Source organism: Passer domesticus, chromosome 3, assembly GCF_036417665.1.
Source record: "Passer domesticus isolate bPasDom1 chromosome 3, bPasDom1.hap1, whole genome shotgun sequence".
Taxonomy (NCBI): domain Eukaryota; kingdom Metazoa; phylum Chordata; class Aves; order Passeriformes; family Passeridae; genus Passer; species Passer domesticus.
Window position 1 is genome coordinate 47,830,353 of NC_087476.1, and position 71,724 is coordinate 47,902,076.

Here is a 71,724-nt window from a genome sequence, read left to right on the forward strand (position 1 = left end):
GATGAAGAGGTAACAAACACTTGAAGCAGAAAATTAAATACTAATTTTTATAGAACTGAATTGTAAGTATTCTCTGTAGTTATATATAGGAACGAGTTAGCATAATACTTAAATCACTGGGAAAATGTAGTTTAAAAGATCATGCAAATAGCAGGGAATCACCTGTCAGCTACACCGAACTGCAGTAAAATTTTAAACGTGATTTTCCAATAGAGTAAGACAAAGTCTAATGAGAATCTTATGGATACTTTCCTGGAAGAAAGAACATAGCATGTGAGTGTTGAAAAAACTTTTTTTATCTCTCCCTACATGTTTAAGGATCTAACCCTTAGTAAGTTTACCTAAGCATCCAAATTAAATGTTCAGAAAGATCAAAGACTAAAAAAAAAACCAGAAACCAAAGCATATCATTAAGAAAATAAAACTTTTCTCCTCACACAATATTGAAAAACATCTGAAAGACAACTCAGTCATTGGTCACAGTCAGCATGGCTTCATGGCAGGAAAGTGCTACTTATGATTCCTTTTCATAACAAGGTAACCCATCTGGCTGATCAAGGGAATGCAGTTGATGTAATATTTTGTAACTTCACTAAAGCTTTCAATACTTTCTTTCACAGCATCCTTCTGGACAAAATGTCAGGCATGCAGCTGGATAAACACATCATGCCACGGGTTGAGCAACTGGCTCACCAGTCAGGGATGAAGGGTTATAGGGAATGGGGTGACATCGGACTGGTGACCTGTCACTGATGGGTTTCCCACAGGGCTGCATCCTCAGCCCCGTGCTCTTCAACATCTTCATAAATTACTTGGATGCAGGACTGGAAGGGATTATGGGAGGAGCTGTTGATTCCCCTGAGGGCAGGAAGGCCTAGCAGAGACTGGGACAAAACGAGGGAAAGTGCTGGATTCTGCCCCTGGCATGGATACAGGGACAGACTGGGCAATGAGATGCTGGAAAGCAGTGCTGTGGAAAGGGACCTGGGGGTCCTGGTCAATGGCAAGTGGAACATGAGTCAGCAGTGCCCTGGCAGCCAGAAAGGCAAGCTTTGTCCTGGGGTGCATCAGGCACCATATCCACATATACCACAAACACAGAGAGAAAATAAGTTTAAAAAGTAGTAAGAAAAATTTATATTTGAAAAAAAGAGAAAATATTGAGTAGCAGTGCAGTTCTGCTAACTTCTGTGTTCACTGCTCTGAAATATTGATTTCAAAACTTATATATTTCATTAAATATCAGCCTGTAAGACCATTAAACCATTCCCATTAAAATGTGAGTTCATACAATGACATTATTCCAGCATCCCTTCACCCATTTATTCAGCCTGTTCAAATCTAACTTGTATACCGATACATGTGTTTGCACCTCATGTAGGAACCACTGGAATGTGTGGAGCCAATGAAAGCAGCACAGTTCAACTTGCCTGTTTGCCAGCTGTCCATTTACACTCACTAGGTACTCACAGATAAGTCTGCCTAATTTATACAGTTTTTCCTCTTTGTAGGTCAATGATGGACAAAAGACAACCACGTGCAATTTTTTTTTTTTTAATAAAGATAAAATTACAAAAAAGGTAAAATCAGCTCAGGAAAGGCAAATTACTTTAATAGATCAGTTTAGACATTTAACATAATAACTCACATCCATTTTTAAATACTATTACATAAAGCATGGTGAAGAAAGGAATTTCTGCCTCATAATTAGAAAACTCACAATACAACTTGCCAAAAAACAGAACAAAGCCTTTGAAAATAAATACAGTCCATGCCAAATAGTACAAAATGAAATCAGCAGTCTCTCTCCATACGAAAACTTTTCTCCTTTTAGGTATTCTCAGACTCTAGTATTATGTTCTGCAACTGATGAGAGGCTATCTTTTGTTCAAGGGTTGCTGAGCTGTTCTGATTTTGCTCTGTACAAAGGCAAAAAAAAAGTATAGTTGTATTTTCTAATTAACTGATTTAGAAATGCAATTTTGAATTACTAGTCCTGATTCTAAAATATTTAGTATTATGAGGAACTGAAAGTGATCTCCACAGAACTGAAAAACATTATACAGTACTGACTTAACAAACACTCTGCAAAAAATGTCATTAATTAATTAGTACTTACCCTTTGGCATCTGTCTTTTCACCACTGCTGTCCTTGGCTTTATCCTCCTCCTTAACATCTGAAAAATCACAAGATTTTAAATATACCAAAAGATGCAAGAAAGCCTTAAAATACTTAAGAAGTAAAGAGCATGTCCAAGTTTATTATTTTGTATTATTTCTAGCCAGAAGAAACTGGCTTTTATAAGAAGTCACTAGTTACATATTAAAGTAAGTGTTAAATCCAAAGGAGATGTCTGGGCACAATGCCAAGTGATTCAGAATGCCTCAAGACAAGGTCTCTCTTGACTGGCCATAATGATGGCATGCAGTAATGAGACCTGGAGTTCCCCTGAGCTCAAGATGTATCCAGTTCTTAGAAAAATCAAGAGTCCCTGGAATTACACTGTCCCCAGAAGCCTATCTGGTTTCTGTTTCAGAGAAAACTAGCTGGCTCACCCCACAAAAGCAAACAGGAACAAATGCTTTGCCCAACACATATTTTTTCATCTCTATTTTCATTAAGTCATACAAATCCCTGGCTCTAAAACTTCAACTTGTGGGGAAGAAACAATAACCCTTACCTGCAAATATTGTACTAGTCTGAACAGCTGTATCTTGAAACTGATTAATTTAAAATAGATGATTTTAAAATGATGGAAAAGAATGTATCATCTTAACAGCAAATTAGCTGTTACCAGATAAAACATCTCTCTTCTGGCAGGATTGACATTTGCAGTTCTAAAATATAGGATGAAAACACACTGCAGTCCTACCTGCTTTTTTGTCCTCAGTCTCTTTTTTGTCTTCTTCTATTCTGGCTTTCTTCGCTCCTTTCTTATGATCTGCAACATTTCGTCGTCCACCTTCCCCTTCATCTTCAGAATCTGAAAATTCTTCATCACAGGCTATGCGCTTATCAGATGCTCGAACTAGGATTCAGATTTATGACATTAATTAATCAAAAAGTCCAACTACAACAGGCCTAATAAAAAAGAATTATCAAATTAAGAATGAGTAGTAATATAGTGTAATAATTTAATGCTGATTAACTAAATTACAGTCAAAAGCACGTATTTTTCAAGATACCCTGGAACTCACACAATAACTTCCAAAAAATAGCTTTGCAGAAACACAGGGGGATAGTGGGAATATTTTAACCATGTATCAAATAAAATTTCAAACACTGAAAACTAAATCACAGGAGAAAAAAAAGAATTATTTCAACAGTTAGCAAATGGATGGTGCACTAATAAGAGGTTATAGAATTATTCTAATCTCCATCAAAAAAGACTAAAGGTAGCAGGAAACTCTTGATTATAGTTCAAGAACAACTCACAGTTAATGGAAGGGTTATGGTAATAAAGTCAAGGGTAGTGTCACAAACATGGAAAATCTCCGTTTCACAGCAAAGAAAATAAAAGGTTTTTTTTCCCCCCCCTTAAACACTGTATCTCATGTTACCACAAAGGAAACATAGTTTCTGTCTTTTGTTAGTCACAAAAAAAGTAAATTACTGTTTCTTTAGTTAAAATTAAGTCTTCTGAAGTATCTATTATAGATTTGAAATAGCCATGCTGTTCCATAAGATGCAAAAACACAGGGCTCTTCCAGCACTTCATTAGACCCTTTAAGAGGTTCAAATGTGCACATGGATGCCACTTTAAAAACATCAAAAGTGACAGACCAGAGGCAAAATTTTTTATTCAGGAAACAAAAGTGTCAGTGTTGCAATACTGTACACTACTACAGCTTAGGTTCTGAGCAATTAAATCCAAAGCAACTATGGACATGTTCTATCATGAAAACATATTTCTTACTAGAAATGCGTTTGTCTGGATCTTCTCCATCCTCATCTCCACTGTCTTCATGAACAGCATCCTCAGGAATGGCCTGCATCTGTACGCCAGGTGCGTGAGGTAACATGCGCAAGTTCTCAAATAAGCGTTGCCTGCGAGTGACAGACAAGGAAAGTTATTACCACACAGAAGCACCATTTCCTTGGATTTCTATGAAGTTCTGAACTCTGCATTCAAAGTTAACCTGGCTTTGCTTTAGAGTCAGTTTAATTTTTCAATTAAAAAAATTAGCATGCCAAGTTCAGGAAGTTTTCCATCCCTATGAGATCATTAGTATCCACAGTGTACTTGAACATAATTTTCTTTGTACTTTACATATACTTATTTCAATCAACTTCAATTGTTAATTCCCCACAGGGTCAGCACAAGTACTGCCCATGTGGGCTAAACTGGTGTCAGTACTACTCTGTTTGTAATAAGCTAGAGTGTTAAGTTAGATAAATACACTAGTTAGATAAATACACTATTCTCTAGTTTCTTAGAAAGACAGTCAGACACTTAAAAGCATGAAGACTTCCCAACTTTGAGCAGCAATGACAAAATTAATTCATCTGGATATGTTTCCTTATTGGCTTTTTCAAGAAGAAGAGAGACAAGTTCTGTCCTGTCTAATCAGCCTGATGTGATAGATTATACTCCAAAGCACCATGTGCCAGAAAAGAGGATACTGGGCTTCTTTTGGGACTCAAAACTATCATTCCAAAGTGCAAGTAGAAAGACAGGCTTGGGAAGCATCAAATATCAGCATTTGCAACTATTATCTTAGCATCCTTCTGCACAATTTGAAGGGCTAAAGGGTAACTGGTGCTTTTTCGGAATCTTTAGAGTCTCTGCCTCTGTTTAAATCACATGACCTGCCAAAGGAGTTTTGCCATGCATGAGAGCTCCCTAAAGCCAGATGTCTGTGAAAGCACACAATGAACTGAAGGAGGATTCTCCAAAATGAGTCACTGATCTTGTGGGTGCTATTACAAGAATGTGAGAGTGTGTTTTTTCTATTGACAGAGAGCAATCTCTGCCTGGGATTGTAGTAGCAAGTTTTGCAGCCTACTTGTACCACAAAAGATCAACAATACTGTAATGCAAGCAGCCTGGCAGATCACCAGCTGGAGAACTACATTACTGCTGAGAAATTTTGTACAATTATATTAACAAATAATAAGTGGGCTTTTTCTCCCATCACACATTATAAACTCCTTTAATTTGATTGTGATTGATATAGTTGTGCTATGAACACCCATCACACTCTATATACCAATCACTTAAAAATTAGTATTTTAACAGCTTTGGCGAAATTTGCAATTTGGAAGTTTTAAAGGTTATAGCAGGTATTGGCAAACTAATACATGCAATTTCACATCTTTATTCAGCTATTTTTAGTAACCAAAATAATTTGTACCATTAACAGCCTGTTAGAACTCAGGTCAGGGGTGGCAGTTCATTCTTTTAAACCCAGAGCAAGAACAAGCCATAGTAAACCAAGAGTACTTCAGGCTAACCAACTGCATCCTACCAGTTCAGCACAAAGTTGATTTTATATATGCATTACTTCATCCCTGAAGTAAACTATTTGTTTCCAATGAAAATGTCAAGATGAGAGGAAGAATAAACTAAATATCAAAAGTGGCACAGCCTAAAAACACACAACCACCATAGCTCATCAATGAGCACTAATCAAACCTTGTGGATTTGTCAGATCACAGCCATTCAATTGCCTGCACACATATCACTGTCTTTCCAGAGTTTTGTATTTTCTAGCTCACATATGACTTTTTATTTTTGCAACTGACAGCTACAAAGAATAACATTCTCAGTCCATGTTTAGACATGGAGCTGAGAATTAGAAATCCTAGTCATCATGGCACACCAGCTTCTTTCCTGGCAGGATAAAGTTTCTACAAAATTAGAATGGGAATCTAAATAAAACAGTCATCTTTTCAGATGCTGGAAAAAGGAAAAATCCAAGCTGGGTCATAAATTTTCATATTTATAGTCATAAGACTTCATAAGTATGCATTCTGTTGGAGGAAGAGGCTTCCACAAAAACCCTGACAGAAATAAAAAACATGTCAAATCTATTCTAGTACTTATTTTTAGTGAACAGTGAAAGGTATACAGTTTTCAAAACTGCCTAACAATTAAACCCGTGGAGAAACATGATCCACATGACCTACCTGATAGATAAGAAAATCATTACTTACTTGATCTTCTCCATATATTCTGGTGTATTCTGATTAGTCATATTTGAAGGACTAATATGAAGCTTGAAGTCTGGTCCAAAATACTCGAAGTAGTCATTGTATGGCAACTCTATAAAGCCAAACACCAAGACAACTTTGTTACCCAAAAAAGATTTTAAACATTTTAAATACAACAGTAGATTTGATAGAATTTTACTTAGATAATAATCAAACCCTAAGCATTCAAAAAACAATACTTATCATCTGGACTCCTCAGTGTTTTTCCTCTAAATTATTCAGAAAAAGAACTTAAATTTGCTGGCAAAATACAAAGAGAAAGATATAACTGCAATTATACACTGAAGAATTCAATAACAAATTTGAAAAAATTATTGAAAATTATACTTCTGCAGGAAAAAAAAAGATTAATTGATGATTTCTTGTAGGTGTTTTCAAAGTTAGTCCAGTTTGAAAGGTTTAAGTGAGCCACTCAAAATATTCCTTCAGGACAAGCTTTAATACTTTTTATTAGGCTGAAGATCACAGCTAGTTCAGTATCCTTGCTAAGTGCTGGATATTGGTTCAGTGGTGCTCACTGGTTCAACCTGTCTGTTTCCCTCTTTACCCCACTTTTTGCACTTTCACAGAAAAAGGTCCCCTGACTAGAATACTGAACCACCAAAATGAAGTTGATGAAGACTACATAGCCAGGACAACAGCCATTTTACATCTATGTATTTTGCAGTATTTTATATTGAATATGACTGTATCTTTCCAGATAAAGTAAGAGAAATAAAAAAAATCCATAGAACCTTTAAGAAATAAGATACTGAAATCCATCTTTAAGCGTCCCTTTTGTCTTTCTTCCTTTATGATTATTACAGGATAAGTGGTCTTGGTTAGGTGTATAGAAAGCAGACAGGAAGTTGCTATTCCAACATTTAGAAATGCATGGTTATTTCTCAGAACAGATTAAAGATAACAGGGACCCAAAAAGTAGAGAGGAATGTTAAAAAAATCCAAAATCATATATATATATGTATATGTAATCCACTGAAAGGGGGATGCTGATGAAAAAAAAGAAGTCCCAAGATAAGGATCTGCTACTGCGTTTTCAAAAGCTTTGGCTGACAAAGAATATATTTTGACATGAAAAATATGTATCTTGAAAGGCACATTCCAAATAGTCTTTTCACACTGACAGCAGCATTCTGCTGAAGTCAGGTAGAAACACTGAATCCACCAAGAGACACGTGAATAGCAAAATGTTATCAGCAAAAGTTGCGGTTCAACATTGCAAAATTGCCAGTGACTCATTTGCAACTAATCAGTCCAAACTGCAATTTTATATAAATGGCATTCCAAAAGCATATCCAGGAGCATATTGAGCCAGAAGTAAAAGAAGTCCAGGATCTTTAGGGATCTTTCTCAGAGAAATTACATCAGTATTCAACTATTCTAAAGTATTTGTTTTATGTGGTTTTAAATTTTAAGATAGCTTGTATAACGAAAATCGAATGAAATGGAAGAGTGGAAGTCAATACACTTTCACAGCTACTTTTGTCAGATAAAATGAAGAAACAGTACTTTTGCTATGTAAAATGGACACTTGCACAGTCAATAACTTCTTACATACACCATATCTGTGTTGTACAACTTACAGGTTGACACCAGTACAATCAAAATGCAGTATATATTCTTTCATAATGATGATATTCATATTAGAAATACTTACCAGTAAGGTTCCATAAGTTTTACATTTTGAATTTTTGAAAAGTGATTCAGTCATTTAAAGCTTTTGCTAAGGCATAAAAAAAGCCCTAAATACTTACGTTTATTTAGTGCATAGGATACTGAAAATTTATTGGCCAAATCCCAGCAATAATTTTCTACCTAGTTTATTCTAAACTGATGCATTATAGCTAGATATACTAATATCTGATGTTTACTTAAAATCTCCCATGATTATTTCTTAATAAAATATTAATATTTACCATTAGGAATTTCGCAATCTAAGGCAACAGCAGTTTCATATGTCCAGCATCGAGCAACATTACGAATTGTGTAGCCTCCTCCTCCTAACATCAGCAGCGGCAAGTTAAAAGTCTTTACAACTTCCACACATTTAGCATGACCTGTAAAACAAAAAGAGTTGACAGCATATGCAAAATATCTATTAAACAGAAAAATATATAACAAACTATTTAATCAGACATATGCAGTCACACTTAACAAGTAAGAACTGAATTGATTCAAACAGAGTTGTCTCCCCCTAGAGCTAAGCACAACCTCACAAGAAGTCAAGACCTACAGATTAGAAATGCACAAAACATAATGAACATCATCCACCCCAGTCTTCAGAGATTTTGCATGATGGTTTATTGCTGTTGTTCTGACATGATCCTAGAATAAGTGTTTCATCTTTTCATAACTGATGTCATACAACATGATGACAAATTTAGGGATAACTTCTCAGTCAAATGAAATGGGGGAAGAAGGGAAAACAAAATCAGTACTTGGTCCTTTCTACTTCTAAATTTGAACCTGTATTAGAGGTTGCTAAGTCTTGCTTACAGAGTGAACTGGTGCCAAGACAGTACACACTCCAGGGAGATACAGCATACTGAAAGGCATCTGTAGGAGGCAGCAGCTCTCTTGGTTTCCAAGATATGTAAGATGGAAAAAAATCTGAGCTGTATGGGCAACTGAAGTAGCTTTGCCACCTGGTGCAAATCAAGAAAAGAACCCTGAAACACTGCAGACCCAACAGATACTATACTTCATTTTGTTGCCTACAAAACTCTAATTGTTGCATTTAAAAAAACCCACAAAACCAAGAAAACCCATGATTTAAACAGGCTGGATTGAAGGCTTACCAAAAGTTTGCTATACATTTAATATTTTGTCACTAAAAAAAATTATAATAACAACAGTAACAATAACAACAACAACAACAGTAACAGTTATGCTACTTGCTAAATAACATCCCAATTTAGAGAATTAAAATTGCAGATAGCAACTTAGGTAACACTAAAATAAATTAATTCTATGAGAATTAATTAAAATGATGGTTAACATATGGCTCAGTATAACAAACACTAGTACAAATTTAACAATGCAGTGAAGTATTGGCACTTCAGCAATACCTATTTTACAACTAACAAGGTGTTTGATGTTTAGCATTTGTAGTCCTACCAAGCTGACTACTAACTAGTTTTATTTGCCCATCATTTTAAGAGTTGCAGATGCCTGTTGTCCTGTCCTTCCAGGACACTGTTTTAAAGCTACAGAAAGCCTGCACATAGAAGAAAGGGAATCACTTGAGTGGCTAGGAAGCACATGGAAAACCAAGCTTCTTAACCTTTTTAGATGGACAGAGAGAAAGAGGCAACTTCTGGGTTTCTTTTGGCCATCCCTGTATAGCAAAGAAAGAAGTGATTAATCATAGTAATGAACAAAATCTTTGTGACTCCAGTCCTCATCATACAAGTGTCTTGAAAAACAGTATGAAGGGTAGAGATTTCTAATAAGTAAGAAGTTACAGACAACAAACAGACACTTCTCTGCTTACCTTTAACAGTAAGATTAAAGCATCCCAGTCTGTCCCCAGACAGTGAATCTGCTCCACACTGCAATACCACAGCACTGGGCTGGTACATCTCCATTACTTTAGATATAATCTATAATCAATATAAAACAGTGAGTCAATAATTAGCATAATTAAAATACAAAGCTAGTAGTCTTCAGAGAGCTTAAAAACAAAAAACAAAGCACTCACTGGTTTGAATATCTGTCCATACGATTCATCATCTATACCATCCCTCATTGGAAAATTGACAGCATAGTATTTGCCTTTTCCAGCACCAATGTCCTACAAGCAAAGATGACAAATTATTTAATACAAACACAGAAGCTCATAGAATGGTAAAATGAAAAAGGCTAAACAAGTCTGCTGAGCTATTCTGTATCACTATACATATCTGTGAGGGATAAGATGCAGAGTTTACTTGATTCCTGTTTTCCTATAAAATCACTTTACAGTGTAGGAGTTGGACACCAAGATTAAAATAGAAATAAGTACACTCAATTTTTTAGTTCAAAGACTTAAGACAAAAAGACAAATCATAACAAATCAGTTTAATCTGGTAATAATAGCTAAGCAAAAAGAATTATGAAAATCAAGAAAAGAAAGTTGGTATGCATGTTTTCAATGTTGCACAGAAGAGTTGGACTTGAATAAGTTTTTAAAAATACATTATTGCCCTAAACATAGGATGAGTAAGTAGCTGCAGCAAAAGGGAAAGAAGAAAAATCCAACAGAGGCCACTTATAGATGCTCTTAAAGAAACTGAGACTTCTTAAACAAACAAACAAAGAACAAACTTGCAAAGTATTTTCAGTTCCATCAGGTGTCAAAACAGGAACTGTAGTAGTCTATCTTACCAGCTTTCCTAGACAACATATGTATTAAGAGAAAAGGCTTGTTTATAAAAAAAAAAACAAGTGAATAAGTGAATACACCCTGAATCCAACCACTCCTACTTTGATGATCGCCTTAAAAGCTAAAGATCTCTGCTTCACACACATTCCCATTCCTTCCTTATATTTCATCACCATCACAGACAGAAAGCAATGCAGAGCTAAGTGGAGCAGTGAGAATTCACCCATTCAGACTGGTTGTAAACTATTATCAAGCAGCTATTATCTACAGAAATATCCAGAAAAACTACAAGTCACGTGTAGCATAACCCAGCAATACAAATACTAAACTTCTCAACACTATCTATTGAAAGTCATTGACTTTTCCCTATTCCGGAACAAAGTCTCCTTAGCAGGGAATGTATCAGCAATGTGCCACTTCCAATAACCAATCTTTACTGGGGGTGTGAGAGGGAATGGACAGAGATGAGAAGGGGGACAAGTGGCCCAGTGAAGCACAGATACAATGTTAACAGTTGACTTTTTTTGCCCACAACACATTATTAACATTTCATAGTATTGCAAGATGAGTGACACTAAAGATCCCTGCTGAACTCAGCTCTGGCTGATCTCAAGTACAAGTTATCCAGAATTTCCCAGACTGAATCATCTAGACTTTCACATGCTGAATTTTCTGAGGTGATCACAGATGTCCAGTATTGGAAGAAGGGACCTCTGAAGATCATCTAATCCAACATCCTGATAAGCAGATTGCACAGAATCACATTCAGGTGGGTATTCAGTATACGCAGAGGAGACGGGACAACCTCACTGGACTGTTAAGAGTGCTCTTGTCACCCTCAAAGTAGTTTTTCCTAATTTTCAGATAGAACTTCTTGTGTTTCAGTTTGTATTCATTGCCCCTTATTCACCAGATCCCATTCTTTTGACACCCACTCTTGAGATATTTGTAAGTATTGATGAGATCCACTCTCAGTGTTTTTTCTTCAGGATAAACAGAGCCAACTTCTTTAACCTTTCCTCCTAAGAGAGATGTTCCAGTTGCTTCCTCATATTTGCTGTCCTTCACTGGACTCACTCCAGGAGCCCCATGACCCTCTTATGCTGGGGACCCAGAACTGGACACAGCACTCCAGATATGGATTTACCAGGGCTGAGCAGAGGAGCAGGATCACTTCCCTAAACCTGATGGCTATGCATTTCCTAATGCACCCCAGGATACCACTGGCCTTCTTGGCCACAAGGACACAGCTGGCTCATGGTTAACTTGTCCATCAGAAGCCCTAGGTCTTTCTCACAGAGCTGCTTTCCAGCAAGTCAACAACTAACCTATAATGATTGATGAGGTCATTCCTCTCCTTGTTCCTCTCCTTGTCTTGCTTTATGGATTAAAAAACCAAAAATCATTAAATTGATCTTATCCTAAAACACAGCAAAGTCAAATGTTCACACAAGCTCCATCTAAACAGAGTAACTGCTTGAGCTACTCAGTGGACCTTTGCTGTAACTGACGCTTGCATTAGTTTTAAAACCTAAAGAAACAATATAGCATTCTGGTAGCCTCCCATTCACCAACGGATCAAACTGCTTCACAGAACCTGGGCCACTATGGAGAATTATGGTCTCAACTGATCTATCTGTGTGTATAAATGGCAAAATTTGTGCTATCATCCAAGATCTACAGAAGGTCAAATAACTTAATGAGGACACTGGAAGTTTAGACTGAACAATACATTCAGTAGAAAATGGATAAAAGCCGCTGAACTAGAAAACCTCAGATTCATCTACACTGACAGAGTGGCAATCACAGTATCATCATTCTACACATGATTTGTTCATGCATCAAATAAATGTAACCTGATCAGCAAATTAGATCAACTGACTAAAGAATTACAGAAACAAGCTGTAAAACAGCCCATTGAAAAAAAACCAAACCGATTTGGCTGGAAAAGTTGATAAAAATAACCATCAATGGCAGATCAAGTTAGGCCAAAGAATGCAACACAATACTGGCCTCCAGAAGAAACACTGACTTTTCAGAGAATGAGCTCTCCCTTCAGTTCAATTAACTTTGCAATATCTGGAGATAGGAAAAATCCCTATGGCGATGCAATAATTGCAATAGAGCCTGCTAAAGCCTGCATGCAGACAATGCTGATTTCAAAATACTAACCAGCAGCTCAGGAAAAAAGCTGCCATGCCTGAGATATGGTTTTTCACTGACGTTGCTGAAAAAATAAATCCCAAAACCCATAAAATATTCTTCCATTTATTTCAACTATGCTATCTTTTAATTCTTTGTTCTGGGTGTGGTGAGGTGAAGAGTCCACAAACTTCCCTGTCAACGGGAAGTGCTGCTTCCAAAAAGCCAAGATATCTAACCCTTCCAAAAAAAAAAAATCTAGCCAAATTCAGCAACAACAGCTTGACATGATAAACATCCTGGTCTGAGCTGCTTTTAGTTTGAAGCACGACTACCACCTTGTGGCCAGTTGAGTTAAACCACACAGATAAAAATAATCTGATTTCTTCCTAAATCAATTTAGAACACAGTTTAACAGAATCTAACAATCATAATAACATTCAGCAACAACAACCACACTAAACTGAATGCTTTGCACCCCACTGCTCAACTTTCACTCACTCCTGTGCCTTCTGGGTAACATCAACAGGCTGGGAAAGACACTTTTCAGGAGTATTAGCTGGAACACGTATATTTGTTACCTTATGGATCAGTTTAAATATATTAGGAAAACAATAAATTTTTCCCAAAAACAGCATTTTCGCAGGCCAACTTGTTAGAAGTGTTTACAATTTTTAAAAAAGGTTTCTAACTGTATGCACAAACTAATATGCAAAGTTGCTAACACCAGAGGAACATCATATCTCGGGAGTGTCTCTGATAAAAGAGATTTAATTTATGAGTTTGAAGCTAGGAATATATTAATCCTAATACTTATAATACTCTTTCAAGCTGTGAAGTGGAACAAGTTCCTGTTCTAACAGACAAGTGTCTAACATGAGCAATGACTAACTTAAAATTAACATGAAGGGTCAGGAAAATTGGTTTCCTGTCTCAGCTTTGCCAGAGGTTCTACAACAGCTTTAATGATAATTCTTCATGGGCAAACGCTCCTTCTCTCAGGCTAGCTATAATGCTCAGTGCATAATTCCCTATGGGGCATCCTAAAGTTCTCAGGTAGTGAGCATCATGAGAACTCAAAACACACTTCATAACATAAGAAATATTCCCAAAATGAGTCAACTCTATTACTAGGCAAATAGAACATACTAAATTCAAACTTTAACTTAAGGTTTGTGACTGTTAAAGGGTGATTAAACAGCTACTTTTTACTGTAACTGCAGAATTTAAATGTACAGATAATCATAAATACACCACACTGTCTTCTCAGAGACATCTCCAAAATCTGTGTGAATTGAACTGATATTTGAAAAAAGATTTCAGCCTATTTATCTGCAAGTGAAGATGTTAATTTCATGCAGAAGTGAATATTTTAATTCCCTACTAAACTGTATTATTTTTCCTAAGATTTCTCAACTAATACATCACTCTAGGCTAACATTTTTTCTGAAAACTTACTGTTGCATACCATTATTGGCCATAGTTATTTTAGTCAAGTGGAAAAAAAACGTATCTACAAGGGAGGCAATAAGAGGGAATTTATCACCTAATGAAATTTTATGTTCAACCTTACCCTAAGGTCCCCTGTGCCTGGAAAATATTCACCATACTTATGGAATGATACTGTCATGACACGATCTGTGGTATAAAATGCTTCTTCAACACCATCACCATGATGGATATCAATATCAATATACAGCACTCTTTGGTGATACCTAGAAAGAACATACAGAACATATAAGAAATTATCATTCAAAATATACTGAGAGCAAACAAGAAAGACACTAACAAAAAAACCCCAACCAGACACAAAAATCCAAGATTATGACACTGTGAAGATTTAGGTTAATTTGAACATACGCTCTTAGAATTCTCAACAGAGTTTGAATAACATTAGAAGGTTTATCTTCATCAAAATAAGGAATTTATTTAGTATTTACCATGAACTGTCTCATTCCATAGAAGCTATGCCTCATGCTTCTGCTGACATTGCTTTATTGTCCACATCTGCTGAATTCACCCCCTTCATTAACCCCAAGGCCTTTCTTTCTGCCTTCTCAGTAATTACCAAAACAGTCTGTGTTCCATGAGCTCGCAAAAAATAAATACTTATTTTTCATTGACTTTTCTTTTTCACCTCTCCAGCTTGTAAAGAAAGGCACATTCTTCTTTTCAAATGTATTGCACTTGAATTTGCATAAAGGTATTACACTACTGTTTATTATTTTCTTAAATACTGAAAATTTCAGGACAGTTTGAGATTGATAAAGAAATAAGAGATTTATTTTAAGCCTTTGAACACTAGAAACAATAAGCATCCCTCAAATTTTGTGTTTTCCAGTAAAGAATAAAGTCTGTCATCAGAAGATGCATTTTCATCATGCTTTGCACAGTACTGAGTGTGAGCACCCATAATTTCAGGGACAGTTTTCTACGGTTACACAACCCATAACTATTCACAAGATTCCTTCCTTCCTTCCTTCCTTCACAAGCACATTAAGCTAAAAAATTCAAGACTGGACCACAGAAAATTGTATTTCATAGACTGCAGACAGCTCCTGAATATATGTTGCCCATTAAAATGAATGTCTTAGTGTGCTAATATTAACTATTCTTAGTGTCTTTAGAAACATTTTCCATCTCTAGATTTCCAGATTGCAGCTACTTCCCTCATTCCTCACCAGCAAAATCAGCTGTCCCACTCACAAGAGTAAAATACCTAAAATATTTTTTCTAATAAATGGGATTTATGTGTTATTAGTAGGGATACAGTCCTCTGAAGCAGTAAAAGCAGCACTCAGGACTTGAAATTTTAGTGAAACATAACTGACTGTTTCATGTCAGTTATATGATAATTTTTCATTATTTCTCTTTTCTTATTTTGCAGTCACAGCAGCACAGCTGTAACTTCAGTATTTATTAAAACCAGCCACATTAATTCATGTAATAATCCAAGGAAGCTCAGTGCATGATCTTCCCTGAATATTCCTGTTTGATTCAGTAACAAATCAAGTGACAGGAAACAGGAAGACATATTGTGAAACCAAATGGATGTAAGATTATGAGTACAAATGACTGCCCTAAGGGATCAGGGCAGTGATCCACCTAGCCCACTATTCTGTCCCCATGCGTAGCAAAGGGAAACTACAGAAATATTTACAGAAAGCAAATAGGCCTGTCCACTTTATGAAGTCCTCTACTCTAGTCCTTCTCCACCATCTAGAATTACAGCATATGGTGTTTTACAGGGTGCATTGTTGCTTGGATTTATCTATTAGTTATCTTTTCAGTTTGCCTGCATTTTATTTTGCATATCTTGCTGAAACCAAACCAGGCAGAGCTTGGAGCTTTCTTAATTGAAATTGTAAAAGTTCAACATGGGCTATGAAAACTCAGTCAAATAATAACTACAATCCATATCTTCAAAAATTTTAAATATCTGAATTTAACACTTTCCATAATTTTAGCTTATGCCTATCACATACTTACTTCAGTAACTCAAGGATGGCAAGCACAATATCATTGACATAACAGAAACCAGACGCCTCCGATTTCTTGGCATGGTGAAGTCCCCCAGCCCAATTGACAGCCATGTCTGTTTGTTGTCTGTTCAATTTTACTGCCCCAGCTGTAAAAAGACACACAGAAGGAAAGCAACTGGAATCAGAAATTTCTGATTGCCTTTAAATTTGCTACATGAAATATTGTATTTTTTAAATAAGTTGATTTAGAACAAATCTCTTACTGAAACTGAGTAAGATACTTGATACATCTCATATTTTACAGTCTGTAACTGATATGATTATTTTTTAAATATATAAAAACCCCCTTATATTTACTTCATTTTTAGATGCACAATCAAAATTTTAAGTTGCATATATCAACCCAATAAAGCTATAAAATAGTTGGCAAGCAACCTATACTCACCAACAGAACCTCCAGTTGACAGCTGACAAAACTCAAACAGGCCATCAAATACAGGACAATCTTCTCCAACATTAACTGTATAAAAAATGTAGTATTTTTTAAAAATACCATTCAAACAGCATCAATACACACATGGATAACACAGATGCACAATTCATCCAACATTTTAATTACTTATCCCCCATCTCATTTGTCAAGCTAATTTAAACACTGAAAACAATACAGAGTCCTAATAGCATAACTTATATAATATTTTTTCTTTTCTTTTTAAATTCTTTTTTGTTTCTATTGGAAGATTTGTCTCCTCATTTAAAGAAGAAGTTCGATCATTCTTAATTTTTGAAGAAATGCTGATTAACACAGGTCATGTTAAAAAATGTACAATTACTGAGAAAAATAATCTGCTGGCAATAAGGCATCATAAAGAGGTTACAATACTGCCTTTAAAATTGATATAATAGCTGTTAAACTGCAGCCCTAACAGTACTTGGAGCTTATTCCTATAATTAAAGGAATAAATTAATAGAAAGGAGAACAGTGAATGATGTACAATTTTTACTATCTCCCTCCAAGAGGAATGAGCAAGTTCTTTTATTGACTTAAACATATTTTCACACATGGATTTTATTCCTCTAGTATTTTTTAAGCAACATCTCAAGGCACTTTCACAAACAGTTCACAATCTGCACGTCAAGCCTTAGTATTAGCAGCAGTATTTCACATCTAGAACACGCCCTGTGAAAGACGAGGCAAAAATCCTTACATATGCTTAAAGAACATTTTTGTCAAGCTGACTGCTTTTCATGGAAAAGTGTAGCTAAAGACAGGCGCATGCTACTTACTTTTGTTACAATATTTCTCTGGTGGATACTGAGCTTCAAACAATGCTAACCATAAAAACATGTACACATAGACTTAGCCTGATGTTGGCACTTACATCTCTGCATTTGCTTGCTGTACTCAGACATATTGTCAGGCCTTATTGATCGGAGAAATTTGATGTATTCATCACTATGGTACTTGGTCATTTCCTCAGCAGTTGCTTTGTGGGGTCGCTGATAACAAGAACAAGTTAAAGAAACAAATCAGAGTGCTCTGCAAAACGGTGTTAAAACAGACAACTTAAAAGAAGTCCCACCTACTTTGAAGGGAAAATGGTGAAAGGAAAACAATAGTAGTAGTGTTTTACATAAAGCAAGGGCTATTCTGTTGTGATATACACTTGCTTTAAATACCACTTCACTTCTAAACAAGAGCTCTGAATACACTATTTACGTATTCTCTATTTTCACTTCCACTTCTCTCCATTTATTTGCGTGACAATACTTGAAGCCCTTTAAAAATAACTTAAAATTCTTCAGTGGACATCATGTTGCCTATACTTACATAAATTTCCATTTTTCTGTATAAGCCATAGTTTAGCAGCAAGTTGTGAGTCATTCGGATTCTGTGAGGTTTCATTGGATGTCCTTGTCCATAGTAATAGTTTCCAATATCACCTGCCAATAATACACAAAATAATAGCTATTCATATTACAAAACAAGTTTCATTGCCCCTTAATCATTCTCAGAAGATAAGTAAACAGGTATGATTCCAGAAAACAAACAAAAAAAAACCACAAAGGGAACACTGTCTACTTCAAAAAGAATGCAAAAAGTGAAAAAACTGCTGTATGTCAGAAACAGAGGGGAAAAAAGAAACCAAATCTAACACTTTGATTATAAGCAGACAGTAGTGGGAAAGCAAAATATATGTAAGACATGGATTCAAATCAAGAGTGAAGTTCTGGCCCAACAGTGGGCTAGAATGGAACAATAAAATGGGAAACATAACTGGAATCAAGAGGAGAGGAGACACTACTGATGGCATTGCCACATAGCATCACAACAGAGGCCCTAGTAGAACCTACCATTTTGCATAAGCTGTTTTGATGACACCATCCTCAGCCTGTTCTTAACTACTAACCCTGTTACACCAAGAAGTTAACTCCAGATCCATTGTGGCAACCACATGCACAAACATTCAGCAGACCTGCTGCTGGAGACCCACAGTAGTTTAACAAGAACCTTATAATCCAGATTAGCCTGTTACATTGGAGATCAACTAAGCACACAATGAAGACAGCAAATTTGACACTCATTTCCAAGTAAGGAATAGCTGCTATCATGGGCTAGTACTAAGTTTTCTTCTGAGCTCAGGTATTGTTAGAACACATACAACCCCACTTTGAGCACTGACATTCTCAACACATGAACCATTTTAAACAGAACTGTGTCTGGAAACATAAACAAGCTTATAAATTAAATCCAGTTGTCAATGGCTTTCAGCTGGAGATTTCTAAAACACCTCTTCACGATAGCACCTCTTTTCTTTTTGACCCAATTTCCCGATAGGATTACTGAACTTTACCTTCTTGAACTTTTTACTTTTCTTTCACATCCTTCAACATGCTCTGCCTTGTCCACTGGGAACAAAAGAAACACTATTTTCAATGTCATACTATTTTGTAAATTTTATCAGTCAGAGGTAAGAAGCAGCACTACTATGAAACAGCTTTAGTTTCACCTCTTCAACATGGGCTTCATGGAGGAAGGGGAAACGTCAGCTTGCAGTAGCATCACCAGCTACCAAGAAAAACAAGTATTACAGTAAGATTAAAAGTTTCAAAGCATTCTAAAATCCTTCAGGCTTTCAGTTTTCAAAGAGACAAGGAGAGTAAGGATACTTAAGAAAACAGATATTATCGGGGCCTGCTACAAAATATAATCTAAGGTACCATAAGAAGAAGAAGTAGAAAAATTACCCTTCAATACCTAGCTCTTAGCTATCCCATAACAATAGAAATACCAAGTTTTAACATTAAGAATTTTGAAGAGTTTGGACCTTCTAACTTGGGTACTTAAGTGGAAGAATAGCATTTTTTGTCAGTTACTTATTGCAAGCCTATAGGTTTGGTCACATGCAGGTCAAGAGCAAAAGTATAAAGAGTATAAATAAACTCCTTCCTTCCAACAAAAACATTTTGAAGCACTTTACAAAAGAATACCTTATATATTTGGTGTTTAGGAAAAAATCTATCACAGCTCTTTGAAACTAATGCCTAGAAGATGAAAACAACCATTTACTAGCTCTACTTTATGCTTTGAAGTTACTGTTAAGTCCCAGATTTTAAAAAATCTTCAGGCTAGTAATTGCTTTAAATTTTAAGATTTTTAGGAAAATAATGATTACAAATAATTGTATTATTGGGGAAACTTCATTACAAATGTACCTGTGACTTAAAAATGGGTGTTTTTAAGAGATCATTTCACCTTTACTTCAGCTTCTATAGTCATCATTGACATATCATTCAGAATGTTGATGGATGGGGAAACATACAATTAAGAATTATAAGAATTATTTTATGTCTTATGTATGATGTAATTGTACTATTTTTCCCATATGAAATAGAGAAAAAAACCAAAATTAACAGATTTCCCAAATACACTTGCAATATATCCTTCAATATACCGCAATTAACCAAAGAAACAAATTTTGGCTTATGCATACTCTATTTACCACACACTGCAGTATACAGTTATATAAATAAATCAAACACATTTTTTAGTGGTTTTTTTTTTTTTACCAGAAAAGGGAATTTTAGAAGAATTGGCATATTGGTAGATTTAATGGGAGTTTATTTGTCAAACAGAAGCTCTGTAGGTGAGTACCTGGCAGAAGAATACTGATTCTTCTGTATTAGAGACCAGTAGTAGTGACTAACAATAGATATCAATATAATACACTTTAGCAACAGACAATACAACACCATTTATATTTTTCAGGTCTTAATATCACCAACAAAAAAAGGTTTTGGCATTAGCTTAATAAAAAAAATTCTTAAAGCATATGGACAAAAAGCCCATCAAGCATCAAGGGATTAGTGATGCCTATGTAGGCAGGGGTGAGGAAAGAAAAGATGAAAGATCCTCTTTCTTCATTAGTACCTTGATTTTCAACCAACATCATGAAGGGGACCCATCACAGAGACATCATACTGTGATGAAAGTGAAGTTGTCAAAAGTCTCTCCTGCTTCACCTAGTGAAGAAGGTGGTGCACTTCCTAGTACAAACACTCCATCCTGAAATTTATATATCTCTTCTCCATGTGATACAGACTTACTAGAGCACTTTGGGAAGAAAAGCAAGGTGTAGCAAGAGCCAGTGTATGTGAGGATGGGACACCTCACTCACTGATGAAGATAAAAAGCTGTACAGAAACATCTGCCAGACTAACTCTGACTAAAACATATATATATGAGGAATGGGTACAGTGAGGCCAAGCTCACAAGATTACTATTGCAGATAGCATGAGTACTTGACTTTATACTTACTAATGTAAAAGTAAATTCTTACTAATATAGAAGTAAAAATCACACAGAAGAGTTATGAGCACAGTATACCACTTACCAGTGTGGGAATACATGGAAAGCACAAAAAAAAAATAATGTAACTGAATGAAGAAGAGAAAAAAATGCAAAGCAGTATGTCCAAAATGTTTTAAAATCTATCAATCTTTCAAAGCAAGGCTTCAAAAACTGACATTTACTGTTTTATATCAGTAAAAATGCCAGGTAAATGGCTCCGATTGTGAAGTAGCAACATAAAATCTCTGAAGTTGAGTCCTTAATTAAGAAGAGACAAACCAAGTGCCCATTTAATACTATAGGAGTTTACTGCCCCACACTGTTCCTTATGTGATACAGAAGACCTACCTGTCAATTGTTACATATAATGTCACGTTTTGGATTCAAAAATAGATATATTTTTTTAATTTGTTTTTTCTTCTCAATTCATGCAATTATTTTCTTCTCACTTCAAGCTAAAATTACAAGAACTATCAAATGAAAATAAACCCATGATTCCTTTGATGAGCATAAGTTTTAGACACCCACTTCTCTATCCAGGACTTTAGCAAGGCCTACAGAAAATATTCTAACACATAGAAAAATACAAGAGGCTACATGTCCTAAAGGAATTTTAATTCTGCCCAAAATGACACAACTAATAAAAGCTATGTCCCCAAAAAAGTATTAGTTTCTCCAGTTACTATAATATATTGAAAAATAACACCATTAAATTTACCCATTACAAAGCAGTCTGAAGTGAGGGAATGAAGAGACGGAGATGGCATCTACACTTGTTTTTTAATACTTTTTAACTTGTATGTTACATTACTTTATAACTTTTAACTGATAAACTGTTATGTACATGCATCACATCCCTGCTTATTTTAGGTATAGTTACCATGAAATGATGAAACGATTTCAGAACTGCACTATGCAAAGAAACCTAATTGCCACAATGGAAAACACATGGAAAAAACATATCCTAAGAGCAGCAGTTACACTGAATTGACATACAAAGGGGTGAACTCATGTAAAGCTGAATGTAAAATAAAAGATCATCAATGCCTGATGAGTCCAACAAACAGCTATTTAAACATGCCTAAAATTACAGCACTAGTTTCTGAAGGATTGGGCATTTTGTTCTGGTTTTAAAATTAAGCAGCCAGCAGAAGAGTAGCAAAGATCTGACTTCTGAGACCTGAGCACAGACTGGACACCATCAAGTTTGAAAGGCACTGCACAAACTACTGATGAATTTCCAGAAAACACTCCAGTCTAAGTTCATTTTATCTGTAGATGTAAGCTTTAACTAGAAGTACTACTCAAACAATGCCCAACTATAGTAACACACTGCCCTACTAAAACAGGTTTAGTCTCGTCTTTATGGGTGGAACCAACAAACTGATGCAGATCTCTCAAATTTTTCATGAAGGTAGAGCCTTTTGAACACCCACACTAAATTATGCACAAGAACCAATCTAGACAATACTGCTAGTGCACTGGCATGGAACAAATACAAGAACTCACAGTAACACTAGTTGCTGCATGATTCTCCAGAGCTGTGCTGGTCCATGCAGGAGCACAGAGCTGGAAAGACCATCTGGGGTCTGTTCTCACTGCTGTGGGCAACTGTACAACACCTTGGAAGAGCTAAACTACCTGAGCCACAATGCTGCCAAACCATGACAATGACCCAAAGGTATATGGTAAGAGACTAAAATAAAAGCTATGATAGCTTTCCACATCTAGCAGTGTGAGCAGCACACTTTGCTAAGCTGTATTGACTAGAAGCATCTGTGAAAAATACTTAAAGAAAGATCACTCCAGTATTTTAATTCGTATTTTAACTAGTTTTTCCCATAGTATTCTGGTTTAAATCTAAGCAAAATTCCTGACCTAAGCATGATCACAAGCAATGAAGATTCTGCAAACTGGATGTGGTTGACTTTCTATAACAAGCAAACCCAAGGTAATGAAATCAAGCTTTGTCTACTCAAAGCTTTTTGGTTCCAAGTACAGTATGCAGGCTATTGAAAGTATTGATTTAGACAAAACACCTTAACAGCAATACACTGAGAAAATGACAGGCTAATTTAAAAAATAAGCCTTAAATGACAACCACACCAAGTTTCACAAAATGCAAAGGGAAGTTTATTGCATCTCAGAAGGTATGCATGTATGCTTCTGGAACTTTCCAAGACTTTTCAGCCTGTAACTTTTAAGAAAAAGAGTAAAAGTATGTGTGGAGAGCCAATTATGACCCAAAAAAGGGGTAATTTACTTCAGACATGACATTCCTTTAGAGATATACCACTACCTCAGTATTTTTTTGTTTTGGGTTATTTAAGGCTTCAAACACCCCCTTCACTGTGATTCAATGGCTTTGCTGGTACAATAGTTAGAAATATTCACAATTGCCAGATGAACCACACAGTAGCATCAGGATATTTATTTTAGGTATAAACACTAAAATTTCTTCTAATAACCCTATTTCCAAAAGACATGTAAAATAATTGTTGGATTTGGCAACACAAATAATGAGACATCAAAAATATTATAAAACTGTTTCTCTCACATATAAAATATTTATTTTAAGGCACAACAGATATTATTTTCTCTACATTATTAACTACATTTACCCTAGTTTAGAGATGATCTGTAAGTGCTTTAAGTCACCATTATCCTGCCACCTCCAAACTTGTTCCTCTTCCAGTTTCTCCGCACTCTTGACAAGTATAGCTTTTTTGGCTGTTAAGGGAATCTAATGCTAGCATCGAGTAGCCAAATCCAGTAATCACAGAAAAACAATATAGTAGCCAAATCCAGTAATCACAGAAAAACAATATATCAACATCTAGTAAATTACAGCTACCTGATTTTATCAAAGAAAAAAAAAAAGGAAACTGATTTTAAAAAAAGGCAAATATTTTCAGAGAGAAAGCTTCCAAACTATCACTGTTGTCTTTCTTTCAATAAGGCGAAAAGTTATTCCTCTTCCCTAGGAAAAGTAAAAACCTAGCCTCAACAAAAGTATCCCTAACAGGGGCCTCCTTTCCCCTTTAGGCTGAACAAAGAACCAGTGCTAGCAACAAAGAGAAGGGGGCGGCAACCACCACTCTGCCTCCTTTAGTGTGGTTAAAAAAAAGCCAAGACAGGCCCCACAAGATCTGCCATTTCCAAAGAATAGTAGGTTTGCTACAGCAACACAACCTTTGATATCCTGAGTGGGTTAAGCCACTCATCTTCACTTCCAAAACGGTGAAAACACCAAAGGTCTAAGGCTGAACATCATCAGCCTCTGTTTCCTGGCTACTACCAAGACCAGCCTCAGATGCAACTGTACAAGATTGTTACAATAGGAGGCAATTTAATCAAATCTCTTAACTAATCTGCCCATCCTGCTCACCTCCCAGTACAAAAAGGGCTAAATAAATTCAAGCTCAAGAGGAAAACGAAAAGTTATTGTTGCTGCGGCCAGAGAAAACCGCAAACAAGTTGCTGAAAATATCTCAAACCAAGCACTTTTCGCCATGACTGACAACGCAGATCGCAAGCCCCCGTGTCCCCACCCCACAAGTGTGCAAACTCAGAGGGCCTACATGCGACTCAAATTCCACTATTATTAAACACCCACGCACACAACTTTCCGCGTTTTGCGGGAAGGGAGGCTCGCGGGAGCCAGACCTCTGCTCTGATCCGTGTTCGGTTCGGGGAACGGGGAGGAGGAGGCAGAGTGCCCCAGTCCCTCCACCCCAGACCTCGGTACGAAAGCCCGAGGCAGGGAAAGGCCTCAGCTCCACAATCACCAGGTGCCAGAACTACACATGGCCCGGACTTTTCTTTGCAGGGGAGGAGCCAGAAACAGCAGCGGCTTCAACGCCTCCCTGCTCAGCGGATGGAGGGGAGTGTCTCAACTTTTCTTCTTCTTTTTTTTTTTTTTTTTTTTTTTTTTTTTTGGGGGTGGGGGTGGGTGGCGCGCGGGCGGGTGGTGAGTATTTTGGGGGGGGAGAAACAATAGCCACAGCACCTACCACCGGGCCCGGCAGGCCGGGCAGCTCCCTGACCCGCACCTCGCCCGACTCCACCACCCCCGGCCCCGCCACCCCACGCCCGCCGGCCCACGGGGCTCAGCAGAGCCGACGGCGGGAGCGGGGCGCGGCGGCGCAGGTGGAGGCGGCGGGGATCCCCGCCCGCCATGGGGCCGAGCCGGGCCGGGCCGGGCCGGGCGAGGGGGGACTCGTCCCGCGGGGCAGGGGCGGCCGTGCCGGCGGAGGCCGGGGACACAGCCCGCCCCGGGCGGCCATTAGAGGGGCGCCCCCCCCGCTCTTGCACGCGCGCTCCCGCGCCGGCCCTGCTCACCGTCGTAATAATAGCAGACTTTCTTCTTGCCGCCGCCCTGACTGTACGCCATAGGGCTGCCGCGCCGGGGCCGTGGGCAGGGAGCGGGAAGCCGAGGAGAGCGCGGAGCCGGCTCGGAGGGTGGGAAGGAGGGGGCGGGAGAGCGGGAACTCGCGACGCCGGGACCGCCAGCAGCGGGAGCGGGCCGGACTCTCGGCAGCGGGAGGGGCAGCTGGCGGGACGCGCCCAACTCGCCGCCGACGGAGGGACGAGAGGGTAAGAAAGAAGAGGAGAGGACGCACGCGAGAGCATGTGAGCTTCTCCCTGCTTCTCTGTAACAGCTTCTCTCATTTATACACAAAATTTAGGGAAGAAGACAGCGAGGATTCTTCATATGCGAATTCTTGGAGAAGACTCTTTTCTGGTTCACCCCCAATGCGCGCAGTGGTACGATCCACCGCGGGTGTCGGGGCTGTATCCCCGCCCCCAAGAGGAGTCGTTTGGCGCATGCGCGGAGTCTGCCCCAGCGGCTGCGGCGGGAGTGGGAATGGGGAGTCCCCGCGGCGAAGCCCCTCAGGCGCCCCCAGCTCCGGCCGGCGCCGCGGGCTGCCCTCGTCCCCCGCCGCGCTGGGGCCCGAACTTCATCCTCTACGGCGCAGATGCTCGGCCGGCTGGGGCGTCGCGTCTTGTCCCCTCCCCAAGTGAAAGAGTCCGCTCTTTTTCACAACAAAACCGGTTTCTGTTTTGTTTGCTTTTGTTTTCTTTCAGTAGTCCTGTCAGTACTCAGCCCTAGTGGCAAATGTTGCACCTCAGTATCCCTGTTCTAGAGGAAGTTCAAATCACGCTGCACATAACAATTCTCCCAAAAAGTCAAGACATGCCACACAAGAAGCAATTAACATCTGAATAATTTTTTCTTCCAGATCTAATCAGCCATTTTCTCTTCTTCCATCAGCTCAGGTACAAACTCAGGAAGGAGAAACATGGTGGCATTCATGCTCAGCCAGCCAGCTTGTATTTGCATTTACACTGGGGCTCACTCTTGTGAGGCCTGGTAAGCAGAGTCTGGGGATACACATGAGGTACCCTAAACTTTACTGTTTCTTCAGCTGACACCAAAGGCCTGTCTTTAGGGACTTCCACTCATCCAAGTCTTGACCAAGGTTTGCTGATTTGCTGGAGTCTCTAAAAGTACCTAAAACCCCTGGTTATTGCCACATGTACTTCTCTCTTTGATAACAAGGCATTTGTATAACCGGTGTCACACAACAAAACCAACACATGCCCGAACACAGTTTGGTCTTTGTTCCCAGGATTAGGTTGCTTTCACTCCTCACAGGCATCTGGGTCCTTGCAACTGATTAAAAAAAAAAATCATTTATATTGTTGAGACAGACAACTGTAAAATAAGTTTGTTAAGCACATGTATGCACAAACACCCTGAGGATAACCCTAGGGCATCCTGGATTTCTCCCCCCCATGCTCCCGCCTTCACCTTTTAACCAAAGGATATCATATTATTATTATATGGTTTATAATTTTTAAATAGCTTTTTTTCATATTCCATTTGGAAATTTCTCTCTTAGAAATAACATACAAAATTGATTTCTACACCTTATAATACAGATGATGTTTGTTTCTTGGTGCAAAGTGCAACAAAATATCTGCATAAAATAAGAGGCACAACATTATCCACTTACCAATAAATTCCTTTTCATCTCAGCCTTCTTAGTGCTGCCATTACTTGAACAGACCTAGACTGGACTCTAGAGGCTCCAGACACTATTTTGTATTAGCCAATCACTGCATTATATGCTTCTTTGACCACTGAAATTCAATGTGTTTATGAAGTTACTCAACATTTTGTAGTTGCCTGATAATTATTTCTATCAAAACTACAACAACGCATCAGCTGGGTCAGTATCAGGAATACTTTTGTTGCAATGTATAGGGAATTCAATAAAAGCAGAGATGTATTGTCGAAGTTCTTATTAGAGACTTCACGTGAGGAAAAAAAAGTTCATAATTTCAAGTAGTTTCAAATAGATACTCAGTCTCATATAGGAATAACTTATTTTGGTTGAAATGGGCTAAATCAAGAGAAGCTATGTTGCTTTCAAGTAAAAAATGACTACTCATGGTCTTCTAACATCTGAATTCAGGCAAGTGCAGCTCTCATTTAGACGAACTCCTCGAACACCAACTCATAGTTCAATTGAGAAAGTGCCAATAACCATACAAAGTTATCCTTTAGTCAAATGGGTAAGAATTCATTCACTGAATTCACAGTAACTCAGTATGACAGTAAGGACACTATTACATTTAAAGGTCAGTAAACTTAAATATCAAGTTTCATGGGTTGTGTATACGAGGGTGATTTCCCAGACCAGTCCTGCTTCTAGAAATGCAGGTTTTGCAGATAGATTCAGAGCTGCTTGTTAATGGAACAGCACAGCAACCGTGCTACACAAAAGCTAATGATATAGAAGAAACTCTGGAGCGTCACTTGCCAGGGTAAACAGGCATGAACACCAGGCAGCCGAGGCCCGGGTCCATTATGGAATAGACTCTATAACAAAGTATCACTGGGAAAGGCTGCTATTCCTTTTACTATGTTGCAACATGTAGACACTTTATAACATAATGATGATATTTTTTTATACCTTCCTGTAATTGCTTGTCTCTGTTACTGGGTGAATGCTAGCTTTATTTCACCCTTTCTCTGCCTCATTATATTAACATTAGCTTGTTCTTTCACGCTGAATTTATGTTATGCCTTAGATAGTAGGTTTTTTTTTTTGGGAGGGGACATAAAAAAAGCAGCAATCTTTTAAAGGATCTTTTAAACAGAAGAGTAACTTCCATCTTCAGTATATACATTCAGCGTTGGAATAGAAGGTATTCTTGCATACTTATCCTAAATCACATCTAGTGTAAAAACACACAAAATTATTATGCAAATAATGAACAAGAAGTTCTCTATAGATAAAAGTTTATCCCTTTACTGTTCTTATCAAAAAGCAATCTATAGTTCTCAAATCCCTTCATTCTCCCTACCCCCACTCCCCCAAAGATATTTTAAAAACAGAGTTTAGATGGAGAATCTAGAGCACCTATTTTTTCTCTTAACTGCTGCTATAGAAAAGTGGCATTACCTTGCACACCACAGAAATTATGAACAAGTCACAAGCCTTTCTCTCTCCATGCATAATCTAAAAGCAGAACGATACAGCTAGAAAGCTTGCCGTCACCCAGTTTATTGCTTATCCAGACTGCTCAAGCCCATGCATACATGTAGGTATAGCCACCTTAATTCTCTCTAACAGAACTCAATAACCCATGGAATTAATAGGAAAAAAATTAAAAATAAAATTACATCAAAACAGAAAAATTAAATCTATAAGAAAGAAAGAAGAAACCCCAAACAAGCAACCAAAATTAAAATCAACAAAAAAGCCTTGAAGAAGCAACACAGCTTCTCTTTAAAAAACAAAGAAAATTGTTCACCTAAGAATTGATGAATCCCTGCATTAGCAAAGGCCAGAAAGGCTCTTCAAGATTACCTCACTCTAGACCACACACCCAAAAAAAGAGAAAAAAAAATCCAAACTAACTTAACTTAAAGAAACATACAAAATATATTTACAAATTCAACTCCTCATATAAGAGTTATGTCTTATATCATTAAGCACAACTCAGCACAGCCACCCACCTCCCTTATCCCTAATCATATTCCTTTCTCCTCCCACCCTCTTTTTATCTGTGAAAGTGGCATTTTCAAGTGATATCTATTAGCAGCATTCACACCTGCAAGCTTGTAATCACACACACGTAAATGTGTGGAGAAAAATCACAGACAATGATATTGACTTGTTCTGTTCATGCTGTTGACAGACCTTACATAAGCTCTGGAAAGCATAAGAGTAAATAAGGTTTAGGAGTCACTTTCCTGAGAAGAAAACATAGTTTTCATCATGCAGATACCTTGCTAGTGAAATCATTTTATGCAGAATGTCAAAATCATTAAAGAAAACATAGATAAAGAGAACTAAACAGAAAATTAACTGTGGGGTTCATATTTGCTCAGATTCAGATTGATTATTTGTGCAATAAGCACTGACAGTATTGCTATCTACTAACTGCTTTTGAATTTCAAGAGGGTAGGCTGCTGAATATTCTTCCTTAATTGCTGCTGGAAAGTGCTAAGTAATAGTAGTTTTGGTTTAGTGTTATGCAATAGTCTGGGAGCTGGGGGAACTTGCCCTGCTCCTGAATGCTCATGTTGATAGTAACCTGTTGTTAGTAATGGCAATGACTTCATTTTAAGTAGTAGCAGGCCAGTATATTCTCTTAATTGCCTATAATTTTTCTCTGCAGTGTCTTCATGTCTATATCATGTGTATAAATATAACTCATCTGTATCATATTGTGCCTGGGACAGATGTGCTCACTCTCTGAATGTCTCCTGCAATTGCCTGAAACTGGTTCCCTCTGCAGTTGTGTGCCTGGCAGTTTGATAGCCAGGGAAACTCTGTCTTCAGTACACAGCACAAAAATGCAAATGCAGGTTTTATTGAAAGTGGCATAATTCAGTAGTTCTAATCCTCATCTTTAAATAAATGGCTAGAAGCATCAGTACTCAAATATTTTCTTTTAGAATCTTACTTTTTAAAGACTTGTAGAAGTAGGAAGGTGGATTAGAAGAAAACTGAAGTGAAGGTATAGTGTAATGAGAGCAAAGTAATTAACTTTTCTTATTTGTATTGAAGGTTTTAACAGACCTAAGGAAAATGGTACTCATTCACCTTTAGAAAAACTTAGATGTCTCACACTATCTTTTTGTAGTTTAAATACCATATATTGGTCATGGCTGAAATGCCTGGTATATAGACTTTTTCAGTGGTCATTGTTTGCAAAGAAAGATCAATTTCAATCATTCTTACTTTCAGTGAGAAAACAATGATATCCTCTGCATCTGGTAATGTCTGAAGAAATACTTTTTTTTTAGAAAATCTGACAGATATTTATGACATTCAAATGGCATTCAAAAAGACAGATTATAAAAATAACCATCCATCATAATATATTTTCCAGAGACACAGACCTGCATATTAAGCACAGTATTTGTAACTTACTCATGTCTGCTTTACTTTGTTTTATTCTAAGCTAAATACTGAAGTTGAGTGGAAGGCAAACTTGTAAAAAGTAACAGACAGGCCTTCTCAACCTATAATGGTGCTTTAATAGCTCTGTATTAGTATGCTTGCAAATTTCTAGGGTTAAATATTTTTGTTCTTAGCAATAGTATAATTTACAGAAACCTGTATGGACATAGACAGGTGAGGGTTTGTTTTCAGTATGTAGTGGGAAAAGTAGTGCCATGCTAGTGGAAAATAGTCTGCCAATAGGAAGTCCCCAAACGAGGAGTAGGAAACAATCTGCTGGTAGGAAGTCCCCAGATGAGGACCATTACAGGACATGGATGAGCATGGTGAAGAGTATCATGGTTCTCCCGCAAATCCTGAAGAGTGAGTCTTGAACTGCCATAACCTATAAATCACTTCCTTGTTTCTTCCTTGTCTCAGCTGCTGAGCAGGTCACAGCTGATAAGACAATCCAGTCCCTGCATGATTCACTCTTCCTCCTGTTTCCTTGATCTCTCAAGCAAGAAAAACCAGTGAGCACTGGTCATTTATGCAAACATCTCATCAGTGTTAGTTTTTGCGTATCTGGTGTACCATGTGTAGTTTTATTAAATAAAGATGTGTCTGCAAAAGGAAAATTCACCAATTTGTTTTAAATCCAATTGAAATCTAATTTATACTGTCATGAGGCTTTGCATAAGCACTATTTCAATTTGACAGTGGTGGGTTATCTTCAGTATAAACTGACTGTAATCTTTGGAGACTAATTGATATAAAGCATCATCCACATAGTTATTTGTATCAATTAGAAAACAATTAAAGGTAAACAGGGGAAAATTTCTTTTAGAATTGGTACCTATCAGTATGAATTTCCTATTTGACTGAATCTTGGTGATAAAAAAATTGCCAATGCATAAATCTGACAAAACAAATGGAGATATGGAGTCCACAGATAGTTCATTGCTGAGAGGACAAGACCACTCACCACTACTTTAGCCATAACAATAAAAGTTTTAATAACAGAAAGAGTGATCTGAGGATGGATGTGTCTGAGGAGATGTGCAGTTATCAGCATGGAGATGAGGTCCTTGGCAATTCTATTTGACTTTATTTCCCCTGTACAGAAATTGACAGCAGGTTGTGGATCAGCAATCTCATTATTGCAAAGTCATGAATGTTCCTTCTCTCTTTATCTGTTGTTAGGGTGGATATATCACAGTTGCAATGTACCGCAACATTTCTTTGCAGCACAACAAACCTTGGTGTCAAAAAACAGAAACAAAGATAAGCAAAGGTTTCTTGTTAGTTGTCTTAAACCTAGTCAAAAAAAGGTCATAATTTAGAACTTTTTATGCATAGATGATTTTTTTCCCAGAAATACCACTCAAAAAATTATAAAATTAGTCATTATCTCTCCCAAATAACAAAATATCCATTCTACAGCACTGACTCAATATTAAATTCTAGAAACCACATATATTTGCCATTTTAGGACCTGTGCTTTATTGGTAGTTTGTATGAATTTGTCATATTTTATCCAGGTGAAAATACTACATTATATATACTGTGCATATTTTGTTCTTTTACATGCAACACTGCCTTTGGTAGAGGAAACAAATCCTTCTCTACACCTTTCTGCCATCATTTTTCCTGGAGCCATCAATGTTGATGTGCTGGCTGAACACTCACATCTCTGTTAATATTCCTGTTTCCTTGCTTCATCCTACTAGATGATTAAAGTAGATTTCTTCAGGAATATTGTATTCATACAGATGGTGTCTGGTAGAGCAAAGCATTTGGAGGGCAGGATGAAACATGTTTCTTGTCAAGGGAGTGATTAAGGAGCAAGCTACAAAAAATAAAAGAGAAAGTCACTGTTACATATGCCCATGGCATTTTATATGCTTTTAAATCAGTTTTAGCCCATGATATATTCAACATCAGGGTTATATAACAGATATGTTGGAAGACTGTCTGACAGCTGGTATGACTACAATCTATCTTACTTGAACTTACAACCCTTTTCTATTTTCAGGGTTGACTATACACCCTAAAAACAGGTCACCTGTATCAAGAAAAGGGTCTACTTACTGCATCACCCTCATCTCTTCAGTCCCTTCCTGGGTTTCTGTGCAGGTCCATGTGCCCCTAGACTCATCCATCAGAAGGCCATTGATGACAAAGATCAAAAGGGAGGTGTGTGTGAAGTGCTTCAGTGCTTCACCAGTGAGAAGACTGGTGGGACCCATGTTCTCCAAAGAGAAGAGCCAGGCAGTGAGTCAGATCTGCTGAGTACTCTTAGGATATTACAGTAATGTCCATTAGGCTACAGCTAAGAAAAAGAATAAATGTAATGACGTAAGATTAATAGAAGTGTTGCCCTCTAAAATGATCAGGAGTGACAAGGAATCAGTGTGCTTTAACAGGATCATAACTGAGAGATTGTGACTAGCTGTGCTTTACATATAGCTAAACTCTAAATCTCACCTGATTCTTTCATATCTCCAACCCCAAGTGTGGTCTGTCACTCTTTCCAGTCTCACAAATTTCAAAGTCTCCTGGCAGGCAGCCGTATTTGTATTTTAGGTTTTCCATGATACTTCCTGCCTGAGGGGAGAAGGCAAGTCAAAAAAATGCATTGAGCTGATGAGAGAAGCAGAGGGAGAAAGCTGGTTCAGGGCCTAAGTATGACTGCTTTAATTCTAAGCTTTAAGTGGCTTCTATCAAGTATCTTTCTTCTTCTTTTTTTTCAAATGCTGGTTAACTTAAGCCTAACCATCTACACAAACATCTGGTTTAGCACCTCAGCTAATTATACCAGCTGAAGAGCTGGACAAGCTACATTCCAAATTATTCCCAAAAATCTTAGTTTCACTGCAGTTTACTTAAACAGTCAAACCTATTTTGAGAGCACTGAGTAGTTATTTCTGTTACTGTATTTATGTCAAAAGTTTTAACAGTTCCAAATATATATTGAGTTTCCCAAGCGACCTAGACTTCAATAGCAAAATATGGTAGAAACCAAAGACTTTAGTTCCAATATGAAGAGCAAATAACAAATAACTAAATCTCATATCTTTTTTCAACTTGAGTGTTTAATGCTCTGTAATGGACAAAATGAAAACTTGAGGCTACTCTGTCATACATAACCTGATAGCCTAGATCTCCACTACTTTATTCTTCATGCAGTCCTGAATTAAAACAGAATTTAAGACTGTTTATGAAGTGTTCCTTGATTCAGATTTTTAGGTGGCAATGATTTAACATACTAAGATGTTAGCATGCAGCATTCACAATGTTGTGAACTGCTTTTTTGAATCATAAGATGGACACAGGAAGCTACATCTGCCTACCTTTTGTTCTAGGTGTGGGAAAGAAGTAGCTACAGATTTCTTTAACAAAAAAAGCTAAGGAGACAAATATTTCCAGATTTGGCAGTTGAAAAGAAGGGATAATAAATTTGCCAGTTAGGAGGATCCACCCAATGAAGTTGCTGCATTTTGGACAACTGACAGATTCTCTGCATGGAGAGATTCTCAGTAAGTAGAAAATACCCCCAAAATTTTAAAAACCAAAAAAACAAACCAAACAAACAAACAAAAAAACCCCTCCAACTTTGGTATTTTTTCTTCTATTCATAACAATAGTTGCAAAATATTTGCTTCCACAGATCTGCTTGAGGGAATATGTCCTTATGTGAGAAGTAACTATGTTAGCAATTAAGAGCATTTGCTGTTTATAAAATAAAAAACTCCTTTAATAAAAAAAAAATTTATCCAGACCCAGTGCTGTCATATGATCAGATGAATGACAACACATGCATGATCTCATGAATATGTACCCCATCACCCAAATTAAGCTTGAGGTTCCTGAACCCAGTCCTCCTGACCTTCATGTGTCCTTGGCTCAGCCTCAGCTTGCAAAGGCAGAATATCATTCATAAGTATTTTAAAGCTTTTTCCAGCCTGGGGTTTGGAGAAATTTGATGGTATATTGTAGTCATTCCTCTTCTTTCTCTGATGAGAAGTGATAGAAGGATGTTGACATTTAAAACATTATCAATGGGTAGCTAAGTTGATACTCAGTGAGAAGGATGAGGAAAATTGTTCCTCAGAATATTTTTAGTTAAGGTTCCAAAAGTGCAAGCAGATGCCACTACATCTGTTACATCCTGTTCCCATGTTTGAGAGCACGTCTCTCACCACGTTAGATGGAAATTTCATTCTGAGGCAAATAGCAAGAAACATAGGTATTTCTCCTCACCTCCCAAGTCTTTATAATCTGGAGAACAAAGAAATAACATTTAAAAGATACCAATATATTTTACAGCTTACTTACGAAATCTGAACTCTCTGCATGGGTTTACTATTAATATTCATGCATATGATGCAGAAGAAACTTATTTTTATAAATTTTGGGTAAATAGCTAAAAATGTGTGTGCTAAAAACAATGTGAGACTAGAATCTAATGAAATATGTCTCTCCAATGTGAGAAACATACCCAATGTGAGAAACATACAGGACAAAATGCATTACATGATCTATATGGCCATTTTCACAAGGAGAATTGCAAAGGAAACAAGCTGTAAGTGACTAAGTAGGAAGCAGCATATTTACATGATACTGCTTGCAATTTTGGAATACTTATAGGTCATTCATAAGAGAAATGTCATGTGTTTTTTTATTAGTCTTTTTGTAAAAGTAATTCAATAATTTGTGTATATGTATTTTTTAGCATGTTGAATTAGTTTTCCTGGCTTTGAAATATATCTATGTATCTATTAATATCATGGTTCTCAACATCACATGCTTAGAACATATAGAATTAGGGTCTAAGGGCTGTGAATCATAATTAAAAATAATATTCAAGTCCTGTTGCTGATTTTGGTTTACCAAGCCAATAATTTTCAATGGCTGCACAAGTTACCTTTTTAATTTTTGTAGCATTTATACTACAGTGAATCTCAATAGATTTAACTGTTGAAGCCAATGGAATAAAATAAGCACAACGTTTGCAGGCAATTATTTAAGGGCCAAATATCAGGGAATCTGTTATAGAAGTCCCCAAGAAGCTCTGTTAGAAGTCAATAGGAGAGCCACCTGTTAAAGGAGAGCTGGAGGAAAGGAGCACTTAGTTCATAGTTACACACTGAAAAATTTACCTGCTAAACTACCATACAGATGAAGAAAGACAACTCCAGACAACCCTTAAAGGAAAGGTTCAGAAGAAATTAGTCAGCACCAGCTTTCAGGATCAAGCTCTGGGTTCCAACCAGACACAGCACCTATCTTGAAGATCCTTCTGAGCTTTTTAATTAGGTGGCTGTACATGGCTTTCCATCACACTGGGCTCCTGCAGACAGCCCCCATTTATCCTGCAACCTGATACATACCAAAAAGTCACTGAAGAGAGTAGCTGTCTCAAATCTTGATACATAGAAGTGTTCCTTAACAAGACAGTTATAGAAGTTCCAAAAATGCAAACAGATCCATGACTTAGGATTGAGTATGATTATGGATCTTTTCCAATAGGCAATTTTGGATGTGGCCATCGGAAGGCTAAAGTAATTTTATGTTATGAACGTGTGCTGTACTCTTCCAGTTAACCTCAATGCCACAGAGCTGTCCTGAGCTTGATTAAATTACTAATTTAAGACATAGAAAAGGAATATGTTGTATTTAGGGCTTACTGTGTTATTGCACAAAAATTAAAATTCTTATTTTAGACAGAATCAAGACTTAATAAAGATCCTTTGTGCATAAAGTTTCCCTTCGCAGGTTTTACTTCAGAAAAGTCATACTAAGAGTCTATTATGTTGCTTTCCCCACCCATTATAAGGGACATTTTTAATTGACTTGGCAACACAATTAAGCAAAACATTTCATGCCAGTGGGACACACAGCAATGTATTTTGTTTGGCTGGGGTATTTTTAAAAGCAATTCTAAGCAGAAAGTACAAAATTCTCCTTTCTTTTTCTTTAGATGGAAGGAACATTAAAAAAAATTCTCTTTGTTGTCATTAGTGACAATTCTGACCTTGAAGTCAATGTCCTCCATTGATGCTAGTGATTTCTTTTCCCTAGACCATGCAACCACTTCTTTAGACTGTACTTCTTTTTAATTGACTTGCTAAGCTTTTCTCCAAAAGGTTTTTTCCCTTTTCTTCTCAATTTCTTTTGAAATTTAGAGAAGGCAATTTTGACTTACTTCAGTCTGTTATAGATTTTGGAAATATTCCAGAGGCAAATATAGGACTAAAGCAAACTGGCAAAATCAATTATTTTAAAGTTTTAGCTTTTAGTTTAGACAATTTTGGCAATAATGCTGAAAGGATGCTGCAGAATGTCACAGTCTGGTCAGGAAACTGCAGTATAATGCATGGTGAATAAATAACACACCAAGTGACACTGATAAAAGAGTTCTGGGGAAAATAACACCCTCCAAATGTTTTCAAATTGTTATACCCCAATTTCTGGTCCTCCTTACATCAAACTGAGTCTGCAGCAATTTCACTGACAATATCAAGAACTGGATTCTTTATTCCCATAAACATTTTTTTCATGAAAGGTGAGCCTCATTGGAGTTATTTCAGCAAGAAATAGAGATAGCTCAAGCTTTAAGTAAAGGAAAGAAGCACAGGGATCATTATGTCTGCATTTCACCTAAAGAGTGGGTGCATGGCACAGACTGTTGGCCCATTTTCCTTTGCAGCAACCAGCAACATTCCCAGGTCTGGGTGTCTAGTTTTCTTCCCTGTTAGAACCATATGAAAAGGAATGGAGCCGAGGAAGTGGGCTGAGACATTTTGATATCCTCTGATACTGACGTATGTACTAGTACATACATTTACTAGTGTTTTAGAATATGTAATTCATCAGCTCAAACTAAACACTTTTTGTACATCATGTATGAAAATAAAAGAACTGGTGGATGAGAAGCTCAAACCTGCAATGTGCCCTTGCAGCCCAGGAAGTCAACTGTGTCTTGGCCTTCATCAAAAGAAATGCGGCCAGCAGGGAAAGGGAAGTGATTCTCCCCTTCTACTCTGCTCTCCTGAAGTGATGCATACAGCTCTGGAGTCCCCAGAATAAGGATATGGAGCTGCTGGAGCAGGTGTAAAAGGCCACAGAGAGGATCAGAGGGCCGGAGTGCCTCTTCTATGAAGACAGGCTGGGAGATCCAGGCTTGTTCAGCCTGGAAAAAACTCCAGGGAGACCATATTACATCATTCCAGTACCTAAAGGAAGCCTACAAGAGAGCTGGAAAGGGACTCTTTATCAGGGCATGTAGTGATAAGAGAAGGGTGACAGACTTCAAGCTGAAAGGCATTATGTTTAAATTAGACACTGCAAAGAAATTCTTTACTATAAGGGTGGTGAGGCACTGTAACAGGTTGCCCAGAGCAGTGGTGGATACCCCATCCCTGGAAGGGTTCAGAGCCAGGCTGGATGATGAGACTTTGAACAGCCTGGTCTAGTGGAAGGTGTTACTGCTCATGCAGGGAGCTTGAAACTAGATGATCTTTAATATCCCTTCCAAACCAAAATTTTCTGTGATTCTATGACTGTGATTCATGTACAATCTTTAATTCTGAGGATGTAGCACTGATCATTACCTTTTCTGCAGCTTACATCATGACGGTTCTCTGCTGGTGTAATACTTTCCAGTTTCATGAGCTGATGAGCTGTAAAGCAGGTGCAATATTTTCCATCATCCAGCTATTCACTGACACAACAGGTGTGTACAGACAGTCCCATGTCTGTCCTTCTAGAAAGGAGACCAACTACCCTTCAAAGATGATATTCAAAGACTGTCCTGTGGGGTAGTACTTGAAAGAATTACATAAAATGATATTTTAAGACTTTCTGTGAAGGAAGTTAGAGTAGCATTCCAGTTTACCTGCATGTTTCCCAAAAGATATATTTCTCCTTACCTGTGACTTTTCTGTGAATTTCTTCAAGCACCACCTTCCAGTGAAACAAAACCCTCTGCCTCTTAAGAATTCTCTGTTCCTTAAGGCATGAATATGCTCAAATATATACCTGGATATAAAGCCACAAAAATAGGGATAAACTGTTTTGCATTAATCCCAGGTGGAATGTTGGTTGTCATGAGAACAGAGTTTTTTCAAAGGTAAACCTTGAATCCACAAGACAAATTATTTAATATACTTAACCAGTCAATTTCACACCAGAACTATGTCATTACTTTGTAATAAACCTAATGTGATCATTCTTTCATCCCTTTTTAAGGTGCACGTAAAATTCTCAGTCTGAGCTGGTGAGTTGCTTAGTTATGTTTTGCAATAATAATAAATGAGGCTTCTTTTTTTGTGTTTGTCTCCTAAAAGGTTCCCTACCACTACACACTTTCCTTTATTTTCAGAAAATGAAGCAAGTGTTTGCCTTACACTAGCTGAGGAAACAATCCTAAGCCCAACACTTTTCGACATATAGGCTAAACCTGCCTTTATATTACTAAGAAACAAAAGATTCCAATAGCATAAAGTGCAGATGGTAAAAAATTGGAGAAAATTTCTGTGTTTGAGGAAGGCAGCAAATGCTGTTTTCTTGCCTTGTCTCCTCATTGTTCACAATCTCCAAGTTTGTTGTCTGTTGTCTTTCACAGAGCATGAGCTTGGCAGAGCCTAAATGCCACACATCACTATTTTTGCCAGCAAGAAAACTCTTACATCTCTGGGTGGATCTCTAGAAAAATTGCCTTTTATTATATTTTGATTCAGCTGGCTCTGTGATGGAGTTCTGCTGCAATTGTTTGAACAGTTTTCAATGAAGATGGCATAAGGAATAAATGTTCACTGAATCCCTTGGGAATGGAAAGAATGCATCTGCCTGTTAAATGTCTCGGAGTTTAATTCAAAAGAGTCAAATGATCTACCCAAGAGTATGCGCCTTATTCTCAGAATTTAAAATATGTTGTCCCTTAGGTTACGTGAGTAACTTAAGAGTTATTTATGTATTTACTTTTGCTTGTTTCTCACTCTTGACTCTCCACCATCCAAATGAACACCTGAAGTAGGTGCAAAATGATCTATTAGCTCATTTGCTCTTCCTGGAAAGTGGCTTAGACAGCCTATACATAGATTAGCCTTCCAACACCATTGGGATTCAGTTTGAAATGGCTGAACTCAGCTGCATAGGGCTAAGGGAGCCTGTTGGATTATTGCAGGTGACTTCAGCCTTCACATGGCCATTTGATTAGCTCAAGCAGCACCAATACTTTCCTATTTGATTTGTGGCTTGGCACTTTAATGGAACAATGAGGCAAATCCTTAACCAGCACAGCCCCTTTGATTTTAGTACAATAGTTGTAACATTAAAAGATTTCCAAAACTTTCTCTACCTTGAAACTGCCTGTGTAGCTCTAAATTGCATTTTCTCAGTCTAACAGTATTCCAGTCCAATGGATTTGAAAAAAGTAAGGACTATTCTAGTGCTAAGCATGGAACTAATTTTTCAAGATGTTGTTTTGTTTTTTGGTTTTGTTTTGTTTTTTGCTTTAAATGAATAACTATTTGGTTGTTAAGTGTTACAACTGCCTCTTCAACTTCTTGCTGGAGTGGGCATAATTAATAGGCCTGTCATACATTTAGACCTAGAAAAAAATACCATTCTGTACTCAAAATAAAAGTGTTACCAGTGGCAACCTCATTGCCTGTTTTAATAGACAGACCGAGTGCTGAAGGAGCACTGGGACAAATCCAGTCTCCTCAACATGGGACAGGACTCTTTGTCAGGACAGTGTAGGAAGGATGCTCAAACTATATTTGCTTTGTGTAAAATTTCAGAGCCGCAGTTTCTAACATGGGTTATTCTGTAGTAAACTAATTTTAGAGCAAGCCAGAAATAACCAGAACAAAGCAGGATAATAGCTGCTGTCATCTGCTTTCATCTCTCCAATGGGAACTAAATTCACCAAAATGAACTGTAAGACATAGTGGGGGTGGCTCTGTTCCTTTTCACCTGAGCCTGAATGTCTGGCTTCATCCTTCATCTGGTTTCAGGCAAATTAGCTCATTGAGGGCAACAGACATCTTGTCTTCATACTGCTGAGGAAAAAAAATTAAATCTTTTTGTTTAGTGAAAATTGCAGAGGCCATTCACTGCCAAAACAATTCTGTGGGGACTAAAGGACTGGGAAATAGCTAGAAATTACTAAGAGGTAGGCATTGCCAGTAGAGATCTTTTTATCCCCAAAATGACTCTGACATCAACTCAGAAAAAGGAAATGCAGGATATCCTGAGTACAGCCCTTTGGGTTCACCCAGATGTTAGCACAGGGGACAAAACACACTGCATGGAGATGTCTGTGTTCATCCCACATACATTAGTGTGAGCAATGGAAACATGGAAGACAGCCAGACTGTGAGCTGAGAGCCAGACTGAGACATCCAAAGGGACAGGACAGCAACACTAGGCTGGGGGTCCACAGCACCAGCAGCACCCTCTGAACTAGCCAGTGACCAAACACTTGAGCAGGAGGCTTCGGTTGTCACGTACTGAGCATCACCTGAAGCCAAGGAGAAGCCAGGCACTGCAGCTACAACAGGGATCATAGGGACAGGAGCTGGAACAGCACAGCAGTGAGCCCTGGGAAGGCAGAGAGTCACCATAGTCATCACACATCTGCCCAGCCCTGTCTGTCATGGACTTGGACTTTGCTGCCAGCACAGACTGCCATGGGAAATTGTGCTTGGGCTCAAGAGACCAATGGCTCCTGGAGACCTGAAACTGCTGGAGCTGCTTCCCCTTAACACTCCCTGCAGGCACAGTAATCCTGAGTAGCCTGTGGTGTACACAGGACTTCAGCACCTGCTTGTGCTGCATGCATCCAGGCAGAATTGCTTGATGATTACTGCCATTATGCTCCTTCCATCTTGGTTTGACATGTGAGGCAAAATCTAGGCACACTTCCTGCAGCACATGATTCCATATTTATTTTTTTCCTTTGTTCTTGCCACTGGAAAGGACGGCAAGGTTCACTTCAACAGAATTTTGCATTATTGTTGCACTCTCCTTAAAATTGTCTGTATTTATTGTTTGTGTTTAATCTTTCCTCTGCTGTGTCTTAGAAACATATGCTTGAGAGATCATCATTTACTTGAGACAATGACAAAATATTTTGTTATGTTTTATTTTAGAATTATAGTGAGGAAATGATGCCTCAGTCCACAGGATTTAGAAGCTCATAAACCAAGGATTATTTCCAGCAGTAGTTGACATGGCAAATTATTTACTTCTGAAGGCTCCAGAATGGATAAGGGATTGTTTTTATCAGTTTATAGTAGGATGGCATCAATCAATGGGAAAAACTCACTTCATTGATGTGCAATTACTTAACAGGTCTTTTACTAAAAGCCAAAAGGTTACAGGGTGAGTGAGAAAAAATAATAGAAAATTTCTTCTCCATGAGAAGCTAATTTGCATTGTAAATGTTTCAAGCAAAATAAAGCATAGATAGGATGCTAATGTAGACTCACCTGTCATGGGAATAGCTACCCTTGTCAGAGACAGCTGACCATCAATTACCGAACCACAAAATACCAGATTCAGAATCTTTTTTAAGTGTTCTGTACTTTCTCCAACTACAGGCTGTTCAGGATTTGTACAAAAGAAGGGAAAGGGTTTTCACAGAAAGGGTTTGCTAGTGTTACATATTCCTGTGCTTGCAGACATTGCTCAATCTGCAAATTTGATTTTGAATAAATTATTTTGAAGGAATCAGTTACATGCAATCAAGAATAAATCGCTAGTTGCATATTTAATTTTCCTGTCATATCTCAGTTCATCTTGGATTATAGATAATCCAAAAATTGAAATGCAGCCAAATTCCCACCTCAATAGAGGTAAAGAGCACTTCACTGTATAACACAAGGGAGAAAAATCCTCTTGCTTTTGTGGAAATTTCACTTATAGTGTAAAAAAAGACTCATGACACTTCTTATCCTACGCCTCTACTACAGGGGTAATTTTCTGAATCTAGGAGGAGATTATTTTAAAACAAATAAAATAAGTAGTTTTTATCGAGTGGTTAGAAAACAAATATGAGAAGGATTGATGAAATGAAATAAGGAAATGGAAGCAAGAGAAATTCAAATTTGGAAAATATTTTTTGCAAAGAACATGGTTAAATACAGGAACATATAGTCCAGAGATGCTGTAGAATCTCCATTCTTGGGGATTTCCAAAGCTGAGGTGGACATGGGCCTGAGAAACCTAGTCTAACTTTCAAGTTAACCATGAAATGCACAGGAAGTTGGACTAGGTGACCTCTAAAAATCCAACAAACCTGCAAAATTGATGATACTACTGGATTTTGTTGCTGAAGGAGGTTGAGGAATACAGACCATATGAGGAAATTCAAACAGGGATTAGACAAATCCATTGACAGATAGCAAGAAAGAGGATGGGCCCTCCAACAGGCCCAGTGATCATGGATGAACAGAGGGATGAAAAAACAAGCAGTGGATAACAATATGCTCATGATGCCTGTCTAACCAGCACCTCCTGTTGACATAGCCAAGGGGAAAATACTTGGCAGTTGCACATTTGGTCTGATCCACAGGACATATTATTTTACCATTAATTCTTCTCACTTATTGGTCGGATACAACACTGCTGCTTCTGTGTCTCTGTTACATTTCCTGGATCCAGGATTCGAATTACAAATGGTGTTCAGTGCAGAAGATGTGAGCATGGAGATACAGACCTTGGCACTCTGGAATTTACTGGGGGACAACTGAGCTCAATATTTTGGGATTAAGCTAGTTTCTAATTTGCTAAGAGAATAGTTTTTGATCACACTTCAGAAAGCATCTGGGTTATACCTCAGAAATCAAGATCAAACTCAGTGTGTGTTTTAAACTTTAAAAATTTTTTTTTTGTTTTTTTGATAGGTTGAGAAAAAAATCAAATTTAAATATTAGGTAGCAGACAAATACCCAAAAACATATCTCAGCATATATTTACTAAGAGAAGCCTGTAATCAAATGCTTGTATTTAAACTGGTAGTGGTAGTCAAGCTGACTGAACTATTCAGCAGGCCTGAAATGCTCTCCCTGAGAAGCATTCTTGCTTGATCTGGGATCTAAAGCCTTCACTCTGTAAGAGTTTGGTCATACCCAGGTTCCTCCAGCCCTGCTGGAGACATTGTGACTATCCAAGCTATGAATGCCTTTGGAACTTCTTAATGCAATCTCAGTTTCTCTGGAGTAGTCCCATCTGTCTATAGCATAATGACTCACAACCTTCTTAGTAAAGGGGAGAGAAAGTCAACACTGTAAGAATCTGCAATCCCCTTTGGTCGGTCACTATGCCAGAACCTTGACAACAGCTTTCATTATTGTGCTCTAGTTTTAATGGATTACCCTTTTTATTGCTGGCTGCAGTAGCAGTTCACAAAAATAAACCAAAATTTTTTGTTATTTTAAAAAATTCCCTAATCTTCATTAATGTTGATCTCTTTCATGTTATTTATTGAATGATAAAATTACCATTAGCAGATAGCAACTAAAGTATATAAAATGTAAATGCCAGCAATATCAAGGAAGCATATTTTAGCGACAAAACTTAATATAAGCACACATCATGATTGGATTTTTTTGTGCAGAGAATGGAAGATGATGGGTATGGATGGATGGAATGTAGGTGAATAGAGATAATGATGAAGGTAATCTCACCTCTAAGGAGTTACAGCTGCACCAATAACCAAGAATTCAGAGCAGGCCTGCTCTTAATAGGTCACAGCTAGGTCCAATTAGGATGGGTATTATAAAAGAGTAGGTTGGCTGATCAGGAAGTTAGAGTTTGTTGGCTGTGCTGTGAGGAAGAAGGAGTTAGTACTGTGAGGAGCTACCCATGAGAAATCAAGAAGGTATGGAGCTTTTGCAATAAGATGACAACAAATGGGGTTGCCTCTCTTAGATTAATTAATCTATTCAACAAAACAAGTTGAGGCCACTAGTTGGGTTAACAATATGGAAAAGTACGTGCTATTGGAGCTTATGGACTACTGTTTAAATGAACTTTTTTCTCTATTAATAAACTTTTTTGCTTGTGATTCTAAATTTTAGTGGTACAACACCCAAAGCACAAGGTGTATTAGATAATAACATTGTAAATTGTTTCTCAGTCTTACTCAGAAGTCTCAATACTCTTATTTTGCAGATGAGACTCAGAGCACTAAGATACAGATTCTAAATACCTGAATAATATAGAAAATACTATTTTTCTTGTTGCCGGGGTTCTCCACATTCCCCATGCAGTTTGTTTGAATTTGTACATCAGATTCCTATTCATTTCACTGGACTTGGACAAGTATCAAATATTCAAAGATGTAGCCTTTGCAGACTATAATATAAAGTTAATGGGAATCATAGAGAGTATCCCCCTTGTCTCATTTCCTGATTCAGAGGGTTTAGTTGTTCCTTTATGCATCTAATTCAGCAGAAGTCATCTGAAAAATCCTGAAAACATCAGGGTAACTGCACAGTGGATATCCCCCCAAGTACACATTCTTAATGTACCTGTGAGTGGAAAGGCTCCCTCATTACAGAGACAAATGAAAAGTACCTTCTTTGGTGGGAGTAGCAGTAGCAAAACCAATTGCATTTGCTGCATTCTTTGTTTCCTTTCTCAGCCCATGATACCACAGCCTTTGCAAATCACAATGCCAGCTGACATAGGGCACAGAATTATTACTACTTGCATGAATAGAAATTTCTGATGCAGCCTGGATATTACAAGCTTGAATTTGCTTAGTTGCACATTGTTTGTGACAAATAAGAGACCAACAATAATGAGGAGATGGGGTATAAATGTTATTGTAGAGTTATCGCACTCTTTGCAACATCTGCATATTGCATGTCCATGGAAATGAAGGTGTAGGTGAGGAAGGAAAGAATTTAGTCAGCTAACAGAACAGTAAGAAGAATCAAAACAAATGTTTTCTAGAAAAAAAAAATATAGAGTGTTGCTGCGTATGGGGGATTTCTACAGTTTTAATGTCAGAGGGTTTTAAAATCAGACATAGACCCTCTATGTGGTGGATTTAATTTACATTTAAAAATAAAAAATCCTACTGTGATTGAGCTGCTTGCAAAGTATAAACTATGGTTTCATGTGGTAGTGAGTAGACATGTGTGGCTGCTGACTATTTTCCTCCAACTCTCCTTGTGTGGGTTGAAACATTTGCAGTTCCAGGTCATAGACCAGAAGCCACAGAATATAGAAAAGACAGGCAACATTGGTTTTTTTTCTCAGTAAATGTGTATGTGCAGGAAAGGACTATCAACTGTGGAGCAGTATAATTTCTGCTTTCCCCTCAAAGTCATAAATTTGTAACTTGAGCTGCTGGAGAACTAGGGAAGGGTTTTTGCGCTACATAATTATAGAAAAGACAGCTGAAAAGTAGACTGAGGCTTGGTTCTGATGGAGAGTCACAATAACAATAAGGTAATTCCTCAGACAGTAAGGAATTAAAAGTATTTACTTACAGTTCTAGAGATTTTGTTTTATACTGTAGAAGAGTAGCTTTGTTTGCACCAATTAAACAATAAGTAATTAAATTTGACATGTCAGTTAAATCCCTTCTGTCCATTTAGCTGCAACTTCTTTTACTTTGAATCAGTTGCTACTCATGTTATATTTTTTTTTAATTGAGCAAAACCCGCTCTTCTCACTCAGCAGATTTTATAGCTGTACCATACCTACAAGTAGGTAGGTAGAGTAGGTTCCAGGAAACTCCCTGGTTTCACTGGTTTCACTGATGGTGTCTGCCCTCCAGTTTCTGTTGAAAAAATATGCAAAATTATGAAGATTTACTCTTAGATCCCTGGCAACCAAACTCCTGAATGACAGAGCATTCAGACCAGCTGCTTAGGAGGAATAAAGACTAGTACCTGACTCTAAAGATTCAGGATTTAACAACCAGACAAGGGCAAGCCTATATGTGCAGAGTCTACTGCAAAACTGTAAGGGCCGAAAAAAAACGCAAAAAGGAAGTTCTGTGCCAAGAAAAAAAGCTTGAAACTGTAGCTTTAAAGGGGTTGGTGGTAGGACATAACCAGGCCCAAGAATCATTTTCCTATTTTCCACGCTAATTAGAGAGCAAAAAAAAAAGAAAGTAAAGGGGTAGACACTGGGTCAGGTAAAGCTCTGTGAGTTCATTTACATGTAAAAGAAGTGAAATTAAAAACAGGGGTCAAAAGATAAGCATAATTTTGAAATATACAATGGAGTCCCAAGAGCAGCCTGTCTGTCATAGATGTTTTCCCATCAAAATACTTTAATCCAATTTGAACACTTGAAGGTAAATTTGCAACATCTGTCAGGTTAGTTTTGGCATCTCTTTTTCTTTTGTGCTGCATCTCATTTCCTCCCAGGCCATTGTCTTGTAGTCACTAATTTTCCAAAATTTCTGATTTGTTGGGTTTTTTTTCAGTTACCTTTCGTTTGATCGTATCTCCTTTCCAGAGCGTTTGTAAGCCTTTCTTTCCTGGGTCGCAAGATTTCGTTTCCCGGCCCGAAAGGAAATTTCATTTCCTTTCGGGCCGGGAAACGAAATCTTGCGATTTCAATGGGGACCACTTGTGCTCTCCGTGGTGCATGTCCCTGCACTTGACGGCATCCCAGCACTTTTGATGGTTTGGACTTGGGCAAAAATTTTTTTTTGTTTTTTCAGTATCCATGCCATGGGAGTCATATCTTGCCATCAAAGCTCTGTCTTGCTCCCTGATTGTTTCTCCTGCCTTTGCAACATCTGTCAGGTTAGTTTTGGCAACTTTTGGCCCTTTGCACTGCACCTCATATCATCCTGGTCCATTTTCTAGTTGTCCATAATTCTCACCAATTTTTTTTTTTTTTATTTTTCAGTATCCACGCCATGGGTCTGCTATTTTCCCCTCCGAGATAGGTCTTCCTCCTTGATATTTTCCCCTGCTTTTGCAGTATCTGTCCGGTTAGTTTTGGCATCTCTTTTTCTTTTGTGCTGCATCTCATTTCCTCCCAGGCCATTGTCTTGTAGTCACTAATTTTCCAAAATTTCTGATTTTTTGGGTTTTTTTTCAGTTACCTTTCGTTTGATCGTATCTCCTTTCCAGAGCGTTTGTAAGCCTTTCTTTCCTGGGTCGCAAGATTTCGTTTCCCGGCCCGAAAGGAAATTTCATTTCCTTTCGGGCCGGGAAACGAAATCTTGCGATTTCAATGGGGACCACTTGTGCTCTCCGTGGTGCATGTCCCTGCACTTGACGGCATCCCAGCACTTTTGATGGTTTGGACTTGGGCAAAAATTTTTTTTTGTTTTTTCAGTATCCATGCCATGGGAGTCATATCTTGCCATCAAAGCTCTGTCTTGCTCCCTGATTGTTTCTCCTGCCTTTGCAACATCTGTCAGGTTAGTTTTGGCATCTCTTGGCCCTTTGCACTGCACCTCATATCATCCTGGTCCATTTTCTAGTTGTCCATAATTCTCGCCAATTTTTTTTTTTTTTTATTTTTCAGTATCCATGCCATGGGTCTGCTATTTTCCCCTCCGAGATAGGTCTTCCTCCTTGATATTTTCCCCTGCTTTTGCAGTATCTGTCCGGTTAGTTTTGGCATCTCTTTTTCTTTTGTGCTGCATCTCATTTCCTCCCAGGCCATTGTCTTGTAGTCACTAATTTTCCAAAATTTCTGATTTTTTGGGTTTTTTTTCAGTTACCTTTCGTTTGATCGTATCTCCTTTCCAGAGCGTTTGTAAGCCTTTCTTTCCTGGGTCGCAAGATTTCGTTTCCCGGCCCGAAAGGAAATTTCATTTCCTTTCGGGCCGGGAAACGAAATCTTGCGATTTCAATGGGGACCACTTGTGCTCTCCGTGGTGCATGTCCCTGCACTTGACGGCATCCCAGCACTTTTGATGGTTTGGACTTGGGCAAAATTTTTTTTTTGTTTTTTCAGTATCCATGCCATGTGAGTCATATCTTGCCATCAAAGCTCTGTCTTGCTCCCTGATTGTTTCTCCTGCCTTTGCAACATCTGTCAGGTTAGTTTTGGCATCTCTTGGCCCTTTGCACTGCACCTCATATCATCCTGGTCCATTTTCTAGTTGTCCATAATTCTCACCAATTTTTTTTTTTTTTATTTTTCAGTATCCACGCCATGGGTCTGCTATTTTCCCCTCCGAGATAGGTCTTCCTCCTTGATATTTTCCCCTGCTTTTGCAGTATCTGTCCGGTTAGTTTTGGCATCTCTTTTTCTTTTGTGCTGCATCTCATTTCCTCCCAGGCCATTGTCTTGTAGTCACTAATTTTCCAAAATTTCTGATTTTTTGGGTTTTTTTTCAGTTACCTTTCGTTTGATCGTATCTCCTTTCCAGAGCGTTTGTAAGCCTTTCTTTCCTGGGTCGCAAGATTTCGTTTCCCGGCCCGAAAGGAAATTTCATTTCCTTTCGGGCCGGGAAACGAAATCTTGCGATTTCAATGGGGACCACTTGTGCTCTCCGTGGTGCATGTCCCTGCACTTGACGGCATCCCAGCACTTTTGATGGTTTGGACTTGGGCAAAAATTTTTTTTTGTTTTTTCAGTATCCATGCCATGGGAGTCATATCTTGCCATCAAAGCTCTGTCTTGCTCCCTGATTGTTTCTCCTGCCTTTGCAACATCTGTCAGGTTAGTTTTGGCATCTTTTGGCCCTTTGCACTGCCCCTCATATCATCCTGGTCCATTTTCTAGTTGTCCATAATTCTCGCCAATTTTTTTTTTTTTTATTTTTCAGTATCCACGCCATGGGTCTGCTATTTTCCCCTCCGAGATAGGTCTTCCTCCTTGATATTTTCCCCTGCTTTTGCAGTATCTGTCCGGTTAGTTTTGGCATCTCTTTTTCTTTTGTGCTGCATCTCATTTCCTCCCAGGCCATTGTCTTGTAGTCACTAATTTTCCAAAATTTCTGATTTTTTGGGTTTTTTTTCAGTTACCTTTCGTTTGGTCGTATCTCCTTTCCAGAGCGTTTGTAAGCCTTTCTTTCCTGGGTCGCAAGATTTCGTTTCCCGGCCCGAAAGGAAATTTCATTTCCTTTCGGGCCGGGAAACGAAATCTTGCGATTTCAATGGGGACCACTTGTGCTCTCCGTGGTGCATGTCCCTGCACTTGACGGCATCCCAGCACTTTTGATGGTTTGGACTTGGGCAAAAATTTTTTTTTGTTTTTTCAGTATCCATGCCATGGGAGTCATATCTTGCCATCAAAGCTCTGTCTTGCTCCCTGATTGTTTCTCCTGCCTTTGCAACATCTGTCAGGTTAGTTTTGGCATCTCTTGGCCCTTTGCACTGCACCTCATATCATCCTGGTCCATTTTCTAGTTGTCCATAATTCTCGCCAATTTTTTTTTTTTTTTATTTTTCAGTATCCATGCCATGGGTCTGCTATTTTCCCCTCCGAGATAGGTCTTCCTCCTTGATATTTTCCCCTGCTTTTGCAGTATCTGTCCGGTTAGTTTTGGCATCTCTTTTTCTTTTGTGCTGCATCTCATTTCCTCCCAGGCCATTGTCTTGTAGTCACGAATTTTCCAAAATTTCTGATTTTTTGGGTTTTTTTTCAGTTACCTTTCGTTTGATCGTATCTCCTTTCCAGAGCGTTTGTAAGCCTTTCTTTCCTGGGTCGCAAGATTTCGTTTCCCGGCCCGAAAGGAAATTTCATTTCCTTTCGGGCCGGGAAACGAAATCTTGCGATTTCAATGGGGACCACTTGTGCTCTCCGTGGTGCATGTCCCTGCACTTGACGGCATCCCAGCACTTTTGATGGTTTGGACTTGGGCAAAATTTTTTTTTTGTTTTTTCAGTATCCATGCCATGGGAGTCATATCTTGCCATCAAAGCTCTGTCTTGCTCCCTGATTGTTTCTCCTGCCTTTGCAACATCTGTCAGGTTAGTTTTGGCATCTTTTGGCCCTTTGCACTGCACCTCATATCATCCTGGTCCATTTTCTAGTTGTCCATAATTCTCGCCAATTTTTTTTTTTTTTTATTTTTCAGTATCCACGCCATGGGTCTGCTATTTTCCCCTCCGAGATAGGTCTTCCTCCTTGATATTTTCCCCTGCTTTTGCAGTATCTGTCCGGTTAGTTTTGGCATCTCTTTTTCTTTTGTGCTGCATCTCATTTCCTCCCAGGCCATTGTCTTGTAGTCACTAATTTTCCAAAATTTCTGATTTGTTGGGTTTTTTTTCAGTTACCTTTCGTTTGATCGTATCTCCTTTCCAGAGCGTTTGTAAGCCTTTCTTTCCTGGGTCGCAAGATTTCGTTTCCCGGCCCGAAAGGAAATTTCATTTCCTTTCGGGCCGGGAAACGAAATCTTGCGATTTCAATGGGGACCACTTGTGCTCTCCGTGGTGCATGTCCCTGCACTTGACGGCATCCCAGCACTTTTGATGGTTTGGACTTGGGCAAAAATTTTTTTTTGTTTTTTCAGTATCCATGCCATGGGAGTCATATCTTGCCATCAAAGCTCTGTCTTGCTCCCTGATTGTTTCTCCTGCCTTTGCAACATCTGTCAGGTTAGTTTTGGCATCTCTTGGCCCTTTGCACTGCACCTCATATCATCCTGGTCCATTTTCTAGTTGTCCATAATTCTCGCCAATTTTTTTTTTTTTTTATTTTTCAGTATCCATGCCATGGGTCTGCTATTTTCCCCTCCGAGATAGGTCTTCCTCCTTGATATTTTCCCCTGCTTTTGCAGTATCTGTCCGGTTAGTTTTGGCATCTCTTTTTCTTTTGTGCTGCATCTCATTTCCTCCCAGGCCATTGTCTTGTAGTCACGAATTTTCCAAAATTTCTGATTTTTTGGGTTTTTTTTCAGTTACCTTTCGTTTGATCGTATCTCCTTTCCAGAGCGTTTGTAAGCCTTTCTTTCCTGGGTCGCAAGATTTCGTTTCCCGGCCCGAAAGGAAATTTCATTTCCTTTCGGGCCGGGAAACGAAATCTTGCGATTTCAATGGGGACCACTTGTGCTCTCCGTGGTGCATGTCCCTGCACTTGACGGCATCCCAGCACTTTTGATGGTTTGGACTTGGGCAAAAATTTTTTTTTGTTTTTTCAGTATCCATGCCATGGGAGTCATATCTTGCCATCAAAGCTCTGTCTTGCTCCCTGATTGTTTCTCCTGCCTTTGCAACATCTGTCAGGTTAGTTTTGGCATCTTTTGGCCCTTTGCACTGCACCTCATATCATCCTGGTCCATTTTCTAGTTGTCCATAATTCTCGCCAATTTTTTTTTTTTTATTTTTCAGTATCCACGCCATGGGTCTGCTATTTTCCCCTCCGAGATAGGTCTTCCTCCTTGATATTTTCCCCTGCTTTTGCAGTATCTGTCCGGTTAGTTTTGGCATCTCTTTTTCTTTTGTGCTGCATCTCATTTCCTCCCAGGCCATTGTCTTGTAGTCACTAATTTTCCAAAATTTCTGATTTGTTGGGTTTTTTTTCAGTTACCTTTCGTTTGATCGTATCTCCTTTCCAGAGCGTTTGTAAGCCTTTCTTTCCTGGGTCGCAAGATTTCGTTTCCCGGCCCGAAAGGAAATTTCATTTCCTTTCGGGCCGGGAAACGAAATCTTGCGATTTCAATGGGGACCACTTGTGCTCTCCGTGGTGCATGTCCCTGCACTTGACGGCATCCCAGCACTTTTGATGGTTTGGACTTGGGCAAAAATTTTTTTTTGTTTTTTCAGTATCCATGCCATGGGAGTCATATCTTGCCATCAAAGCTCTGTCTTGCTCCCTGATTGTTTCTCCTGCCTTTGCAACATCTGTCAGGTTAGTTTTGGCATCTCTTGGCCCTTTGCACTGCACCTCATATCATCCTGGTCCATTTTCTAGTTGTCCATAATTCTCGCCAATTTTTTTTTTTTTTTATTTTTCAGTATCCATGCCATGGGTCTGCTATTTTCCCCTCCGAGATAGGTCTTCCTCCTTGATATTTTCCCCTGCTTTTGCAGTATCTGTCCGGTTAGTTTTGGCATCTCTTTTTCTTTTGTGCTGCATCTCATTTCCTCCCAGGCCATTGTCTTGTAGTCACGAATTTTCCAAAATTTCTGATTTTTTGGGTTTTTTTTCAGTTACCTTTCGTTTGATCGTATCTCCTTTCCAGAGCGTTTGTAAGCCTTTCTTTCCTGGGTCGCAAGATTTCGTTTCCCGGCCCGAAAGGAAATTTCATTTCCTTTCGGGCCGGGAAACGAAATCTTGCGATTTCAATGGGGACCACTTGTGCTCTCCGTGGTGCATGTCCCTGCACTTGACGGCATCCCAGCACTTTTGATGGTTTGGACTTGGGCAAAAATTTTTTTTTGTTTTTTCAGTATCCATGCCATGGGAGTCATATCTTGCCATCAAAGCTCTGTCTTGCTCCCTGATTGTTTCTCCTGCCTTTGCAACATCTGTCAGGTTAGTTTTGGCATCTTTTGGCCCTTTGCACTGCACCTCATATCATCCTGGTCCATTTTCTAGTTGTCCATAATTCTCGCCAATTTTTTTTTTTTTATTTTTCAGTATCCACGCCATGGGTCTGCTATTTTCCCCTCCGAGATAGGTCTTCCTCCTTGATATTTTCCCCTGCTTTTGCAGTATCTGTCCGGTTAGTTTTGGCATCTCTTTTTCTTTTGTGCTGCATCTCATTTCCTCCCAGGCCATTGTCTTGTAGTCACTAATTTTCCAAAATTTCTGATTTGTTGGGTTTTTTTTCAGTTACCTTTCGTTTGATCGTATCTCCTTTCCAGAGCGTTTGTAAGCCTTTCTTTCCTGGGTCGCAAGATTTCGTTTCCCGGCCCGAAAGGAAATTTCATTTCCTTTCGGGCCGGGAAACGAAATCTTGCGATTTCAATGGGGACCACTTGTGCTCTCCGTGGTGCATGTCCCTGCACTTGACGGCATCCCAGCACTTTTGATGGTTTGGACTTGGGCAAAAATTTTTTTTTGTTTTTTCAGTATCCATGCCATGGGAGTCATATCTTGCCATCAAAGCTCTGTCTTGCTCCCTGATTGTTTCTCCTGCCTTTGCAACATCTGTCAGGTTAGTTTTGGCATCTCTTGGCCCTTTGCACTGCACCTCATATCATCCTGGTCCATTTTCTAGTTGTCCATAATTCTCGCCAATTTTTTTTTTTTTTTATTTTTCAGTATCCATGCCATGGGTCTGCTATTTTCCCCTCCGAGATAGGTCTTCCTCCTTGATATTTTCCCCTGCTTTTGCAGTATCTGTCCGGTTAGTTTTGGCATCTCTTTTTCTTTTGTGCTGCATCTCATTTCCTCCCAGGCCATTGTCTTGTAGTCACTAATTTTCCAAAATTTCTGATTTTTTGGGTTTTTTTTCAGTTACCTTTCGTTTGATCGTATCTCCTTTCCAGAGCGTTTGTAAGCCTTTCTTTCCTGGGTCGCAAGATTTCGTTTCCCGGCCCGAAAGGAAATTTCATTTCCTTTCGGGCCGGGAAACGAAATCTTGCGATTTCAATGGGGACCACTTGTGCTCTCCGTGGTGCATGTCCCTGCACTTGACGGCATCCCAGCACTTTTGATGGTTTGGACTTGGGCAAAATTTTTTTTTTGTTTTTTCAGTATCCATGCCATGTGAGTCATATCTTGCCATCAAAGCTCTGTCTTGCTCCCTGATTGTTTCTCCTGCCTTTGCAACATCTGTCAGGTTAGTTTTGGCATCTCTTGGCCCTTTGCACTGCACCTCATATCATCCTGGTCCATTTTCTAGTTGTCCATAATTCTCACCAATTTTTTTTTTTTTTATTTTTCAGTATCCACGCCATGGGTCTGCTATTTTCCCCTCCGAGATAGGTCTTCCTCCTTGATATTTTCCCCTGCTTTTGCAGTATCTGTCCGGTTAGTTTTGGCATCTCTTTTTCTTTTGTGCTGCATCTCATTTCCTCCCAGGCCATTGTCTTGTAGTCACTAATTTTCCAAAATTTCTGATTTTTTGGGTTTTTTTTCAGTTACCTTTCGTTTGATCGTATCTCCTTTCCAGAGCGTTTGTAAGCCTTTCTTTCCTGGGTCGCAAGATTTCGTTTCCCGGCCCGAAAGGAAATTTCATTTCCTTTCGGGCCGGGAAACGAAATCTTGCGATTTCAATGGGGACCACTTGTGCTCTCCGTGGTGCATGTCCCTGCACTTGACGGCATCCCAGCACTTTTGATGGTTTGGACTTGGGCAAAAATTTTTTTTTGTTTTTTCAGTATCCATGCCATGGGAGTCATATCTTGCCATCAAAGCTCTGTCTTGCTCCCTGATTGTTTCTCCTGCCTTTGCAACATCTGTCAGGTTAGTTTTGGCATCTTTTGGCCCTTTGCACTGCCCCTCATATCATCCTGGTCCATTTTCTAGTTGTCCATAATTCTCGCCAATTTTTTTTTTTTTTATTTTTCAGTATCCACGCCATGGGTCTGCTATTTTCCCCTCCGAGATAGGTCTTCCTCCTTGATATTTTCCCCTGCTTTTGCAGTATCTGTCCGGTTAGTTTTGGCATCTCTTTTTCTTTTGTGCTGCATCTCATTTCCTCCCAGGCCATTGTCTTGTAGTCACTAATTTTCCAAAATTTCTGATTTTTTGGGTTTTTTTTCAGTTACCTTTCGTTTGGTCGTATCTCCTTTCCAGAGCGTTTGTAAGCCTTTCTTTCCTGGGTCGCAAGATTTCGTTTCCCGGCCCGAAAGGAAATTTCATTTCCTTTCGGGCCGGGAAACGAAATCTTGCGATTTCAATGGGGACCACTTGTGCTCTCCGTGGTGCATGTCCCTGCACTTGACGGCATCCCAGCACTTTTGATGGTTTGGACTTGGGCAAAAATTTTTTTTTGTTTTTTCAGTATCCATGCCATGGGAGTCATATCTTGCCATCAAAGCTCTGTCTTGCTCCCTGATTGTTTCTCCTGCCTTTGCAACATCTGTCAGGTTAGTTTTGGCATCTCTTGGCCCTTTGCACTGCACCTCATATCATCCTGGTCCATTTTCTAGTTGTCCATAATTCTCGCCAATTTTTTTTTTTTTTTATTTTTCAGTATCCATGCCATGGGTCTGCTATTTTCCCCTCCGAGATAGGTCTTCCTCCTTGATATTTTCCCCTGCTTTTGCAGTATCTGTCCGGTTAGTTTTGGCATCTCTTTTTCTTTTGTGCTGCATCTCATTTCCTCCCAGGCCATTGTCTTGTAGTCACGAATTTTCCAAAATTTCTGATTTTTTGGGTTTTTTTTCAGTTACCTTTCGTTTGATCGTATCTCCTTTCCAGAGCGTTTGTAAGCCTTTCTTTCCTGGGTCGCAAGATTTCGTTTCCCGGCCCGAAAGGAAATTTCATTTCCTTTCGGGCCGGGAAACGAAATCTTGCGATTTCAATGGGGACCACTTGTGCTCTCCGTGGTGCATGTCCCTGCACTTGACGGCATCCCAGCACTTTTGATGGTTTGGACTTGGGCAAAATTTTTTTTTTGTTTTTTCAGTATCCATGCCATGGGAGTCATATCTTGCCATCAAAGCTCTGTCTTGCTCCCTGATTGTTTCTCCTGCCTTTGCAACATCTGTCAGGTTAGTTTTGGCATCTTTTGGCCCTTTGCACTGCACCTCATATCATCCTGGTCCATTTTCTAGTTGTCCATAATTCTCGCCAATTTTTTTTTTTTTTTATTTTTCAGTATCCACGCCATGGGTCTGCTATTTTCCCCTCCGAGATAGGTCTTCCTCCTTGATATTTTCCCCTGCTTTTGCAGTATCTGTCCGGTTAGTTTTGGCATCTCTTTTTCTTTTGTGCTGCATCTCATTTCCTCCCAGGCCATTGTCTTGTAGTCACTAATTTTCCAAAATTTCTGATTTGTTGGGTTTTTTTTCAGTTACCTTTCGTTTGATCGTATCTCCTTTCCAGAGCGTTTGTAAGCCTTTCTTTCCTGGGTCGCAAGATTTCGTTTCCCGGCCCGAAAGGAAATTTCATTTCCTTTCGGGCCGGGAAACGAAATCTTGCGATTTCAATGGGGACCACTTGTGCTCTCCGTGGTGCATGTCCCTGCACTTGACGGCATCCCAGCACTTTTGATGGTTTGGACTTGGGCAAAAATTTTTTTTTGTTTTTTCAGTATCCATGCCATGGGAGTCATATCTTGCCATCAAAGCTCTGTCTTGCTCCCTGATTGTTTCTCCTGCCTTTGCAACATCTGTCAGGTTAGTTTTGGCATCTCTTGGCCCTTTGCACTGCACCTCATATCATCCTGGTCCATTTTCTAGTTGTCCATAATTCTCGCCAATTTTTTTTTTTTTTTATTTTTCAGTATCCATGCCATGGGTCTGCTATTTTCCCCTCCGAGATAGGTCTTCCTCCTTGATATTTTCCCCTGCTTTTGCAGTATCTGTCCGGTTAGTTTTGGCATCTCTTTTTCTTTTGTGCTGCATCTCATTTCCTCCCAGGCCATTGTCTTGTAGTCACGAATTTTCCAAAATTTCTGATTTTTTGGGTTTTTTTTCAGTTACCTTTCGTTTGATCGTATCTCCTTTCCAGAGGGTTTGTAAGCCTTTCTTTCCTGGGTCGCAAGATTTCGTTTCCCGGCCCGAAAGGAAATTTCATTTCCTTTCGGGCCGGGAAACGAAATCTTGCGATTTCAATGGGGACCACTTGTGCTCTCCGTGGTGCATGTCCCTGCACTTGACGGCATCCCAGCACTTTTGATGGTTTGGACTTGGGCAAAAATTTTTTTTTGTTTTTTCAGTATCCATGCCATGGGAGTCATATCTTGCCATCAAAGCTCTGTCTTGCTCCCTGATTGTTTCTCCTGCCTTTGCAACATCTGTCAGGTTAGTTTTGGCATCTTTTGGCCCTTTGCACTGCACCTCATATCATCCTGGTCCATTTTCTAGTTGTCCATAATTCTCGCCAATTTTTTTTTTTTTATTTTTCAGTATCCACGCCATGGGTCTGCTATTTTCCCCTCCGAGATAGGTCTTCCTCCTTGATATTTTCCCCTGCTTTTGCAGTATCTGTCCGGTTAGTTTTGGCATCTCTTTTTCTTTTGTGCTGCATCTCATTTCCTCCCAGGCCATTGTCTTGTAGTCACTAATTTTCCAAAATTTCTGATTTGTTGGGTTTTTTTTCAGTTACCTTTCGTTTGATCGTATCTCCTTTCCAGAGCGTTTGTAAGCCTTTCTTTCCTGGGTCGCAAGATTTCGTTTCCCGGCCCGAAAGGAAATTTCATTTCCTTTCGGGCCGGGAAACGAAATCTTGCGATTTCAATGGGGACCACTTGTGCTCTCCGTGGTGCATGTCCCTGCACTTGACGGCATCCCAGCACTTTTGATGGTTTGGACTTGGGCAAAAATTTTTTTTTGTTTTTTCAGTATCCATGCCATGGGAGTCATATCTTGCCATCAAAGCTCTGTCTTGCTCCCTGATTGTTTCTCCTGCCTTTGCAACATCTGTCAGGTTAGTTTTGGCATCTTTTGGCCCTTTGCACTGCACCTCATATCATCCTGGTCCATTTTCTAGTTGTCCATAATTCTCACCAATTTTTTTTTTTTTTTTTATTTTTCTGTATCCACGCCATGGGTCTGCTATTTTCCCCTCCGAGATAGGTCTTCCTCCTTGATATTTTCCCCTGCTTTTGCAGTATCTGTCCGGTTAGTTTTGGCATCTCTTTTTCTTTTGTGCTGCATCTCATTTCCTCCCAGGCCATTGTCTTGTAGTCACTAATTTTCCAAAATTTCTGATTTGTTGGGTTTTTTTTCAGTTACCTTTCGTTTGATCGTATCTCCTTTCCAGAGCGTTTGTAAGCCTTTCTTTCCTGGGTCGCAAGATTTCGTTTCCCGGCCCGAAAGGAAATTTCATTTCCTTTCGGGCCGGGAAACGAAATCTTGCGATTTCAATGGGGACCACTTGTGCTCTCCGTGGTGCATGTCCCTGCACTTGACGGCATCCCAGCACTTTTGATGGTTTGGACTTGGGCAAAATTTTTTTTTTGTTTTTTCAGTATCCATGCCATGGGAGTCATATCTTGCCATCAAAGCTCTGTCTTGCTCCCTGATTGTTTCTCCTGCCTTTGCAACATCTGTCAGGTTAGTTTTGGCATCTTTTGGCCCTTTGCACTGCACCTCATATCATCCTGGTCCATTTTCTAGTTGTCCATAATTCTCGCCAATTTTTTTTTTTTTATTTTTCAGTATCCACGCCATGGGTCTGCTATTTTCCCCTCCGAGATAGGTCTTCCTCCTTGATATTTTCCCCTGCTTTTGCAGTATCTGTCCGGTTAGTTTTGGCATCTCTTTTTCTTTTGTGCTGCATCTCATTTCCTCCCAGGCCATTGTCTTGTAGTCACTAATTTTCCAAAATTTCTGATTTGTTGGGTTTTTTTTCAGTTACCTTTTGTTTGATTGTATCTCCTTTCCAGAGCGTTTGTAAGCCTTTCTTTCCTGGGTCGCAAGATTTCGTTTCCCGGCCCGAAAGGAAATTTCATTTCCTTTCGGGCCGGGAAACGAAATCTTGCGATTTCAATGGGGACCACTTGTGCTCTCCGTGGTGCATGTCCCTGCACTTGACGGCATCCCAGCACTTTTGATGGTTTGGACTTGGGCAAAAATTTTTTTTTGTTTTTTCAGTATCCATGCCATGGGAGTCATATCTTGCCATCAAAGCTCTGTCTTGCTCCCTGATTGTTTCTCCTGCCTTTGCAACATCTGTCAGGTTAGTTTTGGCATCTTTTGGCCCTTTGCACTGCACCTCATATCATCCTGGTCCATTTTCTAGTTGCCCATAATTCTCACCAATTTTTTTTTTTTTTTTTATTTTTCAGTATCCACGCCATGGGTCTGCTATTTTCCCCTCCGAGATAGGTCTTCCTCCTTGATATTTTCCCCTGCTTTTGCAGTATCTGTCCGGTTAGTTTTGGCATCTCTTTTTCTTTTGTGCTGCATCTCATTTCCTCCCAGGCCATTGTCTTGTAGTCACTAATTTTCCAAAATTTCTGATTTTTTGGGTTTTTTTTCAGTTACCTTTCGTTTGATCGTATCTCCTTTCCAGAGCGTTTGTAAGCCTTTCTTTCCTGGGTCGCAAGATTTCGTTTCCCGGCCCGAAAGGAAATTTCATTTCCTTTCGGGCCGGGAAACGAAATCTTGCGATTTCAATGGGGACCACTTGTGCTCTCCGTGGTGCATGTCCCTGCACTTGACGGCATCCCAGCACTTTTGATGGTTTGGACTTGGGCAAAAATTTTTTTTTGTTTTTTCAGTATCCATGCCATGGGAGTCATATCTTGCCATCAAAGCTCTGTCTTGCTCCCTGATTGTTTCTCCTGCCTTTGCAACATCTGTCAGGTTAGTTTTGGCATCTTTTGGCCCTTTGCACTGCACCTCATATCATCCTGGTCCATTTTCTAGTTGTCCATAATTCTCACCAATTTTTTTTTTTTTTTTATTTTTCAGTATCCACGCCATGGGTCTGCTATTTTCCCCTCCGAGATAGGTCTTCCTCCTTGATATTTTCCCCTGCCTTTGCAGTATCTGTCCGGTTAGTTTTGGCATCTCTTTTTCTTTTGTGCTGCATCTCATTTCCTCCCAGGCCATTGTCTTGTAGTCACTAATTTTCCAAAATTTCTGATTTTTTGGGTTTTTTTTCAGTTACCTTTCGTTTGATCGTATCTCCTTTCCAGAGCGTTTGTAAGCCTTTCTTTCCTGGGTCGCAAGATTTCGTTTCCCGGCCCGAAAGGAAATTTCATTTCCTTTCGGGCCGGGAAACGAAATCTTGCGATTTCAATGGGGACCACTTGTGCTCTCCGTGGTGCATGTCCCTGCACTTGACGGCATCCCAGCACTTTTGATGGTTTGGACTTGGGCAAAATTTTTTTTTTGTTTTTTCAGTATCCATGCCATGGGAGTCATATCTTGCCATCAAAGCTCTGTCTTGCTCCCTGATTGTTTCTCCTGCCTTTGCAACATCTGTCAGGTTAGTTTTGGCATCTTTTGGCCCTTTGCACTGCACCTCATATCATCCTGGTCCATTTTCTAGTTGTCCATAATTCTCACCAATTTTTTTTTTTTTTTTTATTTTTCAGTATCCACGCCATGGGTCTGCTATTTTCCCCTCCGAGATAGGTCTTCCTCCTTGATATTTTCCCCTGCTTTTGCAGTATCTGTCCGGTTAGTTTTGGCATCTCTTTTTCTTTTGTGCTGCATCTCATTTCCTCCCAGGCCATTGTCTTGTAGTCACTAATTTTCCAAAATTTCTGATTTTTTGGGTTTTTTTTCAGTTACCTTTCGTTTGATCGTATCTCCTTTCCAGAGCGTTTGTAAGCCTTTCTTTCCTGGGTCGCAAGATTTCGTTTCCCGGCCCGAAAGGAAATTTCATTTCCTTTCGGGCCGGGAAACGAAATCTTGCGATTTCAATGGGGACCACTTGTGCTCTCCGTGGTGCATGTCCCTGCACTTGACGGCATCCCAGCACTTTTGATGGTTTGGACTTGGGCAAAATTTTTTTTTTGTTTTTTCAGTATCCATGCCATGGGAGTCATATCTTGCCATCAAAGCTCTGTCTTGCTCCCTGATTGTTTCTCCTGCCTTTGCAACATCTGTCAGGTTAGTTTTGGCATCTTTTGGCCCTTTGCACTGCACCTCATATCATCCTGGTCCATTTTCTAGTTGTCCATAATTCTCGCCAATTTTTTTTTTTTTATTTTTCACTATCCACGCCATGGGTCTGCTATTTTCCCCTCCGAGATAGGTCTTCCTCCTTGATATTTTCCCCTGCTTTTGCAGTATCTGTCCGGTTAGTTTTGGCATCTCTTTTTCTTTTGTGCTGCATCTCATTTCCTCCCAGGCCATTGTCTTGTAGTCACTAATTTTCCAAAATTTCTGATTTTTTGGGTTTTTTTTCAGTTACCTTTCGTTTGATCGTATCTCCTTTCCAGAGCGTTTGTAAGCCTTTCTTTCCTGGGTCGCAAGATTTCGTTTCCCGGCCCGAAAGGAAATTTCATTTCCTTTCGGGCCGGGAAACGAAATCTTGCGATTTCAATGGGGACCACTTGTGCTCTCCGTGGTGCATGTCCCTGCACTTGACGGCATCCCAGCACTTTTGATGGTTTGGACTTGGGCAAAAATTTTTTTTTGTTTTTTCAGTATCCATGCCATGGGAGTCATATCTTGCCATCAAAGCTCTGTCTTGCTCCCTGATTGTTTCTCCTGCCTTTGCAACATCTGTCAGGTTAGTTTTGGCATCTTTTGGCCCTTTGCACTGCACCTCATATCATCCTGGTCCATTTTCTAGTTGTCCATAATTCTCACCAATTTTTTTTTTTTTTATTTTTCAGTATCCACGCCATGGGTCTGCTATTTTCCCCTCCGAGATAGGTCTTCCTCCTTGATATTTTCCCCTGCTTTTGCAGTATCTGTCCGGTTAGTTTTGGCATCTCTTTTTCTTTTGTGCTGCATCTCATTTCCTCCCAGGCCATTGTCTTGTAGTCACTAATTTTCCAAAATTTCTGATTTGTTGGGTTTTTTTTCAGTTACCTTTCGTTTGATCGTATCTCCTTTCCAGAGCGTTTGTAAGCCTTTCTTTCCTGGGTCGCAAGATTTCGTTTCCCGGCCCGAAAGGAAATTTCATTTCCTTTCGGGCCGGGAAACGAAATCTTGCGATTTCAATGGGGACCACTTGTGCTCTCCGTGGTGCATGTCCCTGCACTTGACGGCATCCCAGCACTTTTGATGGTTTGGACTTGGGCAAAAATTTTTTTTTGTTTTTTCAGTATCCATGCCATGGGAGTCATATCTTGCCATCAAAGCTCTGTCTTGCTCCCTGATTGTTTCTCCTGCCTTTGCAACATCTGTCAGGTTAGTTTTGGCATCTTTTGGCCCTTTGCACTGCACCTCATATCATCCTGGTCCATTTTCTAGTTGTCCATAATTCTCACCAATTTTTTTTTTTTTTTTATTTTTCAGTATCCATGCCATGGGTCTGCTATTTTCCCCTCCGAGATAGGTCTTCCTCCTTGATATTTTCCCCTGCCTTTGCAGTATCTGTCCGGTTAGTTTTGGCATCTCTTTTTCTTTTGTGCTGCATCTCATTTCCTCCCAGGCCATTGTCTTGTAGTCACTAATTTTCCAAAATTTCTGATTTTTTGGGTTTTTTTTCAGTTACCTTTCGTTTGATCGTATCTCCTTTCCAGAGCGTTTGTAAGCCTTTCTTTCCTGGGTCGCAAGATTTCGTTTCCCGGCCCGAAAGGAAATTTCATTTCCTTTCGGGCCGGGAAACGAAATCTTGCGATTTCAATGGGGACCACTTGTGCTCTCCGTGGTGCATGTCCCTGCACTTGACGGCATCCCAGCACTTTTGATGGTTTGGACTTGGGCAAAAATTTTTTTTTGGTTTTTCAGTATCCATGCCATGGGAGTCATATCTTGCCATCAAAGCTCTGTCTTGCTCCCTGATTGTTTCTCCTGCCTTTGCAACATCTGTCAGGTTAGTTTTGGCATCTTTTGGCCCTTTGCACTGCACCTCATATCATCCTGGTCCATTTTCTAGTTGTCCATAATTCTCACCAATTTTTTTTTTTTTTTTTATTTTTCAGTATCCACGCCATGGGTCTGCTATTTTCCCCTCCGAGATAGGTCTTCCTCCTTGATATTTTCCCCTGCTTTTGCAGTATCTGTCCGGTTAGTTTTGGCATCTCTTTTTCTTTTGTGCTGCATCTCATTTCCTCCCAGGCCATTGTCTTGTAGTCACTAATTTTCCAAAATTTCTGATTTTTTGGGTTTTTTTTCAGTTACCTTTCGTTTGATCGTATCTCCTTTCCAGAGCGTTTGTAAGCCTTTCTTTCCTGGGTCGCAAGATTTCGTTTCCCGGCCCGAAAGGAAATTTCATTTCCTTTCGGGCCGGGAAACGAAATCTTGCGATTTCAATGGGGACCACTTGTGCTCTCCGTGGTGCATGTCCCTGCACTTGACGGCATCCCAGCACTTTTGATGGTTTGGACTTGGGCAAAAATTTTTTTTTGTTTTTTCAGTATCCATGCCATGGGAGTCATATCTTGCCATCAAAGCTCTGTCTTGCTCCCTGATTGTTTCTCCTGCCTTTGCAACATCTGTCAGGTTAGTTTTGGCAACTTTTGGCCCTTTGCACTGCACCTCATATCATCCTGGTCCATTTTCTAGTTGTCCATAATTCTCACCAATTTTTTTTTTTTTTTTATTTTTCAGTATCCACGCCATGGGTCTGCTATTTTCCCCTCCGAGATAGGTCTTCCTCCTTGATATTTTCCCCTGCTTTTGCAGTATCTGTCCGGTTAGTTTTGGCATCTCTTTTTCTTTTGTGCTGCATCTCATTTCCTCCCCGGCCATTGTCTTGTAGTCACTAATTTTCCAAAATTTCTGATTTTTTGGGTTTTTTTTCAGTTACCTTTCGTTTGATCGTATCTCCTTTCCAGAGCGTTTGTAAGCCTTTCTTTCCTGGGTCGCAAGATTTCGTTTCCCGGCCCGAAAGGAAATTTCATTTCCTTTCGGGCCGGGAAACGAAATCTTGCGATTTCAATGGGGACCACTTGTGCTCTCCGTGGTGCATGTCCCTGCACTTGACGGCATCCCAGCACTTTTGATGGTTTGGACTTGGGCAAAAATTTTTTTTTGTTTTTTCAGTATCCATGCCATGGGAGTCATATCTTGCCATCAAAGCTCTGTCTTGCTCCCTGATTGTTTCTCCTGCCTTTGCAACATCTGTCAGGTTAGTTTTGGCATCTTTTGGCCCTTTGTACTGCACCTCATATCATCCTGGTCCATTTTCTAGTTGCCCATAATTCTCACCAATTTTTTTTTTTTTTTTATTTTTCAGTATCCACGCCATGGGTCTGCTATTTTCCCCTCCGAGATAGGTCTTCCTCCTTGATATTTTCCCCTGCTTTTGCAGTATCTGTCCGGTTAGTTTTGGCATCTCTTTTTCTTTTGTGCTGCATCTCATTTCCTCCCAGGCCATTGTCTTGTAGTCACTAATTTTCCAAAATTTCTGATTTTTTGGGTTTTTTTTCAGTTACCTTTCGTTTGATCGTATCTCCTTTCCAGAGCGTTTGTAAGCCTTTCTTTCCTGGGTCGCAAGATTTCGTTTCCCGGCCCGAAAGGAAATTTCATTTCCTTTCGGGCCGGGAAACGAAATCTTGCGATTTCAATGGGGACCACTTGTGCTCTCCGTGGTGCATGTCCCTGCACTTGACGGCATCCCAGCACTTTTGATGGTTTGGACTTGGGCAAAAATTTTTTTTTGTTTTTTCAGTATCCATGCCATGTGAGTCATATCTTGCCATCAAAGCTCTGTCTTGCTCCCTGATTGTTTCTCCTGCCTTTGCAACATCTGTCAGGTTAGTTTTGGCATCTTTTGGCCCTTTGCACTGCACCTCATATCATCCTGGTCCATTTTCTAGTTGCCCATAATTCTCACCAATTTTTTTTTTTTTTTTATTTTTCAGTATCCACGCCATGGGTCTGCTATTTTCCCCTCCGAGATAGGTCTTCCTCCTTGATATTTTCCCCTGCTTTTGCAGTATCTGTCCGGTTAGTTTTGGCATCTCTTTTTCTTTTGTGCTGCATCTCATTTCCTCCCAGGCCATTGTCTTGTAGTCACTAATTTTCCAAAATTTCTGATTTTTTGGGTTTTTTTTCAGTTACCTTTCGTTTGATCGTATCTCCTTTCCAGAGCGTTTGTAAGCCTTTCTTTCCTGGGTCGCAAGATTTCGTTTCCCGGCCCGAAAGGAAATTTCATTTCCTTTCGGGCCGGGAAACGAAATCTTGCGATTTCAATGGGGACCACTTGTGCTCTCCGTGGTGCATGTCCCTGCACTTGACGGCATCCCAGCACTTTTGATGGTTTGGACTTGGGCAAAAATTTTTTTTTGTTTTTTCAGTATCCATGCCATGGGAGTCATATCTTGCCATCAAAGCTCTGTCTTGCTCCCTGATTGTTTCTCCTGCCTTTGCAACATCTGTCAGGTTAGTTTTGGCATCTTTTGGCCCTTTGCACTGCACCTCATATCATCCTGGTCCATTTTCTAGTTGTCCATAATTCTCACCAATTTTTTTTTTTTTTATTTTTCAGTATCCACGCCATGGGTCTGCTATTTTCCCCTCCGAGATAGGTCTTCCTCCTTGATATTTTCCCCTGCTTTTGCAGTATCTGTCCGGTTAGTTTTGGCATCTCTTTTTCTTTTGTGCTGCATCTCATTTCCTCCCAGGCCATTGTCTTGTAGTCACTAATTTTCCAAAATTTCTGATTTTTTGGGTTTTTTTTCAGTTACCTTTCGTTTGATCGTATCTCCTTTCCAGAGCGTTTGTAAGCCTTTCTTTCCTGGGTCGCAAGATTTCGTTTCCCGGCCCGAAAGGAAATTTCATTTCCTTTCGGGCCGGGAAACGAAATCTTGCGATTTCAATGGGGACCACTTGTGCTCTCCGTGGTGCATGTCCCTGCACTTGACGGCATCCCAGCACTTTTGATGGTTTGGACTTGGGCAAAAATTTTTTTTTGTTTTTTCAGTATCCATGCCATGGGAGTCATATCTTGCCATCAAAGCTCTGTCTTGCTCCCTGATTGTTTCTCCTGCCTTTGCAACATCTGTCAGGTTAGTTTTGGCATCTTTTGGCCCTTTGCACTGCACCTCATATCATCCTGGTCCATTTTCTAGTTGCCCATAATTCTCACCAATTTTTTTTTTTTTTATTTTTCAGTATCCACGCCATGGGTCTGCTATTTTCCCCTCCGAGATAGGTCTTCCTCCTTGATATTTTCCCCTGCTTTTGCAGTATCTGTCCGGTTAGTTTTGGCATCTCTTTTTCTTTTGTGCTGCATCTCATTTCCTCCCAGGCCATTGTCTTGTAGTCACTAATTTTCCAAAATTTCTGATTTTTTGGGTTTTTTTTCAGTTACCTTTCGTTTGATCGTATCTCCTTTCCAGAGCGTTTGTAAGCCTTTCTTTCCTGGGTCGCAAGATTTCGTTTCCCGGCCCGAAAGGAAATTTCATTTCCTTTCGGGCCGGGAAACGAAATCTTGCGATTTCAATGGGGACCACTTGTGCTCTCCGTGGTGCATGTCCCTGCACTTGACGGCATCCCAGCACTTTTGATGGTTTGGACTTGGGCAAAAATTTTTTTTTGTTTTTTCAGTATCCATGCCATGTGAGTCATATCTTGCCATCAAAGCTCTGTCTTGCTCCCTGATTGTTTCTCCTGCCTTTGCAACATCTGTCAGGTTAGTTTTGGCATCTTTTGGCCCTTTGCACTGCACCTCATATCATCCTGGTCCATTTTCTAGTTGCCCATAATTCTCACCAATTTTTTTTTTTTTTTTATTTTTCAGTATCCACGCCATGGGTCTGCTATTTTCCCCTCCGAGATAGGTCTTCCTCCTTGATATTTTCCCCTGCTTTTGCAGTATCTGTCCGGTTAGTTTTGGCATCTCTTTTTCTTTTGTGCTGCATCTCATTTCCTCCCAGGCCATTGTCTTGTAGTCACTAATTTTCCAAAATTTCTGATTTGTTGGGTTTTTTTTCAGTTACCTTTCGTTTGATCGTATCTCCTTTCCAGAGCGTTTGTAAGCCTTTCTTTCCTGGGTCGCAAGATTTCGTTTCCCGGCCCGAAAGGAAATTTCATTTCCTTTCGGGCCGGGAAACGAAATCTTGCGATTTCAATGGGGACCACTTGTGCTCTCCGTGGTGCATGTCCCTGCACTTGACGGCATCCCAGCACTTTTGATGGTTTGGACTTGGGCAAAAATTTTTTTTTGTTTTTTCAGTATCCATGCCATGTGAGTCATATCTTGCCATCAAAGCTCTGTCTTGCTCCCTGATTGTTTCTCCTGCCTTTGCAACATCTGTCAGGTTAGTTTTGGCATCTTTTGGCCCTTTGCACTGCACCTCATATCATCCTGGTCCATTTTCTAGTTGCCCATAATTCTCACCAATTTTTTTTTTTTTTATTTTTCAGTATCCACGCCATGGGTCTGCTATTTTCCCCTCCGAGATAGGTCTTCCTCCTTGATATTTTCCCCTGCTTTTGCAGTATCTGTCCGGTTAGTTTTGGCATCTCTTTTTCTTTTGTGCTGCATCTCATTTCCTCCCAGGCCATTGTCTTGTAGTCACTAATTTTCCAAAATTTCTGATTTTTTGGGTTTTTTTTCAGTTACCTTTCGTTTGATCGTATCTCCTTTCCAGAGCGTTTGTAAGCCTTTCTTTCCTGGGTCGCAAGATTTCGTTTCCCGGCCCGAAAGGAAATTTCATTTCCTTTCGGGCCGGGAAACGAAATCTTGCGATTTCAATGGGGACCACTTGTGCTCTCCGTGGTGCATGTCCCTGCACTTGACGGCATCCCAGCACTTTTGATGGTTTGGACTTGGGCAAAAATTTTTTTTTGTTTTTTCAGTATCCATGCCATGGGAGTCATATCTTGCCATCAAAGCTCTGTCTTGCTCCCTGATTGTTTCTCCTGCCTTTGCAACATCTGTCAGGTTAGTTTTGGCAACTTTTGGCCCTTTGCACTGCACCTCATATCATCCTGGTCCATTTTCTAGTTGTCCATAATTCTCACCAATTTTTTTTTTTTTTATTTTTCAGTATCCACGCCATGGGTCTGCTATTTTCCCCTCCGAGATAGGTCTTCCTCCTTGATATTTTCCCCTGCTTTTGCAGTATCTGTCCGGTTAGTTTTGGCATCTCTTTTTCTTTTGTGCTGCATCTCATTTCCTCCCCGGCCATTGTCTTGTAGTCACTAATTTTCCAAAATTTCTGATTTTTTGGGTTTTTTTTCAGTTACCTTTCGTTTGATCGTATCTCCTTTCCAGAGCGTTTGTAAGCCTTTCTTTCCTGGGTCGCAAGATTTCGTTTCCCGGCCCGAAAGGAAATTTCATTTCCTTTCGGGCCGGGAAACGAAATCTTGCGATTTCAATGGGGACCACTTGTGCTCTCCGTGGTGCATGTCCCTGCACTTGACGGCATCCCAGCACTTTTGATGGTTTGGACTTGGGCAAAAATTTTTTTTTGTTTTTTCAGTATCCATGCCATGGGAGTCATATCTTGCCATCAAAGCTCTGTCTTGCTCCCTGATTGTTTCTCCTGCCTTTGCAACATCTGTCAGGTTAGTTTTGGCAACTTTTGGCCCTTTGCACTGCACCTCATATCATCCTGGTCCATTTTCTAGTTGTCCATAATTCTCACCAATTTTTTTTTTTTTTATTTTTCAGTATCCACGCCATGGGTCTGCTATTTTCCCCTCCGAGATAGGTCTTCCTCCTTGATATTTTCCCCTGCTTTTGCAGTATCTGTCCGGTTAGTTTTGGCATCTCTTTTTCTTTTGTGCTGCATCTCATTTCCTCCCAGGCCATTGTCTTGTAGTCACTAATTTTCCAAAATTTCTGATTTTTTGGGTTTTTTTTCAGTTACCTTTCGTTTGATCGTATCTCCTTTCCAGAGCGTTTGTAAGCCTTTCTTTCCTGGGTCGCAAGATTTCGTTTCCCGGCCCGAAAGGAAATTTCATTTCCTTTCGGGCCGGGAAACGAAATCTTGCGATTTCAATGGGGACCACTTGTGCTCTCCGTGGTGCATGTCCCTGCACTTGACGGCATCCCAGCACTTTTGATGGTTTGGACTTGGGCAAAAATTTTTTTTTGTTTTTTCAGTATCCATGCCATGGGAGTCATATCTTGCCATCAAAGCTCTGTCTTGCTCCCTGATTGTTTCTCCTGCCTTTGCAACATCTGTCAGGTTAGTTTTGGCATCTTTTGGCCCTTTGCACTGCACCTCATATCATCCTGGTCCATTTTCTAGTTGTCCATAATTCTCACCAATTTTTTTTTTTTTTATTTTTCAGTATCCACGCCATGGGTCTGCTATTTTCCCCTCCGAGATAGGTCTTCCTCCTTGATATTTTCCCCTGCCTTTGCAGTATCTGTCCGGTTAGTTTTGGCATCTCTTTTTCTTTTGTGCTGCATCTCATTTCCTCCCAGGCCATTGTCTTGTAGTCACTAATTTTCCAAAATTTCTGATTTTTTGGGTTTTTTTTCAGTTACCTTTCGTTTGATCGTATCTCCTTTCCAGAGCGTTTGTAAGCCTTTCTTTCCTGGGTCGCAAGATTTCGTTTCCCGGCCCGAAAGGAAATTTCATTTCCTTTCCGGCCGGGAAACGAAATCTTGCGATTTCAATGGGGACCACTTGTGCTCTCCGTGGTGCATGTCCCTGCACTTGACGGCATCCCAGCACTTTTGATGGTTTGGACTTGGGCAAAAATTTTTTTTTGGTTTTTCAGTATCCATGCCATGGGAGTCATATCTTGCCATCAAAGCTCTGTCTTGCTCCCTGATTGTTTCTCCTGCCTTTGCAACATCTGTCAGGTTAGTTTTGGCATCTTTTGGCCCTTTGCACTGCACCTCATATCATCCTGGTCCATTTTCTAGTTGTCCATAATTCTCACCAATTTTTTTTTTTTTTTTTATTTTTCAGTATCCACGCCATGGGTCTGCTATTTTCCCCTCCGAGATAGGTCTTCCTCCTTGATATTTTCCCCTGCTTTTGCAGTATCTGTCCGGTTAGTTTTGGCATCTCTTTTTCTTTTGTGCTGCATCTCATTTCCTCCCAGGCCATTGTCTTGTAGTCACTAATTTTCCAAAATTTCTGATTTTTTGGGTTTTTTTTCAGTTACCTTTCGTTTGATCGTATCTCCTTTCCAGAGCGTTTGTAAGCCTTTCTTTCCTGGGTCGCAAGATTTCGTTTCCCGGCCCGAAAGGAAATTTCATTTCCTTTCGGGCCGGGAAACGAAATCTTGCGATTTCAATGGGGACCACTTGTGCTCTCCGTGGTGCATGTCCCTGCACTTGACGGCATCCCAGCACTTTTGATGGTTTGGACTTGGGCAAAAATTTTTTTTTGGTTTTTCAGTATCCATGCCATGGGAGTCATATCTTGCCATCAAAGCTCTGTCTTGCTCCCTGATTGTTTCTCCTGCCTTTGCAACATCTGTCAGGTTAGTTTTGGCATCTTTTGGCCCTTTGCACTGCACCTCATATCATCCTGGTCCATTTTCTAGTTGTCCATAATTCTCACCAATTTTTTTTTTTTTTATTTTTCAGTATCCACGCCATGGGTCTGCTATTTTCCCCTCCGAGATAGGTCTTCCTCCTTGATATTTTCCCCTGCTTTTGCAGTATCTGTCCGGTTAGTTTTGGCATCTCTTTTTCTTTTGTGCTGCATCTCATTTCCTCCCAGGCCATTGTCTTGTAGTCACTAATTTTCCAAAATTTCTGATTTGTTGGGTTTTTTTTCAGTTACCTTTCGTTTGATCGTATCTCCTTTCCAGAGCGTTTGTAAGCCTTTCTTTCCTGGGTCGCAAGATTTCGTTTCCCGGCCCGAAAGGAAATTTCATTTCCTTTCGGGCCGGGAAACGAAATCTTGCGATTTCAATGGGGACCACTTGTGCTCTCCGTGGTGCATGTCCCTGCACTTGACGGCATCCCAGCACTTTTGATGGTTTGGACTTGGGCAAAAATTTTTTTTTGTTTTTTCAGTATCCATGCCATGGGAGTCATATCTTGCCATCAAAGCTCTGTCTTGCTCCCTGATTGTTTCTCCTGCCTTTGCAACATCTGTCAGGTTAGTTTTGGCAACTTTTGGCCCTTTGCACTGCACCTCATATCATCCTGGTCCATTTTCTAGTTGTCCATAATTCTCACCAATTTTTTTTTTTTTTTTATTTTTCAGTATCCACGCCATGGGTCTGCTATTTTCCCCTCCGAGATAGGTCTTCCTCCTTGATATTTTCCCCTGCTTTTGCAGTATCTGTCCGGTTAGTTTTGGCATCTCTTTTTCTTTTGTGCTGCATCTCATTTCCTCCCCGGCCATTGTCTTGTAGTCACTAATTTTCCAAAATTTCTGATTTGTTGGGTTTTTTTTCAGTTACCTTTCGTTTGATCGTATCTCCTTTCCAGAGCGTTTGTAAGCCTTTCTTTCCTGGGTCGCAAGATTTCGTTTCCCGGCCCGAAAGGAAATTTCATTTCCTTTCGGGCCGGGAAACGAAATCTTGCGATTTCAATGGGGACCACTTGTGCTCTCCGTGGTGCATGTCCCTGCACTTGACGGCATCCCAGCACTTTTGATGGTTTGGACTTGGGCAAAAATTTTTTTTTGTTTTTTCAGTATCCATGCCATGGGAGTCATATCTTGCCATCAAAGCTCTGTCTTGCTCCCTGATTGT

At 39.5% G+C, this 71,724-nt stretch overlaps 1 protein-coding gene and 2 long non-coding RNA genes across 8 annotated transcripts; 1 reads left to right on the forward strand and 2 right to left on the reverse strand.

The window, feature by feature from the left end:
• Positions 1 to 1,591: 1,591 nt before the first annotated feature.
• HDAC2 (histone deacetylase 2) lies at positions 1,592 to 29,119 on the reverse strand. 5 transcript variants are annotated; one of them, XM_064412971.1, is made up of 14 exons: positions 29,086 to 29,119; positions 18,033 to 18,145; positions 17,584 to 17,701; positions 16,647 to 16,721; positions 16,209 to 16,347; positions 14,293 to 14,434; positions 9,915 to 10,007; positions 9,708 to 9,816; positions 8,131 to 8,271; positions 6,158 to 6,266; positions 3,918 to 4,048; positions 2,874 to 3,029; positions 2,120 to 2,177; positions 1,592 to 1,919 (listed from the first exon to the last, which is right to left on the reverse strand). In XM_064412971.1, exons 1-14 carry the CDS (start codon positions 29,102 to 29,104, stop codon positions 1,889 to 1,891), a joined length of 1,434 nt encoding a protein of 477 aa, XP_064269041.1. In that variant the 5' UTR covers positions 29,105 to 29,119; the 3' UTR covers positions 1,592 to 1,888. The 5 variants fall into 5 exon arrangements, with proteins under 5 accessions (XP_064269041.1, XP_064269043.1, XP_064269040.1 ...); XM_064412973.1 differs by lacking the exon at positions 29,086 to 29,119 and adding an exon at positions 28,881 to 28,904; XM_064412970.1 differs by lacking the exon at positions 29,086 to 29,119 and adding an exon at positions 25,676 to 25,739.
• LOC135296533 (uncharacterized) lies at positions 26,011 to 28,854 on the reverse strand. Its single transcript, XR_010358618.1, has 3 exons — positions 28,529 to 28,854; positions 27,074 to 27,200; positions 26,011 to 26,730 (listed from the first exon to the last, which is right to left on the reverse strand). It is a non-coding gene; the product is annotated as an uncharacterized LOC135296533 (long non-coding RNA).
• Positions 29,120 to 31,825: 2,706 nt separating the features above from the next.
• Positions 31,826 to 40,038, forward strand: LOC135298066 (uncharacterized). 2 transcript variants are annotated; one of them, XR_010360036.1, is made up of 3 exons: positions 31,826 to 32,791; positions 33,883 to 34,056; positions 37,483 to 40,038. It is a non-coding gene; the product is annotated as an uncharacterized LOC135298066 (long non-coding RNA). The 2 variants fall into 2 exon arrangements; XR_010360037.1 differs by lacking the exon at positions 37,483 to 40,038 and adding an exon at positions 37,230 to 37,288.
• The last annotated feature ends 31,686 nt before the right edge of the window (positions 40,039 to 71,724 follow it).

What these genes read in the sequence shown, in the direction of transcription:
- HDAC2 (XM_064412969.1), bottom strand. Translation starts at nt 25,446, where the DNA reads ATGGCGTACAGTCAGGGCGGCGGCAAGAAGAAAGTCTGCTATTATTAC. An exon ending in GTCAACTGGAGGTTCTGTTG is followed by an intron (nt 16,348 to 16,646) that starts GTGAGTATAGGT and finishes GTCTTTTTACAG; the next exon opens with CTGGGGCAGTAAAATTGAAC. An exon ending in CTTTAATCTTACTGTTAAAG is followed by an intron (nt 8,272 to 9,707) that starts GTAAGCAGAGAA and finishes TTTGTTTTACAG; the next exon opens with GTCATGCTAAATGTGTGGAA.